This window comes from Girardinichthys multiradiatus, chromosome 6, assembly GCF_021462225.1.
Source record: "Girardinichthys multiradiatus isolate DD_20200921_A chromosome 6, DD_fGirMul_XY1, whole genome shotgun sequence".
NCBI lineage: Eukaryota > Metazoa > Chordata > Actinopteri > Cyprinodontiformes > Goodeidae > Girardinichthys > Girardinichthys multiradiatus.
The window spans coordinates 16400948-16473036 of record NC_061799.1 but is presented as its reverse complement, the minus strand read 5'-3'; the positions used below and the strand labels follow the sequence as shown (position 1 = coordinate 16473036).

General features: G+C 40.3%; 2 protein-coding genes across 3 annotated transcripts; both read left to right on the top strand.

The window, feature by feature from the left end:
• Nucleotides 1–22057: 22057 nt before the first annotated feature.
• On the top strand, nt 22058–28664 carry lhx8a (LIM homeobox 8a). 2 transcript variants are annotated; one of them, XM_047368938.1, is made up of 8 exons: nt 22058–22195; nt 24908–25066; nt 25248–25369; nt 25852–26072; nt 26264–26367; nt 26778–26873; nt 27625–27805; nt 28087–28664. In XM_047368938.1, exons 1-8 carry the CDS (start codon nt 22169–22171, stop codon nt 28161–28163), a joined length of 987 nt encoding a protein of 328 aa, XP_047224894.1. In that variant the 5' UTR covers nt 22058–22168; the 3' UTR covers nt 28164–28664. The 2 variants fall into 2 exon arrangements, with proteins under 2 accessions (XP_047224894.1, XP_047224892.1); XM_047368936.1 differs by lacking the exon at nt 22058–22195 and adding an exon at nt 22860–23219.
• A 4741-nt stretch (nt 28665–33405) lies between these two features.
• On the top strand, nt 33406–46765 carry klhl20 (kelch-like family member 20). The gene is made up of 14 exons (XM_047369255.1): nt 33406–33528; nt 35594–35647; nt 40171–40428; nt 40522–40630; nt 41107–41313; nt 41724–41882; nt 42163–42257; nt 42416–42531; nt 42675–42858; nt 42972–43115; nt 43369–43502; nt 43690–43898; nt 43986–44092; nt 44412–46765. Exons 2-14 carry the CDS (start codon nt 35625–35627, stop codon nt 44494–44496), a joined length of 1830 nt encoding a protein of 609 aa, XP_047225211.1. The 5' UTR covers nt 33406–33528; nt 35594–35624; the 3' UTR covers nt 44497–46765.
• Nucleotides 46766–72089: the final 25324 nt, after the last annotated feature.

The following is a 72089-nucleotide window of genomic DNA, read 5'->3' as shown; positions in this document are numbered from 1 at the left end:
CCATGGCTTTCACAGCAGTTCACCAGTTCTTTTCCCAGCCAACAATGAAGAATATTGCTCAGTTACACTGGACTGCACACTCAGCCCTTTTTTGATCACTCAGTTTTTTTTTTTCTCTTCACTTCTTTGCTCACATGTTTGTTGAGCTGAATAAGATATTATGATACTTAATACAGTGCCAGATTTTTCTAGTCTGAAGTCAGATTTCATTTGTTTATAGCTGAAAAATCAACAGTCTGGATCTAACTACACCGCATAAAGGCTAACATTTACATAGATTTTGCCTGCAGCAATATGAACTGTAGAGCTATTAAGGCAAATACATTCTATATAGTTTGTCTTACACAGACAGAACATGAATGTAAATGCAGTACCCATTTTGTGTCTCACAGTTTTCATGAATAGCATGCTCTTGTTCTACTGAAAGGTTTTGAGGTGAAGGATTTGGGGTATGAAAAGTGTTGATTTGACACTTTTTAGCCACACAATTGAAAGCATCAAGTTCATTACAAGTCACACAGCAGTAATCATCTTATGAGGATCCCTGTTTGATCTTAGTTACAGATCTTAAATGAACCACAGGTATGGATGTGTTTCTGTATACCAGTGTAATTCTAGCAGCTGGTTTGCACTGGCCAGAAGTGTGAATAAATTACCAAGAGGTCCAATTCCTACCAGAGAATCATCTTGCAGCCTGCCAGACAGACAGGGCCTCACACACTTCCTGAGTGTGTGTGCCCCGCTTGGCCAAATGCCTCCAGACACAGAAAGGAAATTATGTTGAATTCATTTTAAGGAGTTTTGACTGATGCACTTAAACTGACAACCCCCCCATCCACCGTAGCCTTTTGTAAAAATGGGTATGTACCACTACTATGCTTCTACTACCTACCTATTGTTTTGTATGCTTCTTTTATTCATCGTTATTCTGAAGCACATGACAAGACATGAAGAACTAAAGGTGCAGTAGGCACATTTTAGTTCATTTGTGTAATCATTTCATTGTGCCTGCTGCTATATACCAATGTAGTATGTTTATGCACACACCACAAGGGGGGTTGGGGGTTACACAAAATGAACGAAAGTATTGCTATGGCTCTGCTCTAAACATACATTTCATTTTAATCTCCCACATATCTCCAAAAGAGCAATGAGCCATAACATCAAAATGTCCCACACAAAAAGAAAGATACCCCACTGAGCACCATGTTTTGTGTGGTTATAAGTGTGTGTGGGTGTGTGTATGTGTGTGTGTACGCAAAATGCCTACTTTAAAGACATACCGCAAATTGTAGTGCCACACGCATACAAAAAAGGCCCATATTTACATTTTCAAAGTAGTAATCTGCTGTCTGTCTGCATGCATAGATAAAAACCATCATGCCATGATGGAAAGAAGGGTTGCAAAGAAAGCTTGAAAAAAAAGAAGGGAACACAGATAAGTGGATGATCTTATCTCGGAGAATCCATCACCACCAACCTGCAAATCCAAAGAGTCTGATCTTTAAAACAGCTTCTAAAATTTCTGCTGTGGAAAAAGACAAGATATTTATTAACTGAACAACCTAATAACTGAATGGGTTTCATTCTTTTGGCTGGCAGAAACCTCTGAAGAAATTCCCCTTTATCTTTTTTCTCACTATCTTTTTATTTGACTTTGATTAAAGTGGGTAAAGGAACTCCTTAAGGCTGCACTTATCAGTATCTTTAGTGGCAGGTTTTGTCATCTGCAACATTACAGGTCCTTCTCAAAATATTAGCATATTGTGATAAAGTTCATTATTTTCCATAATGTAATGAGGAAAATTTAACATTCATATATTTTAGATTCATTGCACACTAACTAATATATTTCAGGTCTTTTATTGTCTTAATACGGATGATTTTGGCATACAGCTCATGAAAACCCAAAATTCCTATCTCACAAAATTAGCATATTTCATTCGACCAATAAAAGAAAAGTGTTTTTAATACAAAAAACGTCAACCTTCAAATAATCATGTACAGTTATGCACTCAATACTTGGTCGGGAATCCTTTTGCAGAAATGACTGCTTCAATGCAGCGTGGCATGGAGGCAATCAGCCTGTGGCACTGCTGAGGTCTTATGGAGGCCCAGGATGCTTCGATAGCGGCCTTTAGCTCATCCAGAGTGTTGGGTCTTGACTCTCTCAACGTTCTCTTCACAATATCCCACAGATTCTCTATGTGGTTCAGGTCAGGAGAGTTGGCAGGCCAATTGAGCACAGTGATACCATGGTCAGTAAACCATTTACCAGTGGTTTTGGCACTGTGAGCAGGTGCCAGGTCGTGCTGAAAAATGAAATCTTCATCTCCATAAAGCTTTTCAGCAGATGGAAGCATGAAGTGTTCCAAAATCTCCTGATAGCTAGCTGCATTGACCCTGCCCTTGATAAAACACAGTGGACCAACACCAGCAGCTGACACGGCACCCCAGACCATCACTGACTGTGGGTACTTGACACTGGACTTCTGGCATTTTGGCATTTCCTTCTCCCCAGTCTTCCTCCAGACTCTGGCACCTTGATTTCCGAATGACATGCAGAATTTGCTTTCATCTGAAAAAAGTACTTTGGACCACTGAGGAACAGTCCAGTGCTGCTTCTCTGTAGCCCAGGTCAGGCGCTTCTGCCGCTGTTTCTGGTTCAAAAGTGGCTTGACCTGGGGAATGCGGCACCTGTAGCCCATTTCCTGCACACGCCTGTGCACGGTGGCTCTGGATGTTTCTACTCCAGACTCAGTCCACTGCTTCCGCGGGTCCCCCAAGGTCTGGAATAGGCCCTTCTCCACAATCTTCCTCAGGGTCCGGTCACCTCTTCTCGTTGTGCAGCGTTTTCTGCCACACTTTTTCCTTCCCACAGACTTCCCACTGAGATGCCTTGATACAGCACTCTGGGAACAGCCTATTCGTTCAGAAATTTCTTTCTGTGTCTTACCCTCTTGCTTGAGGGTGTCAATAGTGGCCTTCTGGACAGCAGTCAGGTCGGCAGTCTTACCCATGATTGGGGTTTTGAGTGATGAACCAGGCTGGGAGTTTTAAAGGCCTCAGGAATCTTTTGCAGGTGTTTAGAGTTAACTCGTTGATTCAGATGATTAGGTTCATAGCTCGTTTAGAGACCCTTTTAATGATATGCTAATTTTGTGAGATAGGAATTTTGGGTTTTCATGTGCTGTATGCCAAAATCATCCGTATTAAGACAATAAAAGACCTGAAATATTTCAGTTAGTGTGCAATGAATTTAAAATATATGAATGTTAAATTTTCATCATGACATTATGGAAAATAATGAACTTTATCACAATATGCTAATATTTTGAGAAGGACCTGTATTCATGACATAAACACCTTGATAAGTATGAAATGGATCACATAACAACCATGCACGCACAGATGCACACCCAATGGCAATTTGAAGACGTTAGTTAACCTAACAAGCATGTTTTAGCTGTTTAGGAAGGATGCTAGAGAACGATGAGAAAAGCAACCATTGCATGGTGAAAAAATGCAAACTACACAAAGAAAGGTCTGAGCTGAGAGCTGAACCACCTTCCTTCTAGCTATAAGGAAAAAAAATACACAGCATTCAGCCCTGTGTGAGAAAAGCCAAAAAGCCAGGGGATGCACATTTTAAGAAATGCTATAGTACCTGATAACTTTGGAAATATTTTAGCCTGCATGCTAGTTTGAAGGACAAATGTAAATTTAGCTAATGTAATTTGTGCTAGCTCATCCATTGCCTCACAGAAAAAAAGGGTCTGAATCCTGATCTGAAGCCTTTCTGTGAAGTTTGTTTGTTCTTCTCTGGCTTAGGTTTTCTCCAGGTCCTCCACTTTCCTTCCCACAGTCCAACCCTTACATTTTAAATGTTAATTGGCAACTCTACATAGTCCTTAGCTTTGAATGTGTGTATGAATAGTTGTGTGTCTCTATGTTGCTCTGCGATGGACTGCTGGCCTAACCAGGGTGTGCCCTGTCTTGCATCCATTGACTGCTGGTGCCTATCTCCCCAGTAACAATGCGAGGATTAAGTGGATATAGAAACTTGATGGATTTATTATGTATGTAATATTTTTCTGCCTTTTCCTCTGTGTTTTACAAGTCTTGTTTTATCCAGTTATATTAACATGTGAATGTTTAATTGGACTTATTCATGAGAGCTTTGAATACAATTTTAAAGGTTATTAAATCACCGTTTATTACTCAGTACTCTAATAAGCACAATGTTTTCACTTGAAAATGACACATTTAAGAGTTGCATAAAAACATTTCTACTCTCACCAGCCTTTTAATTACGTGCACCTTGCTTGTAGCAGGTTGCTCAGTACAAGCAGCCTGGTGCATAGGTTTTCAACCTCAAAACTGCCTTAGTTCTTCATGGCATAGATACAACATCATATTGGAAACATTCCTCAAAAATTGTAAGCCAACTTAATATGCTAATACAACATGATTGCTGCATATTTGCCGGCTGCACATCCATAACAGGAATCACACGTTCCACAACATACGAAAGGGAGTTTATAAGATGGAGATCTGGTTAGCAAACCGCATAGTCACGTTTAAATAATCAGTTTTACATGACTTGAACTCAGGGCATGGTACATTATTGTGTTGGAATAGCCATCCGATGATGGTATATTGTGGCAAAAAAGAATGGAAATGGTCAGCAGCAATATTCAGGTGGGGTCTAGAGATTAAACAAGGTTCTATGGGTACTGAGAGACTCAATGTGTGCCAAGAAAATGTCCCCACTCCATTACACCACCAGCACCTGAACCATTGATATAAGGCAGGATATATCCATGATTTCATGTTGTTTTTCATGTTGGAGCAGTTGTGGTCTATAGGCTATAATGGCTGTCTTGCACTCTAGTGTCCTCACACACTAATATGTCATTGGGGAAGGCACATAACCCCAAGTTGCCTACTAACCTGCTTTATAAACATGCGTGTGTTTTAATTAATATTTTGCAGCTCACGTGGTATTTATTTATTAGTAGCTTGACAGGAAGAAGGGCAGAAAGAGAAGGGAAAGCCATGCAGTAGATGGGGTCCTTGGGACAGGAGTTGAACCCATGACAGCTGCATCTAGGTCTATAGCCTCCATTTGTGGTGCACCTTCTCTGCCACTGAGCCAAGCAGCATCCAAATGTGTATTTCTAAGTGTAATTGGGTAAAGTGCATTGAGTGGTCGGTATGGTGAAAAAGCTTTAACAAAGTTCAGTCGATTTACCCTATTACGCCAAATTACTATCATCTGAATTTTGCAGTTGAAATTGACTCATTGGCCAATGTTTTTCTAATCTATTATGCATGATTTTGATTGGCCTGTGTGAGTTGTAGCTCTAGCCAAGACCTACAGCATGCGCTGTGGCGGTTCGCAGCCGAGTGTGAAGCGGCTGGGATGAAGATCAACTCCTCCAAGTCCGAGGCCATGGTACTCGACCGGAAAAGGGTGGCTTGTCCTCTTCAGGTTGGAGGGGAGTTCCTGCCTCAAGTGGAGGAGTTTAAGTATCTCGGGGTCTTGTTCACGAGTGAGGGAAGAATGGAGCGGGAGATCGACAGACGGATCGTGTGGCTGCCGCAGTAATGTGGGCACTGTGCTGGTCCGTTGAGGTGAAGAGAGAGCTGAGCCGAAAAGTGAAGCTCTCGATTTACTGGTCGGTCTATGTTCCTACCCTCATCTATGGCCATGAACTTTGGGTCATGACCGAAAGAACAAGATCCTGGATACAAGCGGCTGAAATGAGCTTTCTCCGTATGGTGACCGGGCACTCCCTTAGAGATAGGGTGTGGAGCTTGGCCATCCGGGAGGGGCTCGGAGTAGATCCGCTGCTCCTCCACATTGAGAGGAACCAGTTGAGGCGGCTCGGGCATCTATACCGGATGCCTCCTGGACACCTTCCTTGGGAGGTGTTCCAGGCACGTCCCACCAGGAGGAGGCCCAGGGGATGGCCCAGGACACGCTGGAGGGACTATGTCTCTCGGCTGGCCTGGGAACGCCTTGGGCTCCCCCCGGAGGAGCTGCAGGAAGTGTATGGGGAGAGGGATGTCTTGGTGTCTCTGCTGAGTCTGCTGCCCCCGCAACCCGGTTCCGGATAAGCGGAAGACGTCAAGTATGAGTACGAATTGTAGCATCGCTTTCCTGTTCTTAGCAAACAAGACTAGTACCCTATGTGGTCTTCTGCAGCTGTAGCCTACCTGCTTTAAGGTTTTACTGGTTGTGCATTCAGAGATGTTCGTTGGCATTCCTTGGTTGCAACAAGTAGGTATTTTAACAACTGTTGTCTCTCTATCGTCTCAACCCAGTCTGCCCATTCTTCTCTGACCTCTGAGACAAACCTTTTTTCCTCCATTCACTGTAAACCTGAGCAATGATTTTGTGTGAAAATCCTTGCAGAATAGCAGTTTCTGAAATACTCAGATCTGTCCCCCTGGCTTGAACAAGTAAATTATGTTTAGGTCATCTAAATCCCCTTTCCGTCAAATCCTGAACTTCATCAAGTCTTCTTTAACATGTCTAGATACCTAACTGCATTCAGGTGCTGCCATGTGATTAGCTCAATGATTACTGGTGTTAAGCAGTTGTAAAGTGAGAGTCACATGACATATCCATGATTAAGTTCTCCCCACTCACTTTTCAGATAAATTCTAATCCTTATTATGATTAAAAAACACTCCAGCTGAAAATAAAACTTCAGACCAAATAACCAGTTTTCAGATGGAACAAAGTGAGCGATCAAAAACAGTTCCTTAAGAGTGTTCATCAAACCTCTGCTTTGACTTAAGAAATAAGTTTCAACTTTATTTGATATGGGTCAGTTACTACACACTCGTGCCTGTCCCTGTCCAGCCTGAACCTTTTGGCCTATTGTTTGTGTACCACCCAGCCAAGCAACCGGACGTTTACCTCCATTACCTCGTCATGTTTACCTCCACATTCTGCTCAGAATAGCCTGTCACTCAGCAGCCACTGTTCTCCCGTTTCCTCCAATAGCGTGACTTAGCCATACAAGGGGGCGGGCACTGGATTGAAACAGGACAGAATGAGGAAAACAAGATGTGACAGAAAGGAGGGTTTCACAAAGGACAGGAAACCCATAGACATGTCAGAGAGAACTGGAGGGAGAGATGGAGGAACAGATAGACAGAGGAGGGCTGACAGGGGATGTAAGTGAAGCCAACTGGTGAACGAGGTTAAGAAATGAATAAGAGAGAAAGAAAGAGGGGGAAAGAGAAAGAAGGAAGGAAACTGGAAGCACAGACAAGATTAACAATGGAAAAAAGTACAGATGTTGTAGTAAATAAAGATATCAAAGGAAAACAAAGAAGGAAAAGAATAAGGCAAAAATATTCCTGTTACATTTTTAAAGTGCACTTTAAGATAAAAAGAAGTTTGTTGTGATTATGAAATGATTTGATAAACAGTAGTGTCCCAGCAGATGAAGTGATGAAAGTTTTTCAATAACAGAACTGAGTGAAAGCTTTTGGTTTTTAGCAGCATTAGTCAGCAGGCTGACAGACATTGCTTTGATGTTCAGGTCATGTTTTCAGGGTCTAATGTTGGGGGCAAAAAGGAATATCACACTCCTCTCACTGCTGACACAATAGCACGTCAACTATTAGTCACAAAGGTTTGAATGAAAGATAAAATCCAGAGCATTCTTTTTCTTTTAAAAGAACATAGCAACTGAACAAAATTGCTCAGTAAAACAATTACTACATTACCAAATTTATCACAAACAGTCTTTATAATGTTTTAATTTAGTTTTTTTGGCTCACATTTATCCTGCCTGTTTTTAATTTTTACCTCAGATTTTAAATGTTCATTATGACATTCCGACTTGCAGTTACTGTGCTGTAAAAAAGTATTTGCCTCATTCCATATTTTTCTACTTATTTGTCACACAATATTTCAGACCTAAAACATTTTCATGTCAAAGATAATCTGAGAAAATAAAAAATTCAGCTTTCAAAACGATAATTTTATTGAATAAGCTCGATGTCATGTAAAAAGGTTTGCCCCTTGTTAAATTATGTCACAATTTAAATTTTTTTTTTAGAATTTTGTTGTTTTGTTGCTTCAGAACCCGGAAAACATGCTGTAATTAATCATGAATTCTTCTTTTTAACAGAAGAATTTTGAGTTATGGGTTATGCAGCAGGACGTTGACTCAAAGCACAAAGCAGTTAAAGCAGTTCTGCAAAGAAGGATGGGTTAAAACCTCCAAGGCAAATTTGGAATTCAAACTTAGTTTTTTATGGTTTTTAATGGAAATAAGAATGTAATAATGTACACTATATTGTCAAAAGTATTTCTGTATACTTTTACAGGTACATAAACATTGAAGACATCATATCTATATCTAATCTATAAGGTCTAATTTGTCAGTGGATCCACCGTTGCCAGCAATAACAACTTTTACTATTCTATAAACATCTTCCACAAGGAGTGATCAGGAGTGTGTTCATAGTTAGATGAGTAACTATCAGTAAATAACAATAAAGCTTTGGTTCTGCCTTATTAGTCATCTATTTGGATTTGTAGCGCATCATTACCTAAAAAAAAAAGTCCTAACTGATGTGGTGGGGGACTATCACCTCCCATCAGCTGGTATAGCAACTGGCTACAATGAACTCATAGATCCAGCGTGGTGCATAGACATTGCTTTGCAGGGAATTCCTTCTGTCTTTTTCACAAACCACTTCAAGGCGGGATCAAGACACTTTTTTGCCATATTTCTGTGTTTTGTAAAAGGACCAAGCTGGCGAGCGGACTGAATTCATCCTGCCACTCTCATACCTGTGACTGAGTCACCTAGTGAAGTAGACAGAGCCCTCTATCAGTTTACTTGTGAAAGGCTAACTTGTCGTAATGAACCGAATGAGTGATGCAGCAAATACAGACAGACTGGCATCCACCTGGCCAGAGGATTTCAAGCACAACCACACAGAGAGAACTTCTGCAGTACATATCTGACACATATTTTCAACCCATTAACAAACTTGCATGGGTTGCACTAAAGTGCACCAAGAAAGAACCGATCACTAGACTTCCGGCAAGTTTAAAGGCGTTACACACTGAGGTTGTGTTTAACCTTTTAGGGGTTTGTGGTGTTTATTTTATGTATAACATTCTGGATCAACCCTCATGTGTTACAATCCACTATTGTCTTGAGAAAGGTCCTTTAGAGCTTTGGGGTTTCTCTTGGCCTCCCCAAAACGTTTTAACTTTGAAGTCATCTTTGTTAAATAAATAATGAAATGGTGGAATCTGTGATGTATTATCATTTTAGAAACCATTTTAACTCGCAAACATTTTAATTGAAAAAGGGTCTACTTTCTTTCAACCATGACTGTATGTCTGTTGTGGATCCTTCAGCAAATCCTGTAAGAGAATCAAGTACAACCTCTTTACTGTAACATTTATGTGTTTGCCAGCAGAAAATCCAGAAATGAGATGAAAGTGTTGTGTCAACACCAACAGCAGTCTTTCAAATAAGATTGGAGTTTGTTTAACTGTTTTAGCCAGTTGGCTGACAGACCAAGCTTTGAAGCTAAAGTTACACTCTAATGATCAGAGCAAAATCCCAAAAATAAAGAGGACAGAGAAATCTGCCCGTGCTTGGTGATTTACTACTAAAAAGAATGTTTTTTTAGTAGCGTCACACAAAAGTGACAAAAAACACTTTTTCATGTACCTGTCATGTGCAGTTATTGTAATCTTTGAGGTAAGGGTTTGCTTTGAAAATAATAAAAGTAAGTATAAAGTTGTAAAAAAATATCACGAATCAACATGTGCAAACACAGTGGACATATGTGTAAAAGCATACTAAATTCCATTGCAAAGTGCTGACTATATGAAGACTAGAATCAAAAGTGAAGTTACAGTGGCTTTTTCTGTCTGTGTTGAACACATTTTATGCTCATCATAATTTCCCCACTACAAGATGTAAAGATTGATTATCAGGTTTTGTATCATAATACCTCAAAGAAAGTTAGGACTCTTACTTTAGATGTTCAGCATGTGTTAGTTATGATTAAAATACAGATTACAGTAACAATGTATGGAAATAATTTAGGATATTAATGAAAACATATAATCCTTTGGAGAAGAGAAACAGACAGACATTACCCTGGCTTAAACATGAGGTTTTGCCTTTTATGTTTTTTCCTCCCCTTACTCCAGTCACTACTTTTCATCGGAGTCACTTGAAAATCAATATGAAGGAAGCAATTTGAAGGAAGAAAGAAACAAGTAGGAGAACAAAAACAAATCATCAGACTTTATATATTAAATGCTCCTTCACTGTATAATACTCTCATGAGGCAATGTTAGTCTACATTACCTATTTTAGACTGGTTTCACACATAACCATAAAAGCGGACAACAGGAAAATAAGAATCATAGATAAAATGTCACCATACTACTTGATACTAAAAGCTTGATATTACCTTAGATTTCAAGATGCCTGCTTCAATGGTGGAGCGAAGGTCTAAAGGAAGTTGGTTCCAGAGTTGGGGTGCTCACAGTGAAAATGCCTAGTCACCTCAATGCTTAAATGTAGTCCTTGGAACATCTAATAAAAGTTGATCGAATGACCTCAGGGATCTGCCATTAAGAAATTTAATAACAAACAGTAAAAGTTTAAATTAAATTCTAAAATGGATAGGAAGCCAGTGTAAAGAGGATAAGACAGGGGTGGTACTCATGTCTAAAGGTGTTAGTTAAAAGACGAGCAGCCGCGTTCTGGACAAGTGGAAGACGATTAAGGGAAGACTGAGAGACACCGATATGGAGTGTATTGCAATAATGGAGTCTAGAGCTAATAAAAGCATGATTAGCCTTCTCCAAGTCAGGATGATTTTAAAAAGGTTTAACTTTGGCCAGAAATTGCAAATGGTAAAAATATGATTTGACCACAGAGTGAATTGTTTATTGAATTTAAACCCCTGATCTTTAATTCATTTCAGAATAAATCTGTTGGGTATAGGTTTTCTACTTAGCGACTGTTTGACAGCAAGTATGCCGTCCAGGAAAGAGAGAAGAGCATTACAGTCACCCGGCTTTAGAGACAAGTAAAGATGGTCATGCAGATTGTCTGCATAAAAGTGGAAAGACAATTAATGTGCGGTGATAACTTCTCCAAGTGGCAGAACGTAGAGAAAAAATAGAAAGGGATCTAGAAAAGAGCCTCACAGCACTACACACAAAGAGGAGCACTGGAAGAGGATAGATTATTGATCACAACAGAGAAGGTTCTATCTGTCAGATAAGAAGTAAGCCACTTTAGTGCAGTGTCACAGATACCAACAGAGTGGTTCAAACAAGACAGAAGGATAAAGGCTGCTGTTAGGTCCAACAGAACCAGATCAACAAGGCACTTAGAGTCAACATGTTATGTCATTATGTATCTTTAAAAGGGTGGTCTCAGTGCTATGCAATGATCTAAAACCTGACTAAAATGGTTCATAAATGCCATTTGTTTCTAAAAAAGGTTGTAATTGCATGAAAATTATTTTTTCTACAAGTTTTTAGAGAAATAGGTCTAAAATTAGATCAAATTGACATGTCACAGTTGGGCTTTTTTCAGAAGAGGTCCATCTATCCATCCATCCATCCATCCATCCATCCATCATCCATCCATCCATCGAGAAACATAGTCTCTCCAGCATGTCCTGGGTGTTCCTCCGGGCCTCCTCCCAGTGGGACGTGCCCGGAACACCTTACCATGGAGGCATCCAGGAGGCATCCTAACCAGATGTCCGAGCCACCTCAAGTGGCTCCTCTTGACACGGACAAGCAGCGGCTCTACTCTGAGACCTTCCCGGATGACCGAGCTTCTCACCCTATCTCTAAGGGAGAGCCCAGACAATCTGTGGAGGAAACTCATTCGGCCACTTGTATCCGTGATCTTGTTCTTTCAGTCGTGACCCAAAGCTCATGACCATAGATGAGGGTAGGAATATAGATCGATCGGTAAATCGAGAGCTTCGCTTTCTGACTCAGCTTTCTCTTCACTACGACAGACCGGTACAGCGCCTGCATCACTGCTGACGCAGCACCGGTCCGTCTATCGATCTCCCGCTCCATTTTTCCATCATTCATGAACAAGACCTCAAGATACTTGAACTCCTCCTCGTGAGGCAGGACCTGCCCCCCGACCCGGAGGAGGCACTCTACCCATTTCCTGCTCAAGACCATGGCCTTGGAGGCACTGATTCTCATCCCGGCCACTTCTGTGAACAGCTCCAGTGAGAGCTGTAGATCACAAGCTGATGAAGCTGATGATCCAGTGGAACTGCCCCACAATATCCACGCAATGCTGCAGAGTCGCATTAACCACCATAGCCCTACAACATCCAGAGCCTTAAGGAACTCCGGAGTTTTTTAATCACCTCGGTGACCTCAGCACCAGAGATGGGAGTGCCCGCCCTGAGGTCCCCAGGCTCTGCTTCCTCAGTGGAAGACGTGCCAGTGGGATTGAGGAGGTCTTCGAAGTACTCTGCCCACCGATCCACAACGTCTCGAGTTGAGGTCAACAGCACACCTTCCCCACCGTAAACAGTGTTGGTGGTGTACCTCTCCCCCCCAAGAACCAAGAGCACATATGGACACCCTTATCCTTGAACATGGTGTTAGTTATGGACAATCCATGACGATCACAGAAGTTCAATAACAAAACACCACTCAGGTTCAGAACAGGAGGGCCATTCCTCCCAACCACACCCCTCCAGGTCGCACTGTCATTGCCAACGTGTGCGTTGAAGTCCCCCAGTAGAACAAGGGAGTCCCCCAGAGTGGCGCTCTCAAAAACCCCCTCCAAGGACTCCAAAAAGGGTGGGTAGTCTGAACTGCTGCCCGATTCATAAGCACAAACAACAGTCAGAACCCACCCCCCCACCTGTAGAAGGAGAGAGGCTATCCTCTCATTCAACGGGGTGAACCCCAGGGTACAGGCGCCGAGATGGGGGGCAAGAAGTATGCCCACCCCAGCTCAGCGCTTCTCACCAGGGGCAACTTCAAAGTTGAATAGTGTCCAACCCCTCTGAAGGAGACTGGTTCCAGAGCTAGAGCCCTGCGTCGAAGTGAGCCCGACTATTTCTAGCCGGAACCTCTTTACATCGCACAGCAACTCAGGCTCTTTCCCCACCAAAGAGGTGACATTCCATGTCCCAAGCTTCTGCAGCCGAGGATCAGAACGCCAAGGTCTCCGCCTTCGGCTGCCACCCATAACACATTGCACCCGACCCCTTTGGCCCCTCCCCCGGGTGGTGAGCCCATCAGAAGAGGGACCCACATTTCCTCTTCGAGCTCCCGCCAGTATGCCTCACCTCCAGGCCTGGCTCCACAGTGGGGCCCCGGTGATCCAAGTCCGGGCAAGGGAACACTGTGTTCATCTTCGGTAATCATCATAAGGGGTCTGTGGGCTGCTCTTTGTCTGATCCCTCACCTAGGACCTGTTTGCCTTGGGTGACCCTACCAGGGGCTTAATGCCCCTGACAACATAGGATCCTCCAAGGATCATTGGGACACTCAAACCCCTCCACCATGTTAAAGTGGCAGCCCAGAGAGTGTACCTAACAACATAATGTTTAAAACCAATTGGCACAGTTCCTGAACTATGACAGAATATCATAAAAAATACAAGAGCAGTTTTTCTGAATCACCTCCATACAGTCTTGCCTGTGTCATGGGGTAGAATAGAAGCTATCTGTCACTGACCACTGAAGCTAATGTAGTCCAGATGTGGTACTGCTTCTCATCCAAAACAGCCCTGCAGCAGTTTTAGTTTTTATGGCAGTACAATTGCATTGAAAAATATTTTCTATAGTTTAATTTTGTACAGAGTGAAAGGACCACCATTTTCAATCTCTGTGAACCATTGAAAAACAATCACTGCCTCACACACTTTCTGTCAGGTCAGGTAACCAGGGGAAAGCTTGAAGTGGGCAAAGACACACAGTGGAGACAGCACACACACTCAACTCCAATCTTTCAACAGTGGCTCTCCCTGACATCGCGCTCAGTGATCTCAGATGCACTTCAACACAATACAAACACACACACACACACACACACACACACACACACACACACACACACACACACACACACACACACACACACACACACACACACACACACACACACAGACAGAGATGCCGACACTCCCGTACTCTCACACTTCCTAAGAGTGAGATAAGCTGCTGCATGTCATGACCAAACTATAAGCAACTGCTGCTTTAAACCAAAAACAAAAGTGTGTTTGTAGGATGCTGGGATGTTTTCGGCTGAGGAGGGAAACCAAGCCCAGAAACAAACACTGCCACTGGTCACGAACCTAGACATCATGGTGATAAGCAGTTCATGGCATAGAAAGTGGTACAAGCATTTTGGTATTGGTTATCATATACACGTATATCTCAAAACGTTAGAGTGTCATGAAAAAGTTTAATATTTTTTGTCACTCATTTCAGAAATGAAACTCACAATATAGAGATTCATAACATACAGAGTGAAATATTTCAAGCCTTTATTCCTTGTCATTTTGATGACTATGGCTTAAAGATAATGAAAAACATAAATGCAATAAAATCAAAAAACAATAAAAAGGGATATTTTAAACAGAAATATGTTAATTTCTATGCACGGATTACTTGGTTGGGCCTCTTTTTGCCTGAATTACTGCATCAATGCGGCAGGGGAAGGGGGGTGATCAGCCTGTGCGACTTCTGAGGTGTAATGGAAACCCAGGTTGCATTATTAGCAACCTTCAGGTCATCTGCATTGTTGAATCTGGTGTCTCTTATCTTCCTCTTTACAATACCCTATAGGAGTATAGGTTGAACTGAACTTATGTAGTTCAGGTTAAGGGAGGTTGCTGGCCATTCAAGCACAGTAACATCATGGTCATTGAATCAGATTTTGGTACCTTTGGCAGTTTGGGCAGGGACTAAGTCCTGCTGGAAAATGAAATCAGCATCTCCATAAAGTTTGTAAGCAGAAAAAAACCAAGAAGTGATGTAGAATTTCCAGTTAGATGGTTGTGTTGAGTGTGGACTTCAAAAAACACAGTGGACCTACACCAGTAGAGCACATGGCACCACAAATCATCACTAACTAACTGACTGACTGACTGACTGGAAACTAACACTGGACTTCACACAACGTTTGTGCCTCTCCACTCGTCCTCCAGACGCTGGAACTTTGATTTCCAAATTAAATGCAAACTTTACCTTAATCTGAAAAGATGACTTTGGACCACTGTGTCATGATTTGTGGGTGTTTTTGGGTTCTTCCTATTATTATTCTTGATAGGTTTTGAATCATACTTCTGTTTATTATTTTCCTGGTCATGCTTTAGTTTTTGTCTTCTAGTTCATGTTCTGTCAAGTTAGGTTTTTGGAGCTGGTTATGCTTTACTTTCATAGTTTACTAATTGTGTTTCTATTAGTTTGTGTTCAAGAGTCTCTGTTCTGCTCCAGCCACGTTTTATTCTCTCCTGTCTGTTTTCAATCATCTTCATTTGGTTCACCTGCACCTACCATTCAGTCTCCTCGTTCCACCTGGTTCTTGCTCCATATATACACAACTGTTCTGTTCATTCCTCACGGAAACATTTTGGATCACCATCTCTGCTCATGTCTCGTCCTGTTGATCATGCCAACCCTGTCTTGCCAGCCTGCCCATGTCTGCTTTTGCCATCACCTTCTGTAGTAAGTTTTGTTAATTAAATAATTTCACTTACTGTCATGCTGCCTGCTCGTCTGCATTCCGGGGTCCTCCGCTACACAAACCCTGACAGAATGTTTCCGCCAAACATGGACCTCGCGAACGGTAGGCAGGAGAGCGCCAGGGATCGCTGGGTTCAGCAGCAGATAGAGGAGGTGATGAGACATCTGCCGGCCGATCTGGAGGTTCTGCCCTCTCCACTGCTGCTGGAGCAGATAGAGCGTGAGGCGGTTCAGCGCCGTTCTCCGCCTGCTCCCCTGGTTGTGTGCAGGCAGATGGAGGAGGATTACCGGACAGCAGTAAGGCAGTTTTACTGGCGCCCACCTCCATCCACGTCAGGTCTCCAGAGCGCTGCTGCTGCCGAGCAGCCCACACCAGGTCTCCAGGGAACTGCTACTGAGCAGCCCATGGCAGGTCTCCAGAGCTCTGCTGCTGCCGAGCACCCCACGACGGGTCTCCAGGGAGCTGCTACTGAGCAGCCCATGCCAGGTCTTCACAGCGCTGCTGCTGTCCAGCCCACATCAGGTCTTCAGAGTGCTGCTGCTGTCCAGCCCACATCAGGTCTTCAGAGCGCTGCTGCAGAGCAGCCCATGCCAAGGCTGCCACTGAGGATCTCGGCGATGCCTCAGCTCCTGCCCACGCCACTGAGCGTCTCGGCGACGCCTCAGCTCCTGCCCATGCCACTGAGGGTCTCGGCGACGCCTCAGCTCCTGCCCACACGACTGAGGGACTCGGCGGCCCCTCAGCTCCTGCTCCTGGTCTTAAGGCCTTCCAGGGGTTCAAGGAGAGGTTAGTCTCCATCCTGGCATCTGAAACCGGAGACGAGAGTTTTGAGGACAAACCTCCACCTGACCCTGTTCCTGAGTGGTCCGAGGAGAAATTAATCCTCATCCTGGCCTCTGAAACCAAGGACAAGGGGTTCGAGGAGGAAGCGCCACCAGATCCTGTTCCTGAGTTGTCCGAGGAGAAATTAGTCTTCATCCTGGCCTCTGAACCCAGAGACGAGGGGTTCGAGGAGGAAGCGCTGCCAGATCCTGTTTCTGAGGGGTTCAAGGAGCAGCTTGTCCTCGTTCTGGCCTCCAAAGGTTCGCCGGACTCTGTTCCTGTCTCCGAGGGTCCCGCCAGCTCTGTTCCTGTCTCTGGGGGATCACCAGGCCCCGCTTCAGCCTCTGAGGGATTGCCAGGCACCGTGAAGTCCAAGCCTGACTCCAAGCCTCCGGAGTTCCACCGAGTTTCTGGAGGGTCCTCTACGCTCCATGGTCAACCTCCTGATCTGCCGTCCCAAGGGTACTCTATTCTGCTCAGCTGACCTCCAGACCAAAGGTCCTCTACTCTGCTCGCCCGACCTCCAGACTGTCAGTTCCTTTGTCGCCGGCCGCCAAAGTCTCTACGTCCCTGCTGGCGTCCTTGTCTTCGCCTTCCCCGCCGACGCCGGCCTCTACAGTCTCTACGTCTCTGGTGGCCTCCTTGTCTTTGTCGCCGACCGCCCTGGACTCTGTGTAGCAGATCCTGGTGCCTGCCTGAACTTTGTGCCTGTGCGGGGCAACATCCTGGTCGCCTGCCTGAACTTTGTGTTTTGGTTTTTCTTTCTGGCCCTCCTGCCAAGACCCCCTCCGCCCTCCCTGTTCTGGTTGTTTTTGGTTTTTCTCTGGACTCTTGTGGGCGTCTGGTATCTGATACCTGCACTTGGCTCCTTCCCTCAACCAACTAACATGACAGAAAAAACATCCATCTGGACCCAACCGATGCTTTTTCTGAATAAGGATTGCCATAAATTCACTGACATAGTAACATTGTATTGTATTCTCCACAAGAACTCCACTCCTGTTCCGGGGTTCTGATTGCCGCATTCACATGTTCCCCAGCATCACCAGCAGCTTCTCTTCCAACAGCCTGCAGGAGGAACCTCCAAGGCTTCATCTCCACTGCCAGCCACCGATCGCCAGCCTCCTGAACTCTGTGCCTCCTCGGGACAACCTCCCGGTTGCCCTCCTGAACTCGGGTTTTTGTTTTGTTTCTTTATCTTCTTTCTAGACCCCCTCTGCCTGCCCTGTTCATATATATATATATATATATATATATATATATATATATATATATATATATATATATATATATGTGAGTTTCATTTTTTGAAATGAGTACACAATATGTGCAATTATATGCATGTGCATGAGATAAATATCAACCAAGTTTTGTCAAGTAGATATTAGTGTCAACTTTATTGTAACTACTGGGAAAGCACTCTATTTAACTACTGTAGCAATCAAAGAAGCATTCATGAACAAGGGGAGCCAAGTCTATCTTTAAGACATGTTGGGTTAATTAGAACTAGATAGAATGAACCCTACCATCTCCTATGTAGGAACACGTTTTCCATATGTATCAGAGATTACCAGTTCATTATGTATTACAGGTGATGACTACCACCATTTGCTTGAAGACTGTATTTTCCTCCACAAGTGAACATCTCTCCTGCATGCAGCACCCCATAAGGTGGATGTCTGATGTTTCTCCTAATACTAGACATCTCATTGCATGTAGAGAAATTAAAATGAAAATTTTGTAAACTTGTTAACAAAAATATGAAAAAGTTTTGTGTATAAACATTTCTGTGCCACCACTTGACCAATAGTCCGTTTACACCAATTTTCCAAAAGTATTGAGTCATACCACCAAATCAAGGAATCCTGTTATTACAATCACTTCCATGGCTGCATGTGTATAAAGTTTGGTTTGGAGAAACTTGACTGGCTTGTAGAGTCCTGACCTCAACCTTCTTGAATACCTATGGGATTAACTAGAGCAGAGGCTGCAGTTTTGGTTTTACCATCTAACTATGAACACACTCCTAAACCTTGTGAAAGATGTTAACAGAACAGTCAAAGTTGCTATTACTAGCAATAGTGGGTCCATCAACAAATTTGACCTTATAGATAAAGAATAGAATGTCATCAAAGTTAATGTAAATGTAAAAAGAGACAGAGAAATAATTTTAGCAATAAAAACTGTGCTGACCAATCTAATTTCTCCAGACCAAACTTTACACACTTGTAGCCACGGAAGTGATTGTGGTTCCAACCAAAAGATTTCTGTCACTAAATCAGCCTACTATCACCTTAGAACATTACCAGAATAAAAGGTTTTCTTTCAACACAGGATACCGAAAAAACGGTGCATTGTTTGATTTGTAATAGGTTAGATATTATAATGGTGTCTTGACTAATATCAAAATCTTTCAAGCATCTACAAGTTATTTAAAATGCTGACCAACACCAAAAAAACGTATCTCATTAAACCAGTTTGTATATTACTGCACTGGCCGTCTGTTTGTGAAAAGATAGAACTCAAGCATCTCGGTACAGCCAGGAACCTCTTATTGGCCCATAAGGCACTGAATGGCCTTGCGCTTAAAAACATCTCAACAGGTGGTGGAGGTTAGCATTCTAATTCTGTGCTCAGCACTGTAATGAGCTACCTGTACACCTGACATGTGCACAAACTTAAATTGGGACTGAAAACATTTCAGTTTACTGAGGCTTACCAATACAGGCCAAACACTGCTTCATTATTTGATTTCTATCATGTTTAGCCATGTATATACCTACATTTTTCAATTTAATAACTTTTTTTCATGTGTTTTTAATGTGTACTTTGTTTTTTGATAGTTTTGTGGATTTAATGTATGTTATCTCTGTTCCTTCATTTTCTGTAAATGACTATGAATTAGACTGCTTTTAACTACTGTTTTATGCTTTCTGTTGGAAGTCAAACACATCCTGTGCTCAGCCAAGCTCCTAAATTTCACCTTGAAGGGCCAGTTTTAGAGGGGACTGAGGTATTGGGTTTCATAAAAGCAACTATAAGACCTAACTAGATTCTCAACATTGCTTCTTGCCTCTCCATTTACTAAGGTATCTTAGAGATTGTTTTATCCATGCCCTTTTGACCCCTTTCTTTGGTTGGCATTCATCCTCACTTCAATTCTGACAAAGTATTCATCAAAGAAAGAGGAAATACGTTAAATGCTGTCATTTAATTTTTACAGCTTTATAGTTGGAAAAGGAGTTCAACAGATCATAAAAATTATGCAATGAACCACAGTTTTCAAACTGTGAGAAATGTAGCACTGGTGGTCTCTAAACAAAATGTATTAACTTTCAACTTCTTGTTTCATGTAAAGTTTGTTTCTTTTTTGTTTGAAGCTATAACCTAATTAGTTTGAAAACTAACAATCTTGCCAATTTTATGAATACTTTTATTTTAAAGGATATGTTTGATTTAACTGCTGTTTAAGTAACACAATAGCAAAGTTCAAATGTTTATGTTATTTTCTGATGAGAGTCAGATGGTGTGGATGTCTAAATAAATAGAACTGAGCCGCCAAAATGAGACCTGTGCCATTTCACAAGGTCCCTCATGGCAGTAGAGGAAAAGATTAAACATGCTGATAAAAGTCAAACTGTGCACAATCAGTTAAATCTTTCACAGGAAAAGATCTTTCAAATTTTTTTCAGTGTTTCAGGGTGTGGAGTGTAACTCTTTAAAAGGAGAAAAAAATGAAGTAGCTATTAACATAATTTGTATTTAACGCTTGCTGACTTTTTAAGAGTTTGCTTATTTCAGAGCTGAATAACAGGCACCAAAATGCCCTTTTGGGACGATGATGAAGTTCACATTTTTATTACGGTAAGGTTAATTTTGAGTGTCTGCATTAGCTTCTGTCAACAAAAATGCAGAGTTCTTAAAAGCTTTGCGAACAAAGAAATGCAACAAAATCTCGTCTCGTCATCTTACACTTCATCCGGGACCGGGTCGCAGGGGCAGCAGACTTAGTAGAGACACCCAGACGTCCTTCTCCCAAGACACCTCCTCCAGCTCCTCCAGGGGGAGCCCAAGGCGTTCCCAGGCCAGCCAAGAGACATAGTCCCTCCATCGTGTCCTGGGCTGTCCCATGGGCCTCCTCCCAGTGGGACGTGCATGGAACACCTCCCGAGGAAGGCATCCAGGAGGCATCTGGTATAGATGCCCAAGCCACCGCAACTGGTTCCTCTCGATGTGGAGAGGCAACGGCTCTATTCCGAGCCCCTCCCAGATACAAGCGGCTGAAATACAGAAACATATTTACACTGCATTAAAGTCAGAACTATATCGACTGATGTTGTCACAAAGTTGACTGCCAGACCAAATGAATAAATCAAAGAAATAAACTTACACCCACAACCTATTTTCTGCTGTTTAATAAATAATGGGAAGTAACTAATGAGGTATGGTAACACTCGCCTCGTTTCCATTATAAATGTCCACCAAAATTTGTCGATATTCTGATAATGTCAACAAAACACAATTTCGCAATTGCGGTGTTTCCATTAAATAAGCAATGCAATTAAAATCACACGTGTATAAGTTTGTTCACACAATAACATCCTCCTCCTACTACTTCCTGTCATATTCTTCGTCTCTTTTGCCAGTAGTAACATATGGTTGTTGATCACGTGACTCGTGTGATGCGAAAATAATGTTTCCATTGCAGTTTTTGCTAAATACGCCAATTTTGACATGGCCAAAAAAACAACTCATCCCAGCACAAAAGCTTTTTATTGAAAAACAGGAGTTTTTTTGGAAATTGCCATGTTTCCATTAAGCAAATTATTTTCGTAATTACAATTTGCGTAATTTGATGGCCAATGGAAATGCAGCTTATGTTGTGTTTTAACCCCTCACTGAAATAAACCAAAGGCAAATATTATTGACTCACATTACTTTGAAGACATATACAATGCTGTCCATGCAAAAACATTCATATAAAATAAATAGATAAATGGTTAATAAAGAAATAAATACATTTTGAGGCCCTCAAAACATCAGGTTAATGTGAAGTCCTTGCCACAATAAAGCCAACTGGCGGGTCATACATTAATTAGAAGGGGACCCTAAATCAAATTCTGCTCTGTACTCCATACAATCTTGAGCCAGCTAGGCATTGTTGTTATAAAATGGCCTATCTCGGAGTTTTCGCTGCAATGCAATGTAGCAATTGAGCAATAGAAAAAAGAAGAAAAAAAAAACTCGAGGTAATAGGAAGTATTTCGCTCTATATGGCCATTGAGCACCAATTATGCCTTATGATGGGAAACTATAAATGCGAAACTGATGTTTCAGGGCGGGCCCAGGCCCCCACGGTGGGAGGTGCAATGGGCCCTTTGAATGCCAAGACAACACATAGCTCAGCTCTTACAGTTAACGGTAGGTAGAAGTCACTTTGAGAAGCAGGAGTCTGGCGGACTAACTTTAACAAACAGCACATTGGACAGGTATTCCTCAGCCACGGTCGGGTACAAAATAGCGGGAGAGGACCAGCCTCCATCTGCTGCTGTGTGACATCTGGCCGCACCGGGATGCTCCTTCAAAATGTTTAACTCTGTCTGTACCAGCCTGGTAAGTATATGGAAAAAATATAGAGTAAGTCTTTTTTTTATGTGCAAGTGTGTTTACTGTCAATATGCAAATTGTAAATTTTTATTCATTTTTCTAAAGCCATAGCTATTACACGAGAACAGTTAACGAATGTGTTATTATTAGTATTACTACTATTACTATTTTTTTTTTTTATATGCCCTGCAAACATTTAATGGACATACGTCTGCTCTTATAATCTAAGACAGCGGATAGCTGACGCAATAAGTAAAGCCTGAGGACAAAAACGAAGAAATTACATACGGACGTGTATTTAATAGTTAAAATGTATTTATTGATAGAAAAAGTAGGCCCTTAACGTTATGAAAAATAATGAACAAGGTTACAGTAAATGCTATTTTTTTTGCTGTTGTGTTCTTTCAGTATAAACAGACGTTCTTATGTGTTTTCACTAAGTTACAAGCGTGTGACTTTGTTTGCATTCGTGTAAAGGGTGATATTTATATTTGCTAAAGAAGGACAAAGACAAACGAGCAGATCTGTACAAAAACTCTGGTTAGTGAACTCAAGAAAGGTCAAAGATGACGGAACATCTTTAAGGTGAAATCTCACCAGGTGATTAACACTCCTGCCTAATGGCTCGTTCATATCATGCACGTGCTCGAGCACAATCAGTGATGATGAGACTCAGCTGCGCGCGAAGCAGTGGTTCAAAAAACGCAAATTTCTTTTAAAGAGAGATTTTAAGAATACACTATAGGAAAGTAAATATGCCAATACTGTTTATTGGGCCAACGTTTCAAGTAACACAATGACCTTTATCATTTCTAAACGACAGCAATAAAATTTTCGTTTTTCATTGTTGGTCGTTTTTAATGTAAGCGACCAGGTCGTAAAGGAAATATTAGGAGGACCTCCTGAAACATCATCATTTAGGTTGGCGCGTCGCTGCGGAGTTGTGGCAGACACCATGTCGGAGGGAGAGACGCTCACAGCGGAGGCAATTTTCTCTCAGCTGCAACAGGAGCACGATTTTTACGACACAGTAGGTGTTTTCAATATCAAATTAACAACTTTTTCTCCACTATATATTCAGAGCGAGAGTTCGAGAGTAGAGAAAATAAGGACGAACCGTAGCTTGCACAAGTGATCCTGAACATTAACACAGTTACAAAAATTCAAGCTAGGTTTCTTTTATTTTAATACATAAAATATAGTCAAACATAGTGTGCTTAGTACACAGGCTGAAAGTAATTTTGGTTTTTAACTCTTCCGATCTTTGTTTTATTTTAATTGTATTTCAGTCTCTAGATTTTACTGTAAAACTGTTAAAAAGCGTTTCAAAAGTGAAAACATATGTAAATGTATCCACAGACATGCCCTGCTCATAATTAGGTCAGTATCACTCGCTCACACAGAGGCTTGCTAAAGCACAATATATTGGGAATATACTGTGCCTAAAATGTTTAGAATAATCCAAGAAGCAACGCAAATGTTAGGCTGATGATTAAAAGCAAAAAAACAAAACAAAAACAAAACTCGCAATATACAAAATTTAATCCGACGACACTTAAAGGATAAATTGTTTGAAACAGTCCTGATTAAAAAACGGAGCGTTCAGTATGCCATGCACACCTTTACATTTAATACATTTTTCGGGAACGTCATTAGTCTTATTCATTAAAAAAACAAAAAAGAAAAACATTCACAATGTTTTGAAGTAAATATAGTATAGAGCCTGCTGTCTTTTTGCTTTTTTAGAATATTGCTCTTGATTAGCGTCAATTCACTGCAGAAACCTGGTTAGTTGGACAGTCCTTTAATCAACAAAGTTATAAACAAAAAATGTCAACAGGGTAGGCTATCTTTATCATCGTTACTATTTTTAATATTGTTAATAATTATATAATATGTATTTGTTTAGAATATATTCAATATTTTTTTCGGTGGAGATCGTGAAAATCTAACAGCTAGAAGACACTTGAATAAATTAGCTCCAACAATTTTTGAAATGTACTGATCTAACAAAATCGGTTAAATTCCAACATTCTTTTTTTCTAAATATAATTGTGCATGGTAATTCCAATAATATATTAATTAGGTTCCAACAACTTGGTTGTATATTGACTTAAAAACACAAAATCCCATATATTTCAACTTGTATCTTATTAATCAAATGAAAATATACAATATATGCGGTCATTCATAAACAGGATTATAGCATGTATTTTAAAATTTCTCAATTCTGAATCATCTTCTTAATAGACATTTGAAACCTTTAAGGTCAGATGGATAAATATTTTGATACGAACAATTTCTTCTTCCTGGTTATGCTTGTGTGTGTAGTCAGTCTGGGGAAGATTGCTTTTGTTTATCTTGGCAAACACATTTTCGCAGCATGGTTTGATTATCAGTAAATCTGTATTCTAACTTCTGTTTATGATGGTTCCAATTCCTGAGATCAAAATTTTCTTGATTTCATCAGAGCAATCTTTCTTAAGCTATATTTAAATTTCGTCTGGAGTATGAAAAAAACAATACAATACATTCATTAGGGTAAAAAATCAGACCAATCACTAAACATATAAAGAAAACTTTACTACATCTCTAAGATTCACATTTTATAACCTGCTGTTTGTTTTTTTGGTGGCTACAAACCCACTAACAAGTTACTCCTCTGAACTATAATTGTGCATTCAAGGTTCACTGTTTATGGTTACTTGTCACCAACAGGGTTCATCTGGGGGCGATGATATTTTTGAAGAAGACTCCTACTCTCCTTCCTCTCTCTCCTCTTCCTCCTTGTCCTCTGTCCCTCCAGTTAGCTCCCAGCAGGGGAAGATCCTGTGCACCTCCTGTGGCCAGGAAATTGTGGACAGATACCTTCTCAAGGTCCGAATCATTGCTTCACTGTCACCCTTGTTGATAATGACAACATGCTATAATCAAGGCAGACTTACAAAAATCCGTTTTTAAATTATTGTTATAGTGTTCAAATGTAATTTCTGTTCTTTTTATATGTAGAGTGTGGCTGCTGTTGAATTAATATTTCATCTATTTTCACCCTGTTCAGGTGAACAACTGGTGCTGGCATGTGCGCTGTCTAGCATGCAGTGTATGTAAAACATCACTGGGGCGACATGTGAGCTGTTTTGTGAAAGATAAACAGGTTTTCTGCAAACTTGACTACTTCAGGTATGCTGGTCTCAGAACTTTATTTAACAATATTGCTCGAATATCAAGAGGAAGAGAGGTCTAAATTTGTCTTGAAAATCACACAAATCTCTTTGCATTCAAATAATCAGGGGACAAGAGTAGTGTTCTCATAAATAATAATTTATATTGAAAACTAAAGTGACTGAAATGTCAGGGTCTAATAGTTGTTTATTCTATTTTTTCTGAAGTTAAAAACATGTTTTATCAAATGTATCTGCCCATTTCACATTAATCTGTTACACATGCATATCAGTAATCATAGTGAGCAGTGCTGCCATCTTTTTTTTTTTTTTTTAACCATACAAAATGATCTAAAATGTTTATATTTTTTAGATTAATTCCTAAAATCTGGATTAGTAAATCTCAGTCTAAAAGGAAAGCGTGAAAGTCATACAGCTTTTACATGGAAAAGGAATTTTAAAAGAAGTAATTTTTTTTTTCATATTTTCCTGTTTTTTCAGGAGGTATGGCACTCGCTGTGCACGTTGTGGCCGAAACATCAATTCTACTGACTGGGTGCGCCGTGCACGAGGAAGCACCTTCCACTTGGCATGCTTCTCCTGCTCCTCTTGTAAACGGCAGCTCTCTACTGGAGAGGAATGTGGATTGCTTGAGAACAGGGTCTTCTGTCGAGCTCACTATGACATAATGATGGAGAATCTCAAACGTGCCAAGGAGAATGGTGAGCATACAGATGGGATTATGCTTGATTGTCAAGTTAGGAGAAACTCTTACATATTTTATAATAAAGCATTTGGTGCCATAGATATTCCGAGTATACATTCATCAACCTGTTAAAATGCTAAGCGTTAATTAGGATTGCTAGAGTGATTACATCACCTGCAATTTTTCTTTTGTGCTATATTTTCTAAGAGCAACCAAAATTGGACGATGACCCAGCCAACCAAGATGATCCAAGTGTTATTTCCCGACCTGCTAAGAGGGCCAGGACCAGCTTCACCGCTGACCAGTTACAGGTAGTTTAACTTGGTAGTTGTGGTTCACTGAGCCATTTTCTCATGACCAGGGCAAAATTAGCAATTGATGCAATGCATCCAATAACAATATTCCTGTCACTTAAACATTCTTAATTGCAAATTCTTTATTTCGCTAAAATTATTTACTGGGAGTTGGTTCAATAATGTCTGCAACATTTGTCCAAATGTAGACATTTGCAGTGTTTCATTATATTCTGTCAGCCTGTCTTTCATTGTACTATGGAATGTATGGTCAGGCCTCTCTTGGTATTACAAACATGGGCTCCAAGTGTTTAGCTTTTCCTTAGATGTAACTGCATATTATTTTAAAGACTGACTAAAACTATGTTCAATAGGTTCTGATGAGCCTTTAGCATAGTAAAACTTTCTCTGTCACTCAATGTCTGTAGGTGATGCAAACCCAGTTTGCTAAAGATAATAACCCAGATGCCCAGACTCTGCAGAAGCTGGCAGAGAGGACTGGTCTCAGCCGCAGAGTAATTCAGGTATTTAAAATTTTTTTTTTTACATGATTAGAAATTATATGTTAAGATCTGCATTCTGCCCTTTGTACACATACCCAGTCTGTGTATATAGTCAGTTATGTGCTTATTATTTGGATAAAGCAAAAAATATATTAGGAAACGATAACGACGAAGAATGATTCATGCTGTTTCATAATATAATGTTAAATAAATTTGTACCAAAATTACTATCTTATAAATACTGCATGATTCAAAATATGATGCACTTTGAAATGAGGTAGGTTTTGTATGTTTTTATTTTAATTTTATTTTTTTAAAGTTTATTCTAATTTTTGCTTTTGCCATCAGCCTGACTGTGGCAGGAAAGAAGCTGTTGTAGAAGTTTATTTGTGCGCATGAGATCAATTGGTTCTCTGCTGTGTTTCAGACTGTATGCAAATTGTTTGTGAGAAGGTTGTGGCCTGGATGATTCTCTTTTGTTAAATGGATTTTCTTATAGTGTGTGTATATGTGAAGTGAAATGGAAAATAAAATAAGAACAGCAGGCACTATTCTGTTAAATGGCTTTGCAACCTCACACATTTTTCTGTATTGGCATGCATTTAAAATGTTCATCTCCTTGTTTGTTACTATAGTAATATAAAGGTGCATGATTCAGGTATGTATGTCTGTAAAGAAGAAGTATCATTATACTAACAATCAGCCTTTTAGATAGTTGGTATAACCATCTACCTGTCTTGACCTGACATAAATTTAATCTCTTCATGTTCAGGTTTGGTTTCAGAACTGCCGAGCTCGTCAAAAGAAACACATCAGCCCAATTCAAGCCTCTTCAACCTTGATGACATCACTTGGTCCTGGTCAGTTTACTCCATCTTTGATGGAGGATCTACAATATACAACGTATCTTTCTCCTGACACGCCCCTTCTCACTACTCTGACTTATATGGATGGTAAGCTATGCAAACCTTCATCACTATACTTAACTCCTACTGCTAGAATCATCCAGCAGATCAAAAGGTTTTAACCAAATGTTGTGAGATGGTTCTCCTTATGCCTGAGGAAGTGCATATCTATTTATCTGAAATAAAAAATGTTGTTTAAGTTCACATCTGGCAATTTTTAAAAACCAAATGCAATAAATGTACAATGTGGTTTAGTAATTCTTAACTTGATCCTAATTAAGTCTGCTGTCTTTGTTTAATATTTTTCCCCTTTTTTCTAACTTTTCCAGTCCAAACTCCTGACCAACTTTTGCTTCAGCCGATCATTTCAAATTCACTGACGCAGCTCCCAATCAACCACGCCTGAATTCCAGCACATCTCCTGAGAAATGATTCTAAAAAGCTGAACAGATACTCAAGTGGAAATAATTATTTATTTAGAGAAGAATTTTCAGGCATGTAAGGGATGAATGGGTAACTACCCTGTAAGATAAGAGCACTGAACTGCCCATATTACTTGAGGTGTTGGCAGAAAAAAATAATTAACTGGTTAACTCAATGGATTAATTTAATTTATACATGGATTCACATGAGAAGTCACTAAAATATTAATGTTTTCAAGATGAAATATTTGTATGTATGTAATGAATTTAGGTGTATTTAATTTATTTGTTGGATTAAATGATATAAGGCACTTTGTTAATGATTATAAAATAACTTTAGTTTATATAGTATTTGCTTTTTGTTAAGCATGCAAAGAGAATGTTGCCATTTTTTTTCTTCTTTTCCCTATTGAAACTGTTTCAGCAGTTACTGGACCAGGTCATACTACAAATTAAAACCACCAGAGAATGTACATGACTAGAAAGATGTCTCTTTGTCTTTTCATCTCAAAACTGTAGATCTGTGCAAATCATAAGCAGTTTATACACAACAAATGTAGACTGCATTCATAGATATAACATTACCATGTTTTTATGAGGAGCCATGTATACCAGACATTTCATTGTGCACAGGGCATTTAATCACCTTTATCAGAGATACTGGGATTAAGTCAAGTATTTTCTTTTCAAAACTGATTTATTCATAAATGCTGCAAATAATGTAGCAGTAAAAATCATTTAATATTTGTACTAAATGAAAGCACAAATTAAGGATCAACAGTTTTTTGTTGAGACTATGTATTAGTAGCATAAAATAGAAACAAGCAAAACAGTATTTTCTCTATCCAAGTTCAGTTTCTAGGAACACTTAAAAAAGTCTGATTTAGACGTGCAAGGGTCTGCATGCATTTCTGAAGCAGAGAAGATGACGTTGATTTAATGCTCATACTTTATAATTTAAAGATGTTTTTGGTAAACTGATTAGTACCACTGTCTTTTGTTTACTTGGTGAACTAAAAATGGTAAAAAAAAAAAAAAGGACCTCCATGTAAGTTGCCATAAAATTGCTCTGTTCTTCCAATTGTGCACATTTTCACTACAAAAAGCTGTTTATTAAACTTAAGTACTCATAAAATAAAGTATATGCTAAACTACTAAAGATTAATTTGGTTTCAGAAATGCAAACCAAACGTTTGTAAATGTTATATTCTTAGTTTACATTACATCATAAAAACAAGCATCAAGTGTTACTGTCTGATAAAAATAACTTGATATACACTGCTCAAAAAATAAAAGGGAACAGTCAAATAACTCATCCTAGATCTGAATGAATGAAATCTTCTCATTGAATACTTTGTTCTGTACAAAGTTAAATGTGCTGACAACAAAATCACACAAAAATCATCAATGGAAATCACATTTATTAACCAATGGAGGCCTGGATTTGGAGTCACACACAAAATTAAAGTGGAAAAACACACTAGAGGCTGATCCAACTTTGATGTAATGTACTTAAAACAAGTCAAAATGAGGCTCAGTATTGTGTATGACCTCCACATGCCTGTTTGACCTCCCTACAACGCCTGGGCATGCTCCTGATGAGACAGTGGATGGTCTCCTGAGGGATCTCCTCCCAGACCTGGACTAAAGCATCCACCAACTCCTGGACAGTCTGTGGTGCAACGTGATGTTGGTGGATGGAGCGAGACATGATGTCCCAGATGTGCTCAATCGGATTCAGGTCTGGGGAACGGGTGAGTCAGTCCATAGCTTCAATGTCTTCATCTTGCAGGAACTGCTGACACACTCCAGCCACATGAGGTCTAACATTGTCCTGCATTAGAGGAACCCAGGGCCAACCACACCAGCATATGGTCTCTCAAGGGGTCTGAGGATCTCATCTCGGTACCTAATGGCAGTCAGGCTACCTCTGGCGAGCACATGGAAAGAGATGCCACCCCACACCATTACTGACCAACTGCCAAATTGGTCATGCTGAAGGATGTTGCAGGAAGCAGATCGCTCTCCACAGTGTCTCCAGACTCTGTCACGTCTGTCACATGTTCTCAGTGTGAACCTGCTTTCATCTGTGAAGAGCACAGGGCGCCAGAAGCAATTTGCCAATCCTGGTGTTCTCTGGGAAATGCCAGGCGTCCTGCACCGTGTTGGGCTGTGAGCAGAACCACCATTTGTGGACATCGGGCCTCATACCAACCTCATGGAGTCGGTTTCTAACCGTTTGTGCAGACACATGCACATTTGTGGCCTGCTGGAGGTCATTTTGCAGGGCTCTGGCAGTGCTCCTCCTGTTCCTCCTTGCACAAAGGTGGAGGTAGCGGTTCTGCTGGTGGGTTGTTGCCCTCCTACGGCCTCCTCCATGTCTCCTGTACATGTCCTTCTCAAAATATTAGCATATTGTGAAGTTCATTATTTTCCATAATGTCATGATGAAAATTTAACATTCATATATTTTAGATTCATTGCACACTAACTGAAATATTTCAGGTCTTTTATTGTCTTAATACGGATGATTTTGGCATACAGCTCATGAAAACCCAAAATTCCTATCTCACAAAATTAGCATATCATTAAAAGGGTCTCTAAACGAGCTATGAACCTAATCATCTGAATCAACGAGTTAACTCTAAACACCTGCAAAAGATTCCTGAGGCCTTTAAAACTCCCAGCCTGGTTCATCACTCAAAACCCCAATCATGGGTAAGACTGCTGACCTGACTGCTGTCCAGAAGGCCACTATTGACACCCTCAAGCAAGAGGGTAAGACACAGAAAGAAATTTCTGAACGAATAGGCTGTTCCCAGAGTGCTGTATCAAGGCACCTCAGTGGGAAGTCTGTGGGAAGGAAAAAAAAGTGGCTGAAAACGCTGCACAACGAGAAGAGGTGACAGGACCCTGAGGAAGATTGTGGAGAAGGGCCGATTCCAGACCTTGGGGGACCTGCGGAAGCAGTGGACTGAGTCTGGAGTAGAAACATCCAGAGCCACCGTGCACAGGCGTGTGCAGGAAATGGGCTACAGGTGCCGCATTCCCCAGGTCAAGCCACTTTTGAACCAGAAACAGCGGCAGAAGCACCAGACCTGGGCTACAGAGAAGCAGCACTGGACTGTTGCTCATTGGTCCAAAGTATTTTTTTCGGATGAAAGCAAATTCTGCATGTCATTCGGAAATCAAGGTGCCAGAGTCTGGAGGAAGACTGGGGAGAAGGAAATGCCAAAATGCCAGAAGTCCAGTGTCAAGTACCCACAGTCAGTGATGGTCTGGGGTGCCGTGTCAGCTGCTGGTGTTGGTCCACTGTGTGCAATGAATCTAAGAATATATGAATGTTAAATTTTCATCATTACATTATGGAAAATAATGAATTTTATCACAATATGCTAATATTTTGAGAAGGACCTGTACTGGCCTGTATCCTGGTAGCGCCTCCAGGCTCTGGACACTATGCTGACAGACACAGCAAACCTTCTTGCCACAGCTCGCATTGATGTGCCATCCTGGATGAGCTACACTACCTGAGCCACTTGTGTGGGTTGTAGAGTCCGTCTCATGCTACCACGAGTGTGAAAGCACCACCAACATTCAAAAGTGACCAAAACATCAGCCAGAAAGCATAGTTACTGAGAAGTGGTCTGTGGTCCCCACCTGCAGAACCACTCCTTTATTGAGTGTCTTGCTAATCGCCAAAGATTTCCTCCTGTTGTCTATTCCATTTGCACGACAGCATGTGAAACTGATTGTCAATTAGTGTTGCTTCCTAAGTGGACAGTTTGATTTCACAGAAGTTTGATTTACTTGGAGTTATATTGTGTTGTTTAAGTGTTCCCTTTATTTTTTTGAGCAGTGTATAATTTTTGCATGCCAGCATCCATATATTTTCACTGCTGTGGTTTGAATGAATAACTCCAATATGAAAAACTAGAAACTGAAAAAGTCTTTCCCTGTTAAACATGAAAGGCGGATTAGAGAATTATCAAAGTTTTATAGTAATAAGGCGATGGATTTAACACTCATTTCATTATGTGGCATATTGTAAGAACAAAAATAGTTTTTTAGTATGAATCTGTTAGGTAACTGATGTGTGTAAAAGACGGGGTAAGAAAATTAAATGGTCATATAAATGAAACTTATAACCAAAAAAGTTAACCCAAAAAAATTTTACCAAAAAGATTGGTTCTCTACTGTCAGATTCTCATAAAATCTTATGTCCAAACATGGGCACCCAATACTCATAACTTTTTTTATTTGCAGATGGATATTGCTATTAACCTATTTAGCTGATTATAACCAAGGTACTGAGAAGCACATGGAACAAATATGATTTTATATTACAAGACAAAATAAACAAACATGAACAAATCAAAATCAAATCATTATGTTTTATGTTAAAAATAAATATCACATTTCAATTTAAATGCTATGCTGTATGAAATTTTTGAACCAGCACAAATTACAAATAAAGTCTACTCTCGCCCAGTAAAAACAGAATGTAGGAAAGTATGTTGCAAAAAGTGCTCTTCTACTTTTCACATTTTGTCATGGTACATTCACAAACGTCTATGTATTGTATTTGAAATGTATGATTATGTATGATTAAGAGTTTGTGGTTGTAAACAATGTGAAAAAGGTCAGTGGGGTTGTTTTGCAAGGCAGAGTACCTTCTATCAGATTGAGAATAATGAAGAACTCTTAAGGAGCCTGCACTTATTTAGGGGACAATGGGTAAAGGAGAATAGGGAAGAAAAGAAAAGGACATAAAATATTTTTGTTTAGTTTTACCGTTGTTTTTTTTTGTGTTGAGATGTCTGTAAGACATATGGTTATTCGTGTATCTCCAAATCAGCACGATTAATATTTTTCTCTTCTTTCTCTCTGATTTAAAAAAAAAGACAACATGCAGGCACCATAGGTTCCTGACAGAAAAAGTTGCAATTTCTCATATTTAAAAAAAAAATCATTTGGATGTCAGCGCACTCTGGTGGATAGTGAGAGTAAAAACAATCTGACTGGAGTTTCTGTAAAATAAAATGTTCACTTCTTTTGAAAAACACGAGTTATTTAAAAACACATTTTCTTGGTAGAGTACTTTTTACTTCATTAGTATTCAGTGTTTGTATTCCGTCGTTTGATATGTTGTTTTTGCAGTTTTTCTAACGCTTGAAAAAGAGACTACGTAATCTTGTAACTTTATTTTGGAATCATTACCGGAAACGGGGCTTAGCATTTGGCATGCGCAGCTCACACGGAGGAAAAGCTTTGGCGTTTATCAGCGGCTGGGAACTGTAAACACTAGCCTCCAGGGCTACTTCTCAGTCATTGGGATGGAAATATAAGGTAAACCTTGTCTTAAATATGCCTGCTTCTGTAGCGTATTGTGATTTTTACATCATATACAAATAATTCAACAGCATTTGTACAAACGTTTGCAAACATTTTACGCAGTATGTGCTTTCTGTCCTGATATACAGCCAAAGCGCAAACGACCACATACATAAGAGCTTGTAAGCTAACTCGTAAAGATCTGCTTCAAACGGTAATCAAACCATCTCGCTGTGATAAATTGTCTCTTGTACAGTAACAGCTTGCACCGGGGAACCGCTTTCTGGAGTGCTAGCTCTTGTTGTTAGCCTGTCCCAGATGTAATGGGGAAGTTAACCAACGTCAGTCACTGAGGGTTGCTTTGTTTATTCTGGTTTCTTATCAGGAACATTAGCTTTAGATAGTTCTTTAATTGGTTCTCGAAATATTTACACCTTAAAGTTTTGTTTCATACCGTATAAAAGTGATCGCTGTTAGCCTTGTGTCGGGGTCATTTTAAAGAAGCCAGCAGTTGGCCTGTGTTAGCTTAGCTACGTGTTGGTCGGTGACAAATGTAATCATATCTAATTATTGAGCGTTTTTTTTTAAAGTACATGTTTTAGTTGGTTTATTCGCCAGGGGCCATGTACAATAAAATTTGTAGGTTATGTTTTAAAAGATGTGTTTACTAGCTGATTTCCATTTGTGGTCCTAGGAGAGGTAAAACAATGCACAATGCAAATAAATTCAACGGACAACATAAATGCAATTCAATAACTACATTCATTATGTCATAAACGTGGACATTTAGACGTTATCAATTTTAGTAATGTCCCCTAACATTTTCATATATATATTGTGATACAGAATATTAAACAAATCTGACTTGCATCCATTTATTCATTAATGTGGAGACTCGTTCCTTGGTTGTCATAGAAAAGGCTATGGAAATCATCACATATGTAGAAAACTATCAAGTTAACCTAATGACTTAATGACTACAGGAAGAGAGCAGATTATACAAAAAGCAGACTTTTTTTTAGGGTCTCTACACACTACAAGTATTTGACTTTTTTCACACATTTATGAGAACTGACTGTATAATCTCATGAACCCAGATTGATACTGGGTGTGTTTTTAAAATAAAGCGATGTTAAAAAGAACACAAACATGCTGGAGGCAGATAGTGGTGGGTAAAATGACAATATTATATCTAAGTTGCTGTGTAGAGACATCTGATTTATTTTCTGTTTTCTTTAGCTTAATAAACCGTTTAGGTAGTAAGAGTGTACTTTACCTGTGTTTTGTTTTCCATATAAACTAAAATGGATGACAGAAAAATTGGAATAAAATAATAAAATCAGATTTCCCTGTAAAATGATTGGTCTCCTTTAGAGGCAGCGGTTTTAAAAGCTGTGACTGTACATGTGCGATGACAGTTGAAAGAGTTACTTTTACGTTTTAATTTATGATTCTGTAAATGCGTAAATCTGATAGGAATAAATTAGACAACCTCAGGATACACTCCATTAAGTCTAAATTGGATCTTCCATTTGCCAGTCTGCAGTATAGTTAAATTCACATGCCATTTTTAAGGTAGTTAAGGTAGTGCCTTAAGATAGTTTACTGTACAAAACATTGCATTGTATGTAGATATCTGTGTCGTTGACTTCACCTGTCATTGCATTAATGTTGTAACTAATAAATGTCAGATCTTTTGGGACGTAATATTTCAAAAAAGAGCAGATCTGACTGGACCTTGTGTGGCTGCTGCTGTTGTATAGAACTGTATTAGGTTGTTCTAAGATCAGAACCGTGAAATATCATTTTAATAATGAACACGACGGGCCATAAGAGATGTGCACAGAGGCAGTAAGTTGTTTGTTTTTTGTTTTTTTTGCAGTAATTTAATATAATCCATAGTACTATATTTCACAGAGGCATGAGCTCTAAGGTTGTAAAATACTATTTAAGAAATAGCATATATTTGAAAAAAAGAATCTTGAGTGCGGAAATTGACGTTGATGCAAACAAGCTATAAAAAAAGTTGGAGGAAAAACTCCTGATTAAAAATAGATTGATTGTTTTGTTGTCTTCACAGGTGATCTGAACCAGATATTGTTCTTCAGCGCATGGACACAAAGCCAATGCGCAGGTAGGTGTAATTTCAAAGTATTTTTTGTTATATCTAGACTCACTCTAGAGCTCTGTCTGAGCCATTTAACTGTACTAGATGTTAGTCTCCACAGTGATTCATCTACATGACCAATAAATCACAATGTACAATTTATCGTAAAAAGTCTATTTGGAAGTGGTTCAAATCCAGGATTCTCCACTGCGTCTTAACTGAGGGTGGTTGTTTGGATCTGACCTAGTCTCCGTTTCTCTGTACTTATTATTTCCCCAGCCTCTAGGGTTAATGGCTCGTAGGGCTGCACAATACTGTATATTCCAATTTTATCTTAATCACAATAACTATATGAATAATTCATTTAGCAAAAAACAGCTTAAATATGATGCATTCAGGCTTACTGTGCCTGTAATAAATTCGGAGACATTAGTTGTTGAATGCAGCATTAAAGGTTTTAGAAGGTACAGAGGTGGTAAGGCGGTGAAGTCATTAAGAAACAACAACAAACAGTAAAACAGTAAACATCATCCTATTTTCTTTCTATGTTTTCTTCCATAGATCTATGTTTAGGTCTATTTCTCTAGGTCTATGTTTGCTATGAACCTAAAGCAGAAAGACAGCAACACCTTTTTAATTATTTGTTATTTTATTGCAAGTCATATCGTTGTTATTACAACAATCACCAACATTCTCGCATTTCTCATGTTTTCCTAATATTGTGCAGCCCTAATGACTTGGTTGAGGGATAAAGTAGCGCAGGAATGTGGTCACACCCACCTCCTATAAATAAACTATAGCCATCGCTATGACTGAAGGCACCAAGCCCATGCCGTCCATCCAAAACTAAAAAAAGAACTTGTTGAATTACCATGTGTGCAAGAAGTTTAAGAGGCAGGAGAGGGTAATTAGTGGTGTTTAATACCTCTTTATATTTGTTATCAGTAAAAATATTAATATAATACGTTTTAAAACTATTAATAGATTTATTGCTGCACCTACGTTTTATATAGGACAAAGTGGAGTACAGCTACAAAATTGTTTCTATCCCAGTAACTTTTTTACATTTAGTTGTGAGAGGTTGTTGGTGAACAAGTAGCACCATGATGGTGAAGGAGCACATCTGGGATAAAGCTATTAAGAAGCAGTGTTAGGCTTTAAGCCATTTTTAAACATCTGACAGAGCACTGGTCAAGCCATCATTTGACAATGGAATGAGTATAACATGACTGCAACCCCACCAACTAGACTGGCATGCCAGGAAAGGAGAGCGTTGATCAGAAAAGCAGCCGAGAGACTCATGGCGAATAAAATGCTTGCCAGATGTTTTATATGTTTATTTGTAAAAACAAAAAAAACACTCAAAACTGAGTTTAATTCCAATATTGAATATCAGCTATCTGTGTTAGTCTATAACACATAAAATCAGAATAAAATACGTTGGACTTTATGGCTGTAACGTCACTAAATATGAACAATTCTAGGGGTGTGAATACTATTGCAAGGCACTTTAAATGTAATTGAATTTTTTGTCATTTTAACAGCAAGACTAAGTGATAATATGCTTTAGTACAGCCAATAAATTAGGACTTTGGATTCTGTAATGTATCTTGTGTCTTAAAGGCAAAAGGCCAGAATGACAGCAGCCGGTTTGGTTTGAGTAAAGTCCGAACGCAAATGGTCATAGTGTCTATGGTAAATACTGTCTCTGTGAGTCCTTTAGTTTTTAATACGGGAGTGCCCCTCCTTAACTGAGCTTGCCTTCTCTAGCATCAGATAATAAACTTTCTAACCACGTATGTCTGAACTGATATTTATTGAGAGTAAAGAGAAGATAAGTGAGATCAGACAATGACATCTGGTGAGAGGATGTGTATCTTTGGCTGGTGTTGTGAACTTAATCTGAAGCGAAACCCAGTGTCAAAGTGACTGTGTGTTCCCAACGCTAAAAATATCAGGGGGACACCCCGAGGTACCTGTTTGGTGTGGATAAATTTACACTTACGATTACATCTACGAGTCGGTGGCCCCACTGTATCTGGTTCAGCTGACCTGGAGTTAACCCCAAGTCTTGCAGTGGCAATAGAACAGGATCAGATGCCCTTATAGAATGCATGTACACATTCTGGAGGTTTTGTTCGGAGAAGAGATATAGAAAATATCCAATTGGTTCGCTCTCTATTTAAACCATAGCCTGTTAGAGTTTTTCCATTAGCCCATGGAGCTTCTGTATAGTAATGCTGTGCCATGCTGAACCTGATGACCTGCATATCCCATTCAATGTTCTGCGCTGATCTACCAAGGCCAGCCCTCAAATCTCTCCTCACCTTTCAAACTGGCAACATCTTCATGGTCCCTGCCTTCATCGCTTCAGTATACAGGTCCTTCTCAAAATATTAGCATATTGTGATAAAGTTCATTATTTTCCATAATGTAATGATGAAAATTTAACATTCATATATTTTAGATTCATTGCACATTAACTGAAATATTTCAGGTCTTTTATTGTCTTAATACGGATGATTTTGGCATACAGCTCATGAAAACCCAAAATTCCTATCTCACAAAATTAGCATATTTCATCCGACCAATAAAAGAAAAGGGTTTTTTTAATACAAAAAACGTCAACCTTCAAATAATCATGTACAGTTATGCACTCAATACTTGGTCGGGAATCCTTTGGCAGAAATGACTGCTTCAATGCGGCGTGGCATGGAGGCAATCAGCCTGTGGCACTGCTGAGGTCTTATGGAGGCCCAGGATGCTTCGATAGCGGCCTTTAGCTCATCCAGAGTGTTGGGTCTTGAGTCTCTCAACGTTCTCTTCACAATATCCCACAGATTCTCTATGGGGTTCAGGTCAGGAGAGTTGGCAGGCCAATTGAGCACAGTGATACCATGGTCAGTAAACCATTTACCAGTGGTTTTGGCACTGTGAGCAGGTGCCAGGTCATGCTGAAAAATGAAATCTTCATCTCCATAAAGCTTTTCAGCAGATGGAAGCATGAAGTGCTCCAAAATCTCCTGATAGCTAGCTGCACTGACCCTGCCCTTGATAAAACACAGTGGACCAACACCAGCAGCTGACACGGCACCCCAGACCATCACTGACTGTGGGTACTTGACACTGGACTTCTGGCATTTTGGCATTTCCTTCTCCCCAGTCTTCCTCCAGACTCTGGCACCTTGATTTCCGAATGACATGCAGAATTTGCTTTCATCCGAAAAATGTACTTTGGACCACTGAGCAACAGTCCAGTGCTGCTTCTCTGTAGCCCAGGTCAGGCGCTTCTGCCGCTGTTTCTGGTTCAAAAGTGGCTTGACCTGGGGAATGCGGCACCTGTAGCCCATTTCCTGCACACGCCTGTGCACGGTGGCTCTGGATGTTTCTACTCCAGACTCAGTCCACTGCTTCCGCAGGTCCCCCAAGGTCTGGAATCGGCCCTTCTCCACAATCTTCCTCAGGGTCCGGTCATCTCTTCTCGTTGTGCAGCGTTTTCTGCCACACTTTTTCCTTCCCACAGACTTCCCACTGAGGTGCCTTGATACAGCACTCTGGGAACAGCCTATTCGTTCAGAAATGTCTTTCTGTGTCTTACCCTCTTGCTTGAGGGTGTCAATAGTGGCCTTCTGGACAGCAGTCAGGTCGGCAGTCTTATCCATGATTGGGGTTTTGAGTGATGAACCAGGCTGGGAGTTTTAAAGGCCTCAGGAATCTTTTGCAGGTGTTTAGAGTTAACTCGTTGATTCAGATGATTAGGTTCATAGCTCGTTTAGAGACCCTTTTAATGATATGCTAATTTTGTGAGATAGGAATTTTGGGTTTTCATGAGCTGTATGCCAAAATCATCCGTATTAAGACAATAAAAGACCTGAAATATTTCAGTTAGTGTGCAATGAATCTAAAATATATGAATGTTAAATTTTCATCATGACATTATGGAAAATAATGAACTTTATCACAATATGCTAATATTTTGAGAAGGACCTGTAGGTGGTCTGTAGTTTCATTTCATTTTCAACTGCTTAAAGCTTCACTGAATGAGAGGTTTCTGTTTGTCATACTTCAAGCTTCCCATTTGCGGTTGACAGATAAAGAACTGACTTTATATGATATTTCAGAACTTTGACAAGCTTTTCTCTTGCAATAATACATCTGAAAAACATGCTACCAAATTTTGCATTATTGAGTAACCAACTATACCTTGGTATAGTGTAAAGTAGGGTGTTATGTGATTTTAAAGTGCAGTTAATTTTTTTAATGGTCTTTTATGACCAGATAATCACAGAGAAAAGGCTGTAAAATCAGCTACAGTTGGTCCACGAGGACCAATAATTGTGTTTTTTTTTGTTGTTTTTTTTGACAAATTGCCCCACAGACTACTTATGTCAAACTTAACATGGCTTCTTTCAATGCTTGATTTACCAGTTTACACAAAGATGACAAATGAAAAAACTAAACTTGATCTGCTGCTGCAATGCAAAATAATTAGGAGGCCAAGCTCTAATTTGTTCTATTTTCAACTTTCTTCCTTTATTTTTAAATCCAAGGGCCACCAGTGCACGTCAGGACGCCACTGGAATGGACATCACCAGCCGCTGTACTCTGGGGGACCCCAACAAGCTCCCCGAAGGGGTCCCCCAGCCAGCACGCATGCCTTACGTATCAGACAAACACCCACGGCAGACGCTGGAAGTCATCAATCTGCTGAGAAAACACCGGGAGCTGTGTGACGTGGTGCTGGTGGTGGGCGCCAAGAAGATTTACGCTCATCGCGTGATCCTCTCTGCCTGCAGCCCATACTTTAGGTATGTTTTTTATTAAATTAAAGGTCAGTAAATCAGGAGGTCCTAAGAATTGGCCTCAGCAATATCAGATCTGTGCCTTGGTGGTCCCCTCAGGGCGATGTTTACTGGGGAGCTGGCAGAGAGCAGGCAGACGGAAGTGGTTATCCGCGACATCGATGAGAGAGCCATGGAGCTGCTCATCGACTTTGCCTACACCTCACAGGTAGGACAAGTGGCGTTTGTTTAAGGTACAAAAACACTTGCAGTTACACACACACAGGAGGACGCTGAAGCTAAAAATCAGGAAAATATGTAAAACAGAAGGGTAAAGCTGCTATCTCATACACAAAACTAAAACCCTTAAACGTTATTAGTAAAGTTAAAGCATTGAGCTTCTATTTAACTGCAGCTGACATGTTTTGGTAAGAGGTTAAAGAAACCTTTGTTTGATCAATTTTAAGTTTATTTATAGTGGTTTCTTTACTTAGATCTTAACAGGTTCACTGCTTCACAGTCAGTTTTGTATTATGTTTATATTTCAATTTGGTATGTGTTAAAGAGTAATTTAATAAATAAATCTACTCTTGAAGTTCTAATTAGGTGTTAAGTATGGTCACTCTTTGACAAATAAAAAATGGAGGTGCTATGAAGGTGTATCTCCTAGAAACCAGTGTCTTACCAGTGTCTCTGGCCTTTTAGGTGACTGTGGAGGAGGGGAACGTTCAGACACTGCTTCCTGCAGCCTGCCTTCTCCAGCTGGCTGAGATCCAGGAGGCCTGCTGCGAGTTCCTAAAGAGACAGCTGGATCCATCCAACTGTCTGGGCATCAGGGCCTTTGCCGACACCCACTCCTGTCGCGAACTGCTGCGAATCGCAGACAAGTTCACACAGCATAATTTTCAGGAGGTAATGTAGATGCAAGAAGAATGCTGGACGTTAAAGAAGGAGAAATTAAAATCTTTTAAATATTTTCTCCCAAAAGTAAGCTTTTAAAAGTAAATGAGGTGACTGCAGGGGCATTCTAGCATTCATGAAGTATGTCAAATTTGTAATCCAGTCATTGTGAGCTTTCTGCTTACATAATTACACGTAATGTTTGGAGTTGCACACACTACCTTTTACTGTGTTTAAGGTATACCTTGCATTGTGACTGGAAGAATGATATATTTGTATATATGCTAATGTTTGATATTTCAAATGCTAAAATATATTACATTATATGAAACTGTCGATTCTAGATTGAATTTGTTTCAGAACTTCATACAAATAAAAATTGATTTACTGAGGCTTTAACTCTGCTCTGTGTATGATTGTAGGTGATGGAAAGTGAGGAGTTCATGCTGCTTCCTGCCAACCAGCTGATTGACATCATCTCCAGCGACGAGCTGAATGTGCGGAGTGAGGAGCAGGTTTTTAACGCTGTAATGGCATGGGTGAAATACAGCATCCAGGAACGCAGACCCCAGTTACCCCAGGTTTGTAGAGGGGAAGAAATATTGTAACTGCAGGGAGCAGTAGTTACAGAGGGGCTTTCTGTTTATTTGTGGACCCTCTGGATTGTTTAACACTGATTGTTTTTTTTTTATTATCCTGGGATAAAACTCTGTTAGCTTTGTTGTGGTTTTCAATTGTTTATCTTGTTTGTTGCTTCTAAATTATGTCTGGTATATTTTATACTTAATGTGAGTTTCATCGTGTCCTTATGTCCTTCGGATGAGATACTTGATGCACTTTGACCTGATGTGTTTTCTGCAGGTCTTGCAGCATGTACGTCTGCCATTACTAAGCCCTAAGTTTCTGGTGGGGACTGTGGGTTCAGATCCTCTGATCAAAAGTGATGAAGAGTGCAGGTGGGTGGTGTTTTTCAGTTTTTTGAATTATGTGGAGAAAATGCTGCTGGTGCAGATTTCAATATAGCTTTTTCTTTTTTAAATACTTATTCATATTTCTGTCGGTTTAAAATCAAAGAAAATATACAGAGACATCATATTTTTCATCACTGTTTTAGAGACCTGGTTGATGAGGCCAAAAATTACCTTCTGCTTCCACAAGAAAGGCCGCTGATGCAGGGCCCCAGAACACGCCCTCGGAAGCCTATTCGATGTGGAGAGGTTCTTTTTGCAGGTCAGTGACTTCAGGCACAAAACACCAAATTGTTGTTGTTTACCTCTTGTAGTATTTCATATGTTAAGTGTGAAATTATAAAATGTTAGTACTTATGTCCTAATTGTACAAAGTTTGAGCCTGTTTGCTGCCTTGTTCTGCAGTTGGTGGCTGGTGCAGCGGAGATGCCATTTCCAGCGTGGAGCGCTACGACCCACAGACTAACGAGTGGCGCATGGTAGCGTCGATGAGTAAACGGCGATGCGGAGTCGGCGTCAGCGTCCTCGATGACTTGTTGTATGCCGTGGGCGGTCACGACGGCTCTTCATATCTCAACTCTGTAGAGAGGTTGCTGCAACAACTGCTCATGTTCTCTTTACAAGCTGATCTCCAAAATATTTCCACTTTTGACAAAGTGATCCAATGACCTTTAAACCAATGTTTGATTTCCACCTGTGCAGATATGACCCTAAAACCAACCAGTGGAGCAGCGACGTGGCCCCCACCAGCACTTGTCGGACCAGTGTGGGTGTGGCTGTCCTGGGTGGATTTCTGTATGCTGTGGGAGGACAGGATGGAGTGTCTTGTCTCAACATTGTTGAAAGGTATCATTTGGTGTGTTTAGTGTGTGTATATAATGAGCTCACTGTTTACTTTCTTTTTCCATTCGGACTCATTACACTTTATAAAATACTTAATCTTGTAGTTGCTCACTTCATCTCATAACCTGCTTGTAAACATTTATGTCTGTGTAATGAGAACTGGAAGCAGTAACTGAGACTAACTTTGCCTTAGTTCTTATTTAACTGGAAATAAGTTCCAGTATAATTGATTAACTGTATCTCAACCTCCTTCCAGGTATGATCCAAAGGAAAATAAATGGACTCGTGTGGCCTCAATGAGCACCAGGCGACTCGGTGTAGCCGTCGCTGTACTGGGAGGATTTCTTTACGCTGTTGGAGGGTCTGATGGGACATCTCCTTTAAACACAGGTACTTTATCTTGTAAATGGGCAGTAATGACGTATTTTATCATGAACAGTTTCAACAAGAAAACAAAGAACGGAAGTCCTTTTTTAGACTGGTTTAAAAAAACTGCTATAACTCACTATTCTCTAATGTTGCTTTTGTCATCTGAAACAATACGTTTTTCTATTTATTTCTATCCTTCTCTCATCAGTGGAGCGCTATAACCCTCAAGAAAACCGCTGGCACACGGTGTCTCCCATGGGAACCAGAAGAAAGCACCTCGGATGCGCGGTCTACCAGGACATGATTTACTCTGTTGGAGGGAGGGACGACACCACAGAGCTGAGCAGTGCAGAGAGGTACAACCCCCGGACCAACCAGTGGTCTCCTGTTGTGGCCATGACGTCCAGACGTAGTGGGGTGTGTATTTCACATTAACACAGTAAATAATTAAACACTAAACATCTTGGTTTGTTGTGTGACACAAAGCTGTAAATATGTCTGTAGGTGGGCCTGGCAGTAGTGAATGGTCAGCTGATGGCAGTAGGTGGCTTTGATGGGACAACATATTTAAAAACTATTGAGGTATACGACCCAGATGCCAACACATGGAGGTAAACATGACTAACATTTTATGACTTCTTTTTGATTCCACTTGTAAAGTGAGAAAAATTTGTTATTTAGTCAAAAATTAAACGTCAGTTGTGCTTCTTTGTTAATAAATTTCATAAAATTCGAATAAATTAAACTTTATAACATTACAAAGTGTAAAAAAAAAATCAAAGTTACTTTTGCAGGGTGTTGTATCTATTAGTTTCTTTTATTTAAATGATATTTAGTTGCTGTCATAATTTCTTTTGTGATTTCTTTCTTTCAACATGTGTTTGTTTGCTCCTTTCTCTCCTCTTCACTTATCTTGTTACCTTCCTCCAGGTTGTACGGTGGGATGAACTATCGCCGGTTAGGTGGAGGGGTGGGCGTCATTAAAATGACTCACTGTGAATCTCACATATGGTAACAGCACCTCCCATCCATACCTCGTCTCACACACTTTCACGTCTCATGATGTCTCGATGGATATTCAAACAGCTCTCGTGCCTCTGAAAGAGCCAACTTTCTGCTGACAAGGAGCCGTGGGAGCGGACGCAAGGAGAGAAAAGAGGGACACATTTTGAACTGCAGTTCATCCCCCAACTTCACTCAGAGGTCATAAATTTATCCTTGCTATTTTGTTTTCTCTGATCAGCCATGCTCATCACAAAGTGCAGCGGGAACAATGTTTACAGAACATCATTAAGCTTCCAGTTTGAATGGAAGTTTGAAACTCAAACATCAGATTATGTCCCTCCAGTAGCAGTAATGGTGATGAAAATACTTTAGAGGAGCAAAGATGTCTGAACGCACTGGTTCACTACGAGGAGTTTGAAAGACCTCTGGCCACCTAAACTGGCTTTTTTTTCTTTTTTAAATGAGCAGCCAGCAGCCTTCAGTAGACAACAGTTCACACTGACTGTCCGCAGTGAACCTGGGCTTCGTCTGGGTCTTTTATGGTTTTGAACCATACATCTCAGCTGTGGCTGTTAACCTGTTAAGACTTTATATAACAAATGGTTATCTGCCTGTACAGTTGCCTCTAATAGGCTAGATGATGTTAATGGGACTGTAATTGTTACCTTGAATGTTTCTATGGTTTAGTTAAAACAATGTAGTTGGTGGAGTTTAACTATCAAACAGATAAAAAGAAACCAAAATCATCAAATAGTTTCACTGTTTTGTTGGAAACTCCAGTCTTAAAAACATAACATTAACTCTGCAGCACATCAACTCAACTCTCCTCCAACCCAGGTGACAAAGTTCATGCAAATGTTGGACCTGTTTGAATTCAACTGTATTAGTAAGCAGTCAGCTTTACCATCAAAGTCTAAAATGGATTTACCATTCAGTGCTGGCGGTTTGTTGGTTTTAAACCTCGAAAAAGACAAACATTATTATGTTCACATAAGGAGAGTGCTGTTTGCTGTTAATAATTTTTATTTGATGTATTGCTGAATGAAAACTTACTGTTTATAAGTGATTACATCACCTGGCTCAGCAGTGTGCCTCTGGCTTTTTTTTTTTAAATTGTTTTGTTTTGGCGGAAAATGGTTACACTGAAGAATAAGTCTGTACTTTCAGAACTTGTTCTTTATTTTGAGTTTGGCAATAATCTAAGATTTGTGCATCCAGGGGGGAAAAGATTGTAGTGCAGAGATTGTCATATTATTTTTCGGTCCATGCTCAAAACAGCTGTTGACAGTTAAAATGAGTTGAAAACAATAATTTTGTCTGTAAACATGATTAATAAAGTAGCAATAATAGTCAGTGTTCTGATATTGGTTTACACACTTAAGAGATTTTATGGCACAGACCCATGTTGTTCTGCTACTTGTTTTATTTTTCAATTTGTGCAGGAGTTGCATGACAGTGGCGCCGCCTACTGGATAAATGTTAAATTGCAACACTAAGTCATAAAGCGGCACCTGGTCCCAGATCTCTAGACAGTGTTTAAGACAGCCAGCAAACATGGTGAAATTTGTTTGGATACATTTATTGCACTGTGACTGTATTTCAGTTTTAACCTTTTTGTTTTTTAAACTTGTTTTATATGGTAGTTTCCATGTTAATGAGGAACTAAAATGATCAACATTGAAGTTAGAATAGAGACATTTCAGGCCTTGCATCCTTGATTCTTTGCACAGAATGAATTACTTCCTGTGAGAAACCTTAGCTGGGATTCAGTTTGTGTTACACGCAGTTCATCTGCACACCCTTCCATTAAACCAGCGCACACACACGGCTGAAATGGATATAGGCGGGTGTCTTTATTTTTAAACACAGTTTTATGTGCGAGAAGGACCTAATCTGAATGTATGTTTGTGAATATTCAGCAGTTTGTTGACTTGTGTGGGATTAAGTTTCAAGCAGGTCTTCGCTTAAAAAAACAACAAAACAGCCATTTATGCTGTTGAACGCTCATTTGAAGTTTTGAATCTGAACATTTCCTGTCGACATTGAAGATGGGACCTGCGGCATGCAATGCGTGTATATTTGTAGACATGTGTTCCATGCAGCCATTTACTTAACAAAACAACAGACTGTCTGACTAATTGTGTTGTCTCACAAAACAAACTACTCTGTTTAAAACTCCATAAAGGTTTCTGCTTTTGTCCTGGCCAATTCATTCACTGTTCAATTGCTTTTCTCTGCGATAAATATTTACCACAGGCTAATAAACTGCTCCATTCTCACTGTGAATTCTTTTCTCATAACTTTTAAATTATTTTTTCTCAGCAAAAAGGTAGTTTCTCAACTCAGATTAGTAACTTTTTTTTTTACAGTGATTACATCTTATGATGGAATTGTTTTCCATTTAAGTCACTGTAGCATCCACTAAACCTTTTTTTTTTTTTATATGTGGCTTTGTTGACCTATATTAAGAACATCAGTGGGTGGCAATAAAAAGGATTATTGAGGTTACTTTAGGTTCATGTCAAGGGGTTTCAGTAATTGGTGACCTGGGTCTGACCTAGGTCTATTTTACCTTGATATATCACTGACTACTTGAACTGAAAACCTCACCTGCTCTTGTAGGGAATTTGTTTCTCATTGAGTTACACCTTTACAAATTACTTTAACCAAAGTAAGAACTGATACTTATGTACCTGAAACGGAGACTGACTAAAGTTTGTTCCTGTTAAGGGGTTAGAAATTCATATTATTTGTGTTTTAGAATTAAAACGCTTACCTCTGGGGGACAAAAACTTAATTTATCAAGAGTGTATGCATCATTCTCTCTAAACTGCCATATTTTCGCCATTAATTGTTAATGCTTTGCTTGGCAATCGTTTTTAAAGATAAGTTTACAATCACAAACCAACAAAATGTTTTATGAGACCATAGAGAATCTGAATGGCAGGAAATAAAAAGATGTTTACAATATTTTCTCCAGCTGGAAGGATTTGCTCTTGTTTTTGTAGATGAATGATTTATATCTTTTCACATAGTCACAGTGCTGTACAAAGTAGATTAGAGCAATCATAGGAATCACAGAATAAAAACGTTTGAAAAAAAAGAAATTGGCATAAAAGCACATTAAACATAAACATGCATAAGAAGACAAAAACTGATGCCAATGTAAACCCTGAGGCATAGTCATCCCTGTTATACCCCCATCAGCTTGCATTTCAAATACCTTGTGCTTTGTTGGTGTAGGAAGATGGATTATTTTGTATTAGTCAAAAACATTCAGTGAGCTGAGCATCACAACTTTTAAATGCCATGCATACCACACTTGTGTCACTATTACAGTATTTACACAACTAATACTAAAACACTACGGCAATAACCAAATAATAGAAATCAGTCACGCTAACTTTTTTAGCCCTTAAATATATTTTCTATATATGTGTACTTAGTCTGTAGGAGTGCATAAAAGTTTAATTTAGTCTCTCCAGGTGTTGCGGAGATATCTTTATATTCTGTTTGGGTCAGTTTTCAGTCCGTTTAGTGTTTTCTATCATCTGTTACGGTTTTTTGAACTGTCACAGTATTTGCTGTGGAGTAGCTAAATAAGGTCTTGGACTTCTGGCTGATCAATTTCACGTAACCGCCATTTTTATTTCTTGCTGCAATATTGTAGTCCAAGCTGAAGTACGCAGCGAGAGGATAAGTTCGGTTAGGTTGTTTAACCCACACAATTTATTACACCGCCCCCAGGCATCAGAACCTCCTCAAGTATTTCTTTAAATTTTATTTAGATGGATATGTTCCCACATGAATAAGGAAAATTTCTCTTTGTCTGCTTGAAGCACTTCAAGGGCGAGTGCCTTCAGCAACCTACGCCAGTATCAAGAAGGATTTGCTGAAAGACTTCATCTGATTTAGTGTTCAGGTCCTTCTGTCTATGGAAATTACAGAAAACAGCAAAGCAATAAGCTGCAAATAATGCTAAAATGACAACAAACTGATTTTAGCCATACATTTATTGTGTGTTGATGTGACATCATGGCCGTTGTTTGTATAGCAGTAGCATCGTGCCTTCTGCTTATGTTAGTGCTGTGTGCTGCTTTTAGCTCCTTGAGAACATAACTGTTCTGCATGTTTTGAATATTATTTTTTACATAAACAGTTTAACATTGTTTTTGCTGCTTACTTCTTCATTCTGCGCTGCTAGATGATTGTATCTCTGTTGTCAAACTATAAAAATGGCCGAAGAGGTTAAAGTGGAGCGCTCTTTGACCTGGAGAGGGGTGTGGTGTGAAGTGCCTCAGTAACATCTAAAGAGACCGCACCTCAGAACAGGGGTAAAAGAGGGGCCTGTGGAGCTACAATAAAAAGGAATTCAGACCAAAACATTACAGTTGCACTTTATATAGACCACAACTGAATGGTTTAAGCTTGAAAAGGAAGGATTTAAAAGCATTATATGTCCCCTTTAAGTCATAAGTAATGAACCCCTCTCTGACATATGTAACACTGAATTCCACACCCTTTATTCTACTACACATGCATTATTCATACCAGGACAGCATCAGTAGCAACACACACATACACTTCCAAGATGTGACTGGACTTAACGTCCTACATAATCTGGTATGTTTTCTCAAGTCAAGACCTGTGTAACCTGTGTTCCTTATTACACCATCATACATGGAAATTAAGAAATCGTGTGACAGCAGTTTAAGGGTTGGTTGAGCTAAAATAAAATATAACCCAGATATGTTGTACCTGCTCCATAGTATAGAGTCATGGTATTAAAATTTGTTTTGCATCAGAGAGATAAATATTATATAGACATGTATATTGTATAGAAATAGATCTGGTATATACATTCAAATGTATGCCAATGTGTTGCATATCATTATATGAACTAAGAAAATATCCTGGGGTTTTCTCCACTGCTGCATTGATCTCACGATGGACAGTTTAGCAGAGAGATATAGATCAATGCAGCAGAAACAAAGATACTGTATAATATACTGGTCCTTCTCAAAATATTAGCATATTGTGATAAAGTTCATTATTTTCCATAATGTCATGAAGAAAATTTAACATTCATATATTTTAGATTCATTGCACACTAACTGAAATATTTCAGGTCTTTTATTGTCTTAATACGGATGATTGTGGCATACAGCTCATGAAAACCCAAAATTCCTATCTCACAAAATTAGCATATTTCATCCGACCAATAAAAGAAAAGTGTTTTTAATACAAAAAACGTCAACCTTCAAATAATCATGTACAGTTATGCACTCAATACTTGGTCGGGAATCCTTTGGCAGAAATGACTGCTTCAATGCAGCGTGGCATGGAGGCAATCAGCCTGTGGCACTGCTGAGGTCTTATGGAGGCCCAGGATGCTTCGATAGCGGCCTTTAGCTCATCCAGAGTGTTGGGTCTTGAGTCTCTCAACGTTCTCTTCACAATATCCCACAGATTCTCTATGGGGTTCAGGTCAGGAGAGTTGGCAGGCCAATTGAGCACAGTGATACCATGGTCAGTAAACCATTTACCAGTGGTTTTGGCACTGTGAGCAGGTGCCAGGTCGTGCTGAAAAATGAAATCTTCATCTCCATAAAGCTTTTCAGCATATGGAAGCATGAAGTGCTCCAAAATCTCCTGATAGCTAGCTGCATTGACCCTGCCCTTGATAAAACACAGTGGACCAACACCAGCAGCTGACACGGCATCCCAGACCATCACTGACTGTGGGTACTTGACACTGGACTTCTGGCATTTTGGCATTTCCTTCTCCCCAGTCTTCCTCCAGACTCTGGCACCTTGATTTCCAAATGACATGCAGAATTTGCTTTCATCCGAAAAAAGTACTTTGGACCACTGAGCAACAGTCCAGTGCTGCATCTCTGTAGCCCAGGTCTGGGGAATGCGGCACCTGTAGCCCATTTCCTGCACACGCCTGTGCACGGTGGCTCTGGATGTTTCTACTCCAGACTCAGTCCACTGCTTCCGCAGGTCCCCCAAGGTCTGGAATCGGCCCTTCTCCACAATCTTCCTCAGGGTCCGGTCACCTCGTTGTGCAGCGTTTTCTGCCACACTTTTTCCTTCCCACAGACTTCCCACTGAGGTGCCTTGATACAGCACTCTGGGAACAGCCTATTCGTTCAGAAATTTCTTTCTGTGTCTTACCCTCTTGCTTGAGGGTGTCAATAGTGGCCTTCTGGACAGCAGTCAGGTCGGCAGTCTTACCCATGATTTGGGTTTTGAGTGATGAACCAGGCTGGGAGTTTTAAAGGCCTCAGGAATCTTTTGCAGGTGTTTAGAGTTAACTTGTTGATTCAGATGATTAGGTTCATAGCTCGTTTAGAGACCCTTTTAATGATATGCTAATTTTGTGAGATAGGAATTTTGGGTTTTCATGAGCTGTATGCCACAATCATCCGTATTAAGACAATAAAAGACCTGAAATATTTCAGTTAGTGTGCAATGAATCTAAAATATATGAATGTTAAATTTTCATCATTACATTATGGAAAATAATGAACTTTATCACAATATGCTAATATTTTGAGAAGGACCTTTAGTTATTTCCTATGTTCAGTGCTCATGCTCAGTTATTTGGGTAGCTGCTAACACAGGCTTCAGCTCATCAAGCCCATAAAGCTCTTTTTGTCCAATCTGTCAAAGTGTTTACAGTTGTTCTGCCAGAACTTGAGACTTTTTTGAGGAGTGTTGATCCAGCTAGAGTTATTTGACATCTGTGACCCATTGCAATGCAAGTTGAGCTTCAGGTAATATTCAGTGCATAGATGTTTTTGTTTTTTTTTACTAAATATCTTTTGTAAAGTATACATTAAGACCTGTTTTAACCTAATTATTTTACTGCTTAGTGTTACACTAAATTTAACTGAAAAAAAGATCTATGTTTTCCAATCAGGAGAGAAAGTAGGTTTTTAAGAAAGATTCAATGATTTTCAGTAAATTCCAGAGAAGATGTAGCTAATTAGGGCTGGTAATAAAGTTAAAATTTTATATTAGATGATTTTAATGGATGGATAAATCCATGAGGAAAGAGGGGTGCTTTTTTTCCAGCAAACATATGCGCCTGACTAAAATCTACAACAAATCCAAAATAAATATCCAGATACCAATTTTTAGTTTTCAGTCCAAACCTTTATTGTTATCAGAACTTTTTTTCCATCCTGTGAATGTATATTCACAAACCCCTTACATTTGTCAATGTGCTGGGCTGAAATGTAAGCAGGAATAAAAGAAAGGTGATCGGTATCAATATATGTTGTGTCCCGGAGGCTGAGCAAACAGACCTCCCACTCATCTGGCGAAAAGCAAACATTCACACATCCATGCTTCTGGGCTCTCTTTCTTTTTCAGTGCTGCTTATTTCTCCATCCCATCCTTCTCCCTTAACTGTCTCATAAATGTACACTGAGCCTGAGGCTGCAGGCTTTTCTTCACTGAACAATCTCCTGCTCACTGTGTCCGTCTCAGAAGAATCACCCACCCTCTAAAATATACACCAAGCTATGAAACCTTTGCCCTGGGCACATCTCCAAACAATCTGAAATGAACTTATATTGGTTTGTGCCTCAGCTGGAACCTGACGCTGTTCCTGTGTGTATACTCCAAATATATGGCTATGTCACTGGGGCTTTCTCACCATCTAGCAGGCCGTTCTAACCTAAACAGTGATCCAGAATTGCAATCGACTGCCCACTCTGTCCTGTTCCTGACCAACTCGTCCACAGAGAATACAAAAACAGAAGATGAACTGATATGAGGGAAAATGTTATATTTATTCATCCTGCTTTGTTATGTTGGATATCTTAATGCAGAATTACTCTCTCACCACCTCTCTTCTCACTTTTATTTTCTGATCTTTGCACAACAGTGTGCCACTGCAGATCATTATATTTAAGACCTAGAAAATAGACATTGGAGGCGGCAGATAAACACCAAAAGCAGTTTCCCTGTTTAAAATACTTTTTGCCTGAGGATTTTGATACAGTTGTATTTGCATTCGACTGAAGTCTTATGCAAAGACATACAGTATAACTGCATTATTTTTCCACAAGTTCTATCAGTTCAAAACAGATCTCTTCTACTAAATAGATTCAATATGACAATTTGTGCTGATGCTTTTAACAGCTTGCATTCACTGCCAAAATGTTTTAAACACCGCAGGGCTCGCTAATATCATGCATTCCAGTGACATCCTTCGGAGAAATAGGAGTGCTGGTGCACATCTGTGTGCATTAGAGTAACAATGCTGGGTCAGTACCAAAGCAGAAATAACATCTACCAGGATGCTGCCAGAATTTTAGTTATTTTTAATCATAATCTTTGTTACGTATGGTTATTTAATGATGTTGAAGGAATACAGGCAGGCTGGGCTCACCACAGAGCACTTCTAAATCCCTGGGTAGGATGCCGGTTTATTTGGCCTCAAAGCTACTGCTCTCAGAGATTTCTCATCACTTTCTCTTCCTCACTGGGCAAATCACCACTACTTTTCTTCTTGGGTGTTGGGGCCATCCATTTTGGTCGCACATTTTGACACGCAGCTCAACAAATGTTGCAGCTCTGACGTCACTGGGAACATAAACCGGCTGAGATGCAGAGTTTCGTTGCCATTTCCCGCCTGTCTCACAGGACAGCGCAACGGAGGTGCATATCTGGAGAGACAAGAGGTCGCAGGCAAACTTTTGCTCCACAAGGCCATTCCCGGAAGAGCTTGAAAGCTGGAAATCTGTCTGATATGAGAAGATCAGAGGATTTATTTACCGATCGAAGACCACGCCAACACCTGGCGCAGGTGGAAACCCAGAGAGGTTCTATGTCCAAGGAGATGAGTTTTTCCTCCTTGTGTAATGCAGTCGACTAACGGTTCATCTTTTCCCCTCCTGGACAAATGAGAAATTACAGTTTTTTTCTTTAATTTGATCACGGATGTGTGGTCCCCTTCCCCTCCTTTTTCTTCAGACCTGATCCCTCCTCGACCAGTGGAGCGCAGAAATCAACGTCAAAATAATTTTGTTCTTTTCATATTAAACCGGATAGGTGCATTTAGAGGTCTGGACAGGATGAGGCATAGTGAAGATGATTTAAAATCACCAGTAGTTAATCTCAGGTATTAACTTGTTGCATGCTATACTGATTGAATTATGTTATGCTGAGCTGTGTTTTGATTTGGTGCGCAAGCGCTGCTGAATTGTGCGTGGTTGTTGTTTTGTCCGGCTGATCCCAAATCAGCCTGGAGTTAGAAGTTGGACTTTTAAAAGTTTTTCATTCAAGGCAACTGCGGTCTGGGCCTCGCCCGACCACTCTTTGTTCCAGTTTTATTGCTGGAGATTTTCCACTGAGTCCCCGCCTCAGAGTTTATGAATCTTTGTTAAGATTTGGAGCGATCAGCTGGTTGTGGCTAAAGGGGCGTGCCCCCACCGTTTTATCAGCTGATCGCTGCAATCAAGACATCAGCACCAGGAGGACTTCTCTTTACATTTAACCCAAATTACACATTTTGTCCATAAAAAAACTGCTGGTTTGATCTTCATAGACACTAAATGCGCATATATGTTTTTCTTTTATTATTATTGTTAGGTAGTCATTTTTATTCCCTATGTGTAGAATAGTGCTTGTTAGTTAGGTGAAGGTTTTTGGACCAGAATAATGGTATATCAGGATTATTTGGCTTCAATAAATCTTCATGTATATAATTAAGAGAAGCGTTTCTGTTTATTTCGTGCAAGAGTGATTTATCTGTCAAAAGAAGGTCGAAGTTCCCCCACCTTTGGTGAAGTGGTTGAATAAACAGTGACAGTTGGTGGTTTTGGTTAATAATTTGTAATTATTAAAGAGCTTTGAGCCCATAATCCCAACACCAGAGGATATCTCTGATTTATATTTGTAAGTAATGATTTTTGGTTAAGAAATAAAAAATTTTCAAAGTATAATTCTTGATGATTATTAATTAATCAATAATCATAATCCTTACATGGGTGACCGTTGGGTTATGTATTAATGTTGGTGTGCATGTTGGGTGTTGTTGTATACGTAACACTGTTCCTCTGCTTGCTGAGGTTCCTTGTACAAAGTTTAAATCTGTTTTATACGGTGCTCAGGGAGGTGTAAACAAACAACTAAAAAAACTTTCACAAAGCTTGAGACAAATTCACATTTCAGATAACAATTTAACAAGATGTGAAACACGCAAGTTCTGAAAACAAGCTGTGTAAAAGTGTTTCAGATTTTGTTATGTTGGGTTGCATTTCCCGGCCACTGTAGTTTTACACATTTTATGACTTTGACCATGGAAATTTGAACTATTAATAATAAAGATAACCTTTAAGCTCTGGCATTCTACTATTTGGTTAAAAAAGACAAAATGAACATTTATTAAATAGGACTATGATCTTAATTAAGATTGGTGTTTTTTTTCTTTCCCACTTCAATTTAAATGTGAAAATTCTATAGAAGTAAGAAAGTAATAAATATTGAAAGTATACTTTCAGCAAATGTTAAGTAATTTAAAATCAGCTTCTCTTTAGAAATATCATGAAGGTCACAGTGAGATGAGTGTTGATTATCATGAAAAGCTGACTATGGAGTGGCCTCTCCTTAGGATTTGGACACTGGCTGCTGTTAATTGGTCTGGGTCAGCACTGATGATAAGGAACAAAGGAACTTCTTCTGGGCATTGACTTAAAGAAAAAAAAAAAACCTAACTGAGCTGATATGATCTAAAACGGCATTGGGCATAGTAAAAAACAAAAAATCCCTCTTCGTTAATGTTGCATAAGGCCAACCAGTGTCACTCACTGTACATGCTTTTTCGAACTGTCAAGCTCCTCTAGTATTCCTTTGACCGCATATTTGCTGTTTTTAATAAATTATTCACTTATGTGAGCAGCTTTGTCTCTCAACAAGGTGAGACAATCTCCTTGTCTGACTTCAGACTTCGCCACGCTGCCATGGCCACACCCTCCAGCCAAACCACTCAGTACTGGAGACCAACTTAGAACCATCATGTTATCTGTCACTGGGGACAGTTTCATGTTGATTAGATCAGATTTTGAGGCCTGGCCATGCCCACATGTTTTCATGTAGCAAAAAGCTTTTGATAGAGAGTAAACAGAGTCATATGAAGTCTGTAAGTCGAAAAATGTAACTGGAGTTTAATGAAATACACAGGCTAGAAATGGGAAAAATGGGATAAAAATTGCAAATTCAATCCAAAATGGCCGACTTCCTGTGGGGTTTGGACCAAGGCTCCAAGATACTTTTTTGTAGGTCTGGAGAAGTTACATATGTGTACCAAATTTCATAATCCTTGGTGAAAGCATGGCTTGGGGCAGATTTGTTTTGTAATTTCTAGAGGGCACTGTGGAGAAATTAGGCCAAGCCCCACAAATATTTCACTGGATATTGTTTGGGGACTGGATTAAGATCGATCATATAGAATTTGGTATAGCTCAGATTATATATGTGGAAATTAGAGGCAAACGTAAATTCATGGCAAGATGTGGCACTTCACCACGCCCTAGCCACACCTCCAGTGTACAGAGTCTGCATTAAAAACGAAGTTAGACCAACTTGTTATCTGTCTTCTGACACACTTTGAAGTTGATTGAGTCAAGAAGGTCAGAGAGGAACCTTTCTAAGCAAAAAAAGTGACTTCCTATCCTCTCGTGGCTTTGATGATGTCATCATTTGACTACTTAGGATTGTTGGCCACCTGAGAGGGATCAATCATATCAGTACTCGTACTCGTCGTCTTCCGCTTCATCCGGGACTGGGTCGCGGGGGCAGCAGACTCAGTAGAGACACCCAGTTTTCCCTCTACCCAGACACCTCCACCTCCATTCTCCCCTAACTCGTGGACAAGACCCCGAGATACTTGAACTCCTCCACTTGAGGCAGGAACTCCCCTCCAACCTAAAGAGGACAAGCCACCCTTTTCCGGTCAAGAACCATGGCCTCGGACTTGGAGGAGCTGATCCTATTCCCAGCCGCTTCACACTTTGCTGTGAACCACCCCAGTGCGTGCTGTAGGTCTTGGCTAGAGGGGGCCAGTAGGACCACGTCATGTGCAAAAAGAAGAGACGAAATCCACTGGTCCCCAAACCAGACCTCCTCTGGCCCTTAGCTGCGCCTAGAAATCTTGTCCATTAAAGTTATGAACAGGACCAGTGACAAAGGGCAGGCCTGCCAGAGTTCAACATCAACCGGTAACAGGTCCGACTTAGTGCCGGTAATGCGGACCAAACTCCTGCTCCACTTGCGTGACGGCAGGATTGAGGAGATCCTCGAAGTACTCTTTTACCGCCTGATAATGTCCCCAGTCGAGGTCAGCAGCTCCTCACCCTTATTGTAAACAGTGTTGGTGAAGCACTGCTTCCCCCTCCTGAGGCGCCGAACGGTTTGCCAGAATCGCTTTGAGGCCAACCGGTAGTCCTTCCCCATGGCCTCACCGAACTCCTCCCAGGCCTGAGTTTTTGCCTCTGCCACAGCCTGGGCCGCGGTATGCTTGGCCTCACGGTACCCGTCAGCCACCTCAGGAGACCCACAAGCCAACCACAGTCAATAGCTTGACAGCATCCCTTAGTGCCGGTGTCCACCACCGGGTGCGGGGATTGCACGATCTGTGACTAGCACAGAAGTCCAATAACAAAACACCACTCAGGTTCAGATCGGGGAGGCTATTCCTCATGATCACGCCTCTCCAGGTGTCACTGTCGTTTCCCATATGGGCTTTGAAGTGCCCCAGCAGAATAATAGAGTCCCCAGTAGGGGTACTATGCAGCAGCCCTGACAAGGACACCTAGAAGGCCAGGTAATCCGCACAGCCGCTCGGCCTGTAGGCCAAAAGGACAGTCAGAGACCTGTCCCCGACCTGAAGGCGCAGGGATGCAACTTTCTCATCCCCTGGGGTAAACCCCAACACGAGATGGCTGAGCTGGGGGACAACAAGCAAACCCACCCCAGCTCGCCGCCTCTCCCCGCGGGCCACTCCAGAGTAGAAGAGAGTCCAGCCTCTCTTGAGGAGATGGGTTCCAGAGCCCATGCTGTGCATGGAGGTGAGCCTGACTATTTCTGGTCGATATCTCTCAACCTCCCGCACAAGCTTAGGCCTGACTCCAGGAGGGAGCCGTACTGGGTGAAGTCACGTACCTCGAATGTGTGGTTCTCCTGAAGGTGTCATGAACCGCTCTTTGTCTGACCAGTCACCCAGAGCCTGTTTGCCATGGGAGACCCTACCGGGGGCATTTAAGCCCCAGACAATATAGCCTCTAGGATCATTTATGCACTCAAACACCTCCACCATGTCAAGGTGGCAGTTCAAGGAGGGGATTGAATATTTAGGCTTGGGCCTAAATATTCAATCATACCAGGTTGGTCTAATTCAGCTGATCCATTTAAAAGTTATAACTGTTTGACATTTTTGGCGAAAAGGCAGACTTTAAGGCCAAGCCCCCACTTCTTCGTGCTCAAAGACTCACGATTTTGATAGCTTTTAATCCCCCATGCCCTAAAGGTAACATTGACCAAATATGAAGCCGATAGCTCCAAATACCTTCATTAAAGTTACACATGTATGTAAAGTCGAAAATGGCAAAATGACCATTTGACACAAAATGGCAGACTTCCTGTTGGTTGGTCTCTAGACTTCCTGAGACGTTTTTCATGATTTAGAGGAATCTACCTATGCACCAAAATTTAAATCTGTAGTAGAGGGTGACACGGGAGTGGATTTTCTCTCCTGTCCCATCCCGCTCCCACAGAAAAATGTCTTGTCTGATCCCAATCCCAGGCCAGCATAACGAAAAAAATCCTGTCCCGTCCCACTCCTGGTAAATTAACTCCCACTCCCATCCCGCTCCCATTCAGAACAACTCCCACTCCTATGCCACTCCCATTTTTGTTTTCTTCATTTAGTCTTTTGGGAATTTCTTTGAAGGACCAGTTAGGTCCCTGCTTTTAGCTGTAGTAAAGGCCAGTTAAAGTAAAAAGAATAATAATGAAGAAATAATAAAATATCAAACAAGGAAACAGACCATGCCTATCTTAGTTGAATAAACAAAATGTCCCTAGTTGTATTTTACTTATTTATTAAGTGATCGTTTCCTTTGAACAATGACATCACTTTTATGTTTCAAGTTGCTGGAACGAATGAAAAATGTACCTAGTAAGAGAACTGTACTTGTTGAACAAAAGGACAAAAAGGCATTACCATCATAATTTAGAAACTGTACCTCAATGGTTCACAGCCCTGGTCCTCAGGGACCCCTTCCCTGCAGGTTTTAGATGTGTGTCTGCTCCAGAACACCTGATTCAAATTCTGACATGACCTCCTATACAGGCATCAAGAATGGAGGGTCAAACTGGACAAAATTAATACAATAAAATCATCATTAAATAAATAAATGTTGTGAATGTCCCATAAGTGAAGTAAATGTAACATGAAAGAAATGTAACATTAAATGTGCCATTAAATTAAAGGTACCATTTATTTATTTAATACATCATTAGAAACAATAAATGTACCATTATATCATGAAATGGACTATTATGCAATTAAATGTGCCACTGAATAATTAAGTATAATTTTAAAGACGACATGACGTAATTAGTGGTACACTTAATATTTAATAATGTATTAAATAAATTGTACATTTAATGGTACATTCGATTTTTTTCTATTTCACAACATATTTATTTAATATCTTCCCTTAATGAAGCCTTTCTATACGGAGTCCGCGAGGGGACAAGGGGGGATTTTTTTCTTTTTTCTGTCCCCACGCAATAGTCTTTGCGTTATCATGCAATACTTTGTGGGATAGTTTCCAAACCAGATAACTGCAAAAATGAAACAAACACTACACCCGTTTTGAGATTTATTGAGTTTTATTTTGAAATCAGCCTTAAATAAAATGATCTTCAATCAGACTAAAAGACAGTTTTTATCCACAAGCTGTCAAACTACTGAACTCTGGACCATAAAACTGCACGAAACCACATCTGTGACACTTTGTTTGCTTATTGCTGCTGCATGATGTGTACTTTTTTTTGTACGCCATTAGTGTTTTTGTTTTTATCGTGATTTGAACGGTTCTTCTTATCCTAAGCATTAATCGCATTGTTGACTGCGTGTTAACCAGCATATGACAAATAAACCATATCAATGACATATCAGTGCTGTTTGTTTTATGAGCAGTTTGTCATCTGTGCTGCTGTTCCAAAATGCCGAACGCAAAAGTATTGCGTGGGGACGCAAAAGAAATAAATTTCCCCATGTCCCCTCTTAAATCTTTAGTGCACATGCAGCAATTTTGTTGGTCAGATGAGACTTGACACATGATGGTACTTTTGGTTTGATGAATGAAGAGATGCAGGGCTGATTTAATCCAGAATCTGTCTTACAAGTGTCCCTTAATCACTGGTGTCCTTGACTACGACTAAACACGTTTTACAAGCAGCAGACTGCGTGTTAACACCGCGACATTCAACTCTCCTAAAGTTCAGTAATATTTGCGACTTTCCTGTCAGCTCTATGAGTTTAATAGATAAGTCCTTATTTCTGACTTTACGTTACAAATCCAATTTTACCACGTCCAGTTCTCCACCTGCGTTTGTTCCCTCCATTCTGAACGCAAGTGGAAAACATCGAGCAGAAGCACTGTTGGCTTGTGGGTCGTGTAGTTCGTTTGACTCGCATTATAGTATAGGCTACTTGGAAAAAAACTACACAATGGCGGCGTCGATTCAAGTTTTTTTTCTTAAAGTTTATAACAAAGTCTCAGTTGTACATTTCCAAAGACAATTGATCCTAGTTTATTTTCCCTATTATGTGTGTGCATTATTATAATGTTCATAACCAGTGTGGGTAATAAAATGTATAACCTGTGTTAGTGGCCTGCAGAATAGTATTGCACAAACTTGGCCTTGAGTGTGGTGAAGCAGAAAAATACCGAAGAACTGTAGGGGTGGGAAAAGGATGTGAACAAATTAACGGGCCAAGTACTCCCTTCTCATATCAGCAGAAAAGCAGAGTGCAGGTGCAAGATATGCAGAATAATAACTTTCTAAATATGGTCAGCCGGAAAAGTGTGTACGTAACTATATGTGTGAAAAAAACTGTAAACAGGGGCTGCCCATTCTTCATGTGTGTTTCAATAAAAGACATGAGCCCAGAAAAAAAGCTCAGAAGACATCTCTGCGTGAGCTCTTCCCCTGGGCCCAGGTATTTTTGAATACAGCTGTCTCCGTGTGATTTATTCTAAGGTGTGTGATTCTTTCAGCTTACGGTGAATAAACGAACGCGCAGGAGTTACCCGTTAAAGGGAAACTTCAACATTAGCTCCCACTCCCGTCTGCTCCCGTTCATTTTTTATCCTGTACCGTCCCAATCACGTGATCTTTACTGACGGGAATCCCGTGACCCGTGGGACTCCCGAAAAAATGTCAGCCTCTAATCTGTAGGAGGTACCAGTTGGACTCTCTCACTTTAGGGGGCTCTGTAGAGCCATGTAGCTGTAATTCCATTTAAATACGAAAATTTCACGCGGGGGACAATTTTGGATAAAGTTTGGTGACCTTTTGAATATGTTACAGCCACCAAAAAGGCAATTACATAATAATAATAATAAACATTTGAATTACAATAGGCCTTTGCAGTGCTTAGCTGCTTGGGACTAAATATTCAGACATAATATATTAATTTTTTTCACTCATTGCATGTTTTCTAACACTGGATGTATAAGTAACAACCATAAAAACATAACAGTTGTGTTATGGGAGTTGAGAGCACTTCTGTCAAGAGCAGATGCAGTTTATGACATGACGCACCAACTTCCATTGATGCTCTGCCATTAAAAACCCAGAAGAGAGTAAACAAGAAGTTCCTTAGTTTGGTTCAGTCTGATTCAAGGCTAACAGAGAGTTGTCTGTCTGAGCTGTGCATAAAAATCCATCAAATGCTCGTCTTTCTCAAAAGAATTGACTCCTGATACCATGCCACTTATTTTCCATTATGACTGAGGATGATGGAGCACATTCATTATTTGGACTCCAATCACATTCTCTGTCCTTGGTAAACAGATAATAAAGTCTTTAAACTGCTTTGACACACACACAGAAGCATTATACATCTTCAATCAGCCAACTCTTCCCAGGGGTCCTCCAGTACACATTATAAAACAACATCTGGGGCCAGAAGTACTAATGTTGTTTATGCAGAACTTCCATCCAATGACACCCTTTTTTGCACAAACCAGCCAGTAGGGAGGGATGCTTTTGTAAAAACATATGGACCTCAAGCATTCTTCAGTGTAGAATTTCACAACTTTTGGTGATGATTATAAAAAAGAACTACTGGTATTACAGTTTCCATCGTCTCAGAGTAGAAAGTGATGCCTCATCCTGTTTTTCACAACTGGTTATGCTCTTTTGTTACTTTTTTTCTATAGACTATAAACAAAATGTATTCTGATGTTAATCTATTTTCTTTCTATTAAAATGGCATTTAACATTACTGTTTTTAATTCTCTTTAGTTAAATTTAATGTGGAAAGAATTTAGTCAGTGTCATAGTGTGTGATTGAATCATTAGAAAAATCCCTAATTCTGTTTTTCTTAGCTGTTTCTGCTTAACTTAAAATGGAAAAAAAAGTTTTTAGGATAAATTTGTAAGAACCTCCTGCTAGTTCCCCACTCCCTTGTTATTCACTCCTCTTTTCTCCTTCTACAACAGACCTGTTTGTGATCAGTCATTTTACTTGTTCTCATATGCCAGATTGTCCTTGTCTGGTGATTATTTCTATTTTCTGGGCCTCATGCTTATAAACACTCTTATTTATGTATCATTTTGTTTTGACCACTGCTGAAAATCCTGTTCTGCAGAGCTGTTTGTTAAGCAGTTATGTAAATTATGTTCGATTACTCCAGCCAGCCTCTCTTCATAAGGGGCAAATATTTTTTCATGACACTGTATGTTGAAGTCCTAATAAAACATATGGGTCAAAGTTGAGCTTCAAAAACAGCTTGCAAGCAGAGTAAATTTAAAGTTTATTACTTTGGGAAACAGTTGTGTTATATCTTGATATATGATGTCAGACTTTACAGAAGTTAGACAAGATCCCTTCCAGTTCTCCACCTTTAGCCCTCACACCACTATGATTACATCCACTTTCCTAATTTTCCTTCACACTTCACCAAATATGCCATCTTATTAGTTGCTCAAAAGACCAAAGGAGATGACAGAGGATGGTGGTTACCATAGACACCAGTTGTATGCTTTTAAAAGTTGTCCATTACTGCTATGTGAGTTCCTCTTGGTATTAAAGGAACACTTCCCTCACTAAAGCTCCTCTGCCTCCCATCAGGTGGCATGAAACCATAAATCACAGCAGCTTTCCACTGAGCTAAATGATGACAGACAATGCATGCTTTTAAGCTTTACTGCTCAGATTTATGTGAAAATGACTGGAGGCAATTTCTTCAACCACATCTACCCTGGCACAAGAAATGTATAAAGTGAGCTAAGGGCAGTGGTCAACAGTAATAAATCATACACAGTTCTGATGAAAAGTATCTAAAGATATGTTTTGAATTACATACTGAATACAATAAAATATAATAATAATCCAACCCTCACGAAATGGCAGATATGAGAAAACTATTTTTCTTTCTTATTGTTTTGCTATGAATATCTTGACTTAATACAGAGAAGAACCCAAACTCTTCTGTTTTTGCTTTTTTATCACACTTAAATGTTTCAGATCTTAAGAAAAACATTAATATCAGGAAATATATAATCTGACCAAATAAAAGAACACCTATACATGGTGCTTTCAATAATATGGAGGAAAAAAGCTTTCCAGACCAATCTGGTCTTATGTAAAAAGTAATTGTTCCCTAAACCCAATAATTGGTTGTGCCGCCATTGGCGGCAACAATTGCTATCAAATGTTTGCAATTATTGGCAATCAATCTTTTGCATTTCTGTGAAGGACCTTTTTCCACCCTTTGGTTTGAGCATCCAGAAATTGACTAGGCCACACCAAAACCATTCTTTTTCATGCTTTAGATCATTCTCTTGCTTGAGCCTGTAAGCTTTAGCTTATGGTCACAAACTGATGGCTGGACATTGAGGATTTTCTGGTAGAGAGCAGAATTCATGACTCCATCAGTATTGTAAGTTGTCCTGGTCCTGGAGAAGCAAGATAGCCCCAGACCATAATACCAAAACCGCCATGTTTGGCCATCAATTTTATTTTCTCTTTTTGAAATGCTGTATGTTTTACACCAAACCTTAGTGAATGCACACATTCCCATAAGTTCCACTTCTATTTTGACAGTTCACAGAATATTTTTGGGAAGACGTTTTGGGCTATATCAAAATGTTTTTAGGTAAATGTGAGATTGAACTTTGTGTTGTTTTTGATCAGCGGTAGTTTTGGCTGTAAGACTCTTCCATTTTTTGCTCAGTCTCCTTATTGTTGAATCGTGAATGCTGACCTTAAGTGAGGCAAGTGAGTCCTGCAGTGCTTTGGATGTTGTTCTGGGTTCTTTTGTGACCTCTCCGATGAGTCGTTGATGAACTCTTAATATAAATTTAGCAGGTTGGCTATTCATGGGACAGTTCACTACTGTTCTTTTTCTGCTCTGTGGATAATGGTTCTTGCTGTAGTTGGCAAAGCATTACAAACAGATTTAGTATTTACAGTTTATCCTTGTCTGATGTTAAAATCTGTTTAGAGATCTTAAACTTTTGAGTGTGACAAAAAAAGCACAAAAGAAGAAATCAGAAAGGTGGCAAACAGTTTCACAGCCTTGTACTATTGTTGATAACAAAAAAAAGTCCAAATGTAATGTTGTGTTGACGTCTGTTCAAACTATGAATAGGCACAACTATTTTTTCATTAGCAATCATTCTGTTGTGATGTATGACATTTTTTTCCAAGTTAAGTTTTGAAGCACATTAGTATTTTTGGTCTCATCTATGAAATTCTGTCATGTTCAAAAGTTTTATGCAGTTTTCTTTGTATAAAGAAAATCCCTAGCGCAGATGGTCAATGAATATAAAACATGAAGCGACTTGTTGTGATATTGGCAGAAGTATTCCCAGCACTTCTGTGTTTAATCAACACTCTCTTTGAGGTGCCACCAACACTGACAGGAAATACTATACATGGCAGAAAATGTGAAAAGTTATGCATTGCTGCAAGCATTGAAACACACTTTTGTTAGTTCATAACGAAGTAGTCAAAGGAATCAAAATAAAATCAAAATAGAACAGACATTTTTTTTACTAACTGAGTTTTTCTGAAAACTATTTGTTTTATATTATCAGCTGTTTAAACCTCCAGAGACAAGGGAACATCTGCCTCTGGAAATCTCAAAAAACAAGAAGGAACAGTATGTACAAACAAAATCTCCATCCATCCATCCATCCATCCATCCATCCATCCATCCATCCATCCATCCATCCATCCATCCATCCATCCATTGTCTTATGCTTATCCGGGGTCGGGTCATGGGGGCAGCAGCCTAAGCAGAGAGACCCAGACTTCCCTTTCCCCAGCCACTTGGGCCAGCTCATCCAGGGGAATCCCAAGGTGTTCCCAGGCCAGCAGAGAATCATAGTCCCTCCAGCGTGTCCTGAGTCTTCCTCTGGGACTCCTCCTGGTGGGACATGCCCAGAACACCTCACCAGGGAGACGTCCAGGAGGCATCCTAACAAGATGCCCGAGCCACCTCAACTGACTTCTCTTGATGTGGAGAAGCAACGGCTCTACTCTGAGTCCCTCACAGATGATCAAACTTCTCACCCTATATTTAAGGGAGAGCCCAGACACCCGGCAGAGGAAACTCATTTAGGCCGCTTGTATCTGTGATCTTGTTCTTTCGGTCCCGACCCAAAGCTCATGACCGTAGATGAGGGTAAGAACGTAGATTGACCAGTAAATCGAGAGCTTTGCTTTTTCACTCAGCTCTCTCTTCACCACGACAGACCGGTACATTCGCCCGCATCACTGCTGACAAAGCAACAATCCGTCTATCGATCTCCCGCTCCATTTTTTCCTCATTCGTGAACAAAACGCGAAGATACTTGAACTCCTCCACTTGAGGCAGGACCTTTCCCCCGACCCGGAGAAGACACTCTACCCTTTTCTGGCTCAAGACCACGGCCACATACTTGGAGGCACAAACTCGGCTGTGGAGCTGCTCCAGTGAGAGCTGTAGATCACGAGCTGATGAAGCCAATAGAACCACATCATTCGCAAAAAGCAGAGACCCAATCCTAAGGCCACCAAGATGGATCCCCTCAACACCTTGGCTGCGCCTAGAAATTCTGTCCGTAAAAGTTATGAACCGAATCGGTGACAAAGGGCAACCTTGGCGGAGTCCAGCCCTCACCGGAAATGAGTCAGACTTACTGCCGGCAATGCGGACCAAGCTCTGACACTGGTCATACAGGGATCTAACAGCCCGTATCAAAGGGCCTGGTACCCCATACTCCTGACTACCCCCCATGGATTCCCCAAGGGACACAGTCAAATGCCTTCTCCAAGTCCACAAAGCACATGTAGACTGGTTGGGCAAACTCCCATGCACTCTCCAGGACCCTGCTGAGGGTGTAGAGGTGATCCAGTGCTCCACGGCCAGAACGAAAACCACACTGCTCACACATGGCCCACTTGGACTCAATGTCCCCCACCTCCATGTTTGAAGCTCTCCCGGAGGTGGGAGTTGAAGCTCCGCCTCATGGGAGACTCCGCCAGGCGTTCCCAGCAGACCCTCAAGATTCATTTGGGTCTGCCAGGTCTGACTGGCATCCCCCCCCACCATCGGAGCCAGCTCACCACAGGTAGTGGTCAGTGGAAAGCTCTGCTCCCCTCTTCACCTGAGTGTCCAAGACATGTGGCCGCAGATCAGATGACACAACAACAAAGTCGATCATCGAACTGTGGCCTAGGGTGTCCTGGTGCCAAGAGCACATATGGACACCCTTATGCTTGAACCTGGTGTTAGTTATGGACAATCCATGACGAGCACAGAAGTGCAATAACAAAACACCACTCGGGTTCAGAATGGGAGGGCCATTCCTCCCTACCACAGCCCTCCAGGTCTCACTGTCATTGCCAACGTGAGCATTGAAGTCCCCCAGCAGAACAAGGGAGTCCCCCAAAGGGGCACTCTCCAACACCCCCCAAGACTCCAAAAAGGGTGTTTAGTCTGGACTGCTGCCCGGTGCATAAGCACAAACAACAGTGAGTACCCTTCCCCCCACACGTAGAAGGAGGGAGGCTACCCTCTCATTCAACGGGGTGAACCCCAACATACAGGCGCCGAGATGGGGGGCAACAAGTATGCCCACCCCAGCTCAGCACCTCTCACCAGGGGCAACTCCAGAGTGGAAGAGTGTCCAACCCCTCTCAAGGAGACTGGTTCCAGAGCCAGAGCCGTGCGTCGAGGTGAGCCCGACTATTTGTAGCCGGAACCTCTCTACCTCGCACACCAACCCAGGCTCCTTCCCCACCAAACAAAATTATTAAATTAAATAGATTAAATAAATAACCCAAACCTGGAACATGAATCTGAAAAAGTGTATATAATTTGACAGCCATGTAACACTAGGGGGCGTCACAGCGTGGCAAGATTTATTTAGCAAAACTGGCACAGAAAATCTCCACAAACTTTGTACATACATTGGGTGTAATTCCCCAAGAAAACTACTTCAGTGGGGTAATAGATGGCCAAAGTGGGTGTGGCTAAAAGAACAAAGGAATATATCTGACATTCAGTAAAATCAGCGTTTTGTCCTAATGAGTTCAGATTTTATGGATATTGCTTAATTGAACCTGAACATTCAGGGGACTGCAATTTATCTATCTTGAAGTCCGTCACTCTGCATTTTCAACAGTATGAAATATAAACTCTTGTATTGAATTTTTTTGACTGTTTCACTGAATGTGTGCACACTTCTTTATCACAGCTTGAATATTAAAACTTTTATGTATCGTTCAAATCTGTAGTCCATTTATATTTGGTACTATATTACATATTGAACAAAGGGTAATTAACATGGTGTCTTTAAAGAAATCAAGCTTGTGCCAGACCCACTAAATAAGGAGGGCTTGGACTCCATATAATTGCATTTCTATTTTTTTTCACTTTCTTCTGTTTTCTCTCATGTTTATTTTCCATTTTTCAACAGTAGCTAGACAGGAAGGAGGGCAAAGAGAGGGGGAGACATTCAGCAGGTCGCCAGGTCCGGTACTCAAACCTGGGACAGCCGCATCAAGGACTATAGCCTCTGCACAAGGTCGCTTAATGCGCTTAACCCCTACACCACAAGCGCCGCGCCTTCCCCCATTTTTTGAATCAGGCTGGATTTGCAGTTTGCATGCATGTGTTTAAATATCCAATAGGTGCACGTACTATAGCTTTAAAAAAGCATTTTTAATGTACATATGCAAACTGATTTCCATCAAATTGACGCCTAGGTTTACCTAGTGAAACAAGGGAGTGAGGTAAGACCCCCATGTCTGGTCAGAATAGAGAGCCTTTCACATGCGCACTCACACACACTCACACATTAGAAGGCAGATCTGCAGCATTGGACCAGATAGGAACCACAAATTTGACGGGAGTGTCTTTTGAGGGGAGCAAGCTTGTTCTGCCACATCAAAACAAGTGTGACCCAGGGTCAAGTTACTTCACACATCTTTGGAGGTTTTTAGGGATTACACTCGACACCTACAGCCACACTGCTTCTGTTTCTGCTCTCAAAAGACTGGAGACTTTTCTAGAAAAACATTTATATCCATTTCTATTTTTTTCCTCAAACATTCAATGAATGTTTGTCTCTGGGCTGGATGTCATTCTCCTAAACATACTACAGGCATGTTATAATTCTCTAAGCTGTTGAAAGACAAATGTTAACCTTTTTTGTCACATGTCAGATGCAATAGAAAACAACAAGATTAGCTTTAAATATTTTAGCAGAATTTCCTTTTCTATCTTGACAAAAACACTCTCTCTTGATCTCTGATGCAGCTTTCTCTGCTGTTCCCAGAAGAGCCTTTTTTGTGCATAAAATCTGTAGAGGATTGGATGAAACTAAAGATGACAAATAACATGTTTTCTGCATAGTCCATGTACTGCTTTTTTTTTTCAGCAGAAGTCGGATATCAAAAAGTAAACTCATTTTTTCCCTATAACCAGTAACTTTGTTTTGGAAATAAATTCCTGTCTATATGACATTCCTGCTGTCAAGGTATTTTAAAGGTGTTTTCAAACATGCAGCTTCATCTATTAAAAAGACTGATTTACTGAAACAGCTAGATGTCAAACCATGCATTTCTGAATTCTTATTTGGTACCCAAGTGGTTGAGACACTGAGATAGTTTTAGTTTGTAACACTCTATTTAATTGAGCTTTTTTCTTAATAAAATCAAATAAAAAGTCACTATTTAAGAGTTGTGTCATGATGTAGGGTTGTTTGGTTTTTGGTTTCAGGGTTTTTCCATATGTTTTTCACTGCTCAAGTTTTGAATCATGCGTCTGTTTATTATTTTCCTGTTTATGCTTTTGTTTCATGTTTTTCTAGTTATAGTTCTATTAGTTTGTTTCCTTGGATTTGCGTTCTGTTCAAGCCATGTTTTGCTCCTGTCACGTTGTGTTCTCTGTTAATTATCTTTATACAGTTCACCTGCTCCAAACTAATCTGTCTCCTAGGTCCACCTGGTTTTCATGCCATATATTCACACCTGCTCTGTTTGTCTTCGCGGAAACATCTTTCACTCTCATGCTCATGTCTAGCTCTCATGCTCAAGTCTTATTTTTTGATCGTGCCATGCCTGTCTTGCCTGCCCGTTTGTTTTGTTCCTGCCTCCTCTAGTGAGTGAGTTTTCGTTATTAAATCTTTTTCACTTATCATCACGCTGCCTGCTCGTCTGCATTGTGGGGTCCAATTCCAAGTAAACCGTGACAGAACCGTGACAAGTTGCTGGATTTATTTGTCGAAATTCTTAATTTAGACAATAGAAAATAATTTGAAAATAATCTAGCTAATTACATTTTTCCAACACCTCCACTTTTTTGTCATTTTACAAATAAAAACTCTAATTGTATTTCATTTTGATTTTATGTGACAGGCCAACACAAAGTATAAGATAATTGTGAAGTAGAGTTAAAATTTTGTGGTTTTCCATTTTTTGTACATCACAAAATATAAAAAACATAGTCTTCATTTGCATTCAGTCTCCCACACTCGGACACTCATAAACAGACATCTAATTAATAATCTAATTATAGTCTTCCCTGTGTGAGTTTTAATCTCAGTTTAAATCCAGCTGTTCTGTGAAGGCCCTAGAGGTTTATTAGAGGACATTAGTGAACAAACACCATCATGAAGACAAATAAACATAGAGAAAATATCTAAACGAGGGTTAGAGCATGAAATAATATCTCCAACTGTTCAACCCATTATCAGACAGTGAAAGAGTTTGGCACAACTGCAGTCTGAGCAAGACATAACCATCCATGTACGGTAACAGGCTGGACAAGGATTGCATTAATTGGAGAAGGGGCCAAGAGGCTCTGAGTATCTTAGGAGGAGCTGCAGACATCCACAGCTAACATAGGAGAACCTGCTGAACAAACAGCTATTAGTTTCGCACTCTGCCATTTGTATACAGGTAGCACAAATAAAGACACATAAGTCCCATTTGCAGTTTGCCACAAGACACATACAGGTCCTTCTCAAAATATTAGCATATTGTGATAAAGTTCATTATTTTCCATAATGTCATGATGAAAATTTAACATTCATATATTTTAGATTCATTGCACACTAACTGAAATATTTCAGGTCTATTATTGTCTTAATACGGATGATTTTGGCATACAGCTCATGAAAACCCAAAATTCCTATCTCACAAAATTAGCATATCATTAAAAGGGTCTCTAAACGAGCTATGAACCTAATCATCTGAATCAACGAGTTAACTCTAAACACCTGCAAAAGATTGCTGAGGCCTTTAAAACTCCCCGCCTGGTTCATCACTCAAAACCCCAATCATGGGTAAGACTGCCGACCTGATTGCTGTCCAGAAGGCCACTATTGACACCCTCAAGCAAGAGGGTAAGACACAGAAAGAAATTTCTGAACGAATAGGCTGTTCCCAGAGTGCTGTATCAAGGCACCTCAGTGGGAAGTCTGTGGGAAGGAAAAAGTGTGGCAGAAAACGCTGCACAACGAGAAGAGGTGACCGGACCCTGAGGAAGATTGTGGAGAAGGGCCGATTCCAGACCTTGGGGGACCTGCGGAAGCAGTGGACTGAGTCTGGAGTAGAAACATCCAGAGCCACCGTGCACAGGCGTGTGCAGGAAATTGGCTACAGGTGCCGCATTCCCCAGGTCAAGCCACTTTTGAACCAGAAACGCCTGACCTGGGCTACAGAGAAGCAGCACTGGACTATTGCTCAGTGATCCAAAGTACTTTTTTTGGATGAAAGCAAATTCTGCATGTCATTCGGAAATCAAGGTGCCAGAGTCTGGAGGAAGACTGGGGAGAAGGAAATGCCAAAATGCCAGAAGTCCAGTGTCAAGTACCCACAGTCAGTGATGGTCTGGGGTGCCGTGTCAGCTGCTGGTGTTGGTCCACTGTGTTTTATCAAGGGCAGGGTCAATGCAGCTAGCTATCAGGAGATTTTGGAGCACTTCATGCTTCCATCTGCTGAAAAGCTTTATGGAAATGAAGATTTCATTTTTCGGCACGACCTGGCACCTGCTCAAAGTGCCAAAACCACTGGTAAATGGTTTACTGACCATGGTATCACTGTGCTCAATTGGCTTGCCAACTCTCCTGACCTGAACCCCATAGAGAATCTGTGGGATATTGTGAAGAGAACGTTGAGAGACTCAAGACCCAACACTCTGGATGAGCTAAAGGCCGCTATCGAAGCATCCTGGGCCTCCATAAGACCTCAGCAGTGCCACAGGCTGATTGCCTCCATGCCACGCCACATTGAAGCAGTCATTTCTGCAAAAGGATTCCCGACCAAGTATTGAGTGCATAACTGTACATGATTATTTGAAGGTTGACGTTTTTTGTATCAAAAACACTTTTCTTTTATTGGTCGGATGAAATATGCTAATTTTGTGAGATAGGAATTTTGGGTTTTCATGAGCTGTATGCCAAAATCATCCGTATTAAGACAATAAAAGACCTGAAATATTTCAGTTAGTGTGCAATGAATCTAAAATATATGAATGTTAAATTTTCATCATGACATTATGGAAAATAATAAACTTCATCACAATATGCTAATATTTTGAGAAGTACCTGTAGGTGACATGGAACACCCTGGACATAACATTTTTATGGTGGTACTAGGATTATATTCTAGGGATGTTTTTAATTAGTAAAGAAAGGGAGGCTGGTAGGAGATAATAGGAAATGCAGGGCAATACTCGAAAATCCTGGACAATCATTTAGATATTAGAAAGACTTGAGACTGAGGCAGTAGTTCACCTTCCAGCAGGACCCTAAGCATACAGCCAGAGTTATGTGAAAAAAATTAAGTGA

What these genes read in the sequence shown, in the direction of transcription:
- lhx8a (XM_047368936.1), top strand. Translation starts at nt 23,145, where the DNA reads ATGTCGGAGGGAGAGACGCTCACAGCGGAGGCAATTTTCTCTCAGCTG. An exon ending in CAAACGTGCCAAGGAGAATG is followed by an intron (nt 26,073 to 26,263) that starts GTGAGCATACAG and finishes ATATTTTCTAAG; the next exon opens with AGCAACCAAAATTGGACGAT. An exon ending in TCACCGCTGACCAGTTACAG is followed by an intron (nt 26,368 to 26,777) that starts GTAGTTTAACTT and finishes CAATGTCTGTAG; the next exon opens with GTGATGCAAACCCAGTTTGC.
- klhl20 (XM_047369255.1), top strand. Translation starts at nt 35,625, where the DNA reads ATGGACACAAAGCCAATGCGCAG. An exon ending in TATCTCAACTCTGTAGAGAG is followed by an intron (nt 42,859 to 42,971) that starts GTTGCTGCAACA and finishes CCACCTGTGCAG; the next exon opens with ATATGACCCTAAAACCAACC. An exon ending in TGACGTCCAGACGTAGTGGG is followed by an intron (nt 43,899 to 43,985) that starts GTGTGTATTTCA and finishes ATATGTCTGTAG; the next exon opens with GTGGGCCTGGCAGTAGTGAA.